Source organism: Lampetra fluviatilis, chromosome 75 (assembly GCF_964198595.1).
Source record: "Lampetra fluviatilis chromosome 75, kcLamFluv1.1, whole genome shotgun sequence".
NCBI lineage: Eukaryota > Metazoa > Chordata > Hyperoartia > Petromyzontiformes > Petromyzontidae > Lampetra > Lampetra fluviatilis.
In genome coordinates this window covers 192323-264411 of record NC_136349.1, presented here as the reverse complement: position 1 = coordinate 264411, position 72089 = coordinate 192323, and the positions used below count along the sequence as shown (strand labels likewise).

Sequence of the window (72089 nt, the reverse complement as noted above, 5' to 3'; positions counted from 1 at the left end):
ACAATAATTGAGGACTTAGTCCAACATGGATTGAATTCTGATGTACCTGCGCTGGTTAGGCATTGCCTCACCAACACCTATTTTACCTGGAATGGCACCTTCTACAAACAGAATGAGGGTACCCCTATGGGCTCCCCCTTGTCACCAGTTATAGCCAACATGTTCATGGAAAAGTTTGAATCAGACGCCATCCAGACATCCACCCTGCGTCCTTCCCTGTGGAAGAGATATGTGGATGACACTTTCGTCATCTGGCCACATGGCCTCCCAGCATTGAACCACTTCTTGGACCACATCAATTCTAGACACCCATCTATCAGATTCACCATGGAAGTGGAGAAAGACGGTAAACTACCATTCTTGGATATTCTGTTTAAGAGGAGGCTTGACGGATCCTTGGGACATTCTGTCTACAGGAAAGCCACCCACACAAATTCCTACTTGAAACCGGATTCCCACCACCACCCATCTCAAAAGAATTCTCTCATCAAAACGCTATACCACAGAGCCCATGGCATTTCTGACCAACACCACCTGACTGATGAATTAAGACATGTACATCGGGCCCTCAGGATGAACGGATACTCTGACCGCACTATCCGCCAAGCTGTCTCTCCCACCACACAGAAACAACCACATGAAACTCTGACCAAAACTATCACGTTACCATACATAGCAGGCGTGACCAAAAAGATCTCCAAAATTCTAAACAAACATAAGATCCAAGTCCGATTCAGTACAGTGCATAAAATCCGTGATCTGATTCCATCTGTGAAGGATGTCGTTCCTGACTTACAGTATCCTGGAGTCTACAAATTGAGTTGCATTTGTGGTGATTGCTACATTGGAGAAACAAAACGTCATGTTGCTGATCGTGTCCGCGAGCACAAGTCAGATCTGAAACACGGCAGAACTGATTCTTCGGCCGTTGCCGATCATTGCTACAACTCGGCGGGCTCTCATGAAATTGTCTTTTCCGAGACCAAGGTTCTCTGCAAACCTCCGGGCTACCATCAAAGGTTTGTACACGAAGCCATACAAATATACAAACACAGACATAATTTCAACCGTGATGATGGGTACAAACTCAGTAATCACTGGAAAGATGTTATTAACCACGCAAAAAAGACTTAATTACACTTTTTGGACCATCTTATCTGACAGGCACTATTTTAATTTACTTCACCGAGTGTTAACATCCACAGTGTTTAACAGTAATCTCTTCATTGTTCTTTGATCACCGCTCGCCACGTTTCCATTCATTGTGTTGAGCACTGCGTGCAGTCTTTGATCGCCGCTCGCCCTCCGTCCCGACACGTCTCCATTCATTGTGTTGAGCACTGCGTGCAGTCTTTGATCACCGCTCCTCCTCCCTCCCGATACGTTTCCATTCATTGGCTACCACAGCCTGATAAGCTCTCCCTTCCCCCCCTCTCCACCTCCCTTCAACTTGCTTATAAGGGATTACATCTTGAATCATTGCTTCACTTGATGCAGCTAATTCGGCTGTGACGGTCCCACCTGATGACGGAGACTTGTGTTGCCTCCGAAACGTCGTGAATTTTATTTTGTTTTGTTTTATTTTACTTTCATTAATTTTAATGTTTTTACCTACGTGACTTTACCGAAAAAACCTGAGAATATAAATCATTGCAGTCACGAAAGCTTCAAATCTAGAATTAATGCCCTCTACGGGGAGGAATTCCACCTATCTGTTAGAGTTTTTAACAGACAACGAGACAAGAAGTCACAGCTTCTCGAGACGCTGGCCTTCCTCAAGAGATGCCGCGATAACAAGGTAATACCCATCGCTTTCACACTCACATCCGCTGCTGTGTCCTCACCGAACTCCAAACAGATCTTATTTAAAGCTAGCCTATCACTAATCTCGGAGAGAATAAGATTACTCCGATCTGAACTCGATAATTTAGACAAGACTCTCTTACAAACACATCTAATGTTAACACAAAAAATGTCACCTTCTGATTGGAACCACGTTGATAACATGACTTCTGCTTCTGCTGACTCAATGTCAGCCAAATGCAAAGCTAACCTGATTTCTAAATTCAACCTCCTATCTAAAAAGAAACCAGAGCCACACATCGCAAAGCTGGATGTTAACAAGACCGTGATTAATCAGAGTAACATTCCAATTTCTGACAATCTAAAAACGGTACTGGCCAAAGGACTAAATTTCGCCGTCACCCCTAAATATATACCAGTAGAGGATATGATTTCTCAGATTGATGTAGCCCTCAGAGGCATAGGACACATCCATGCGGATGTAGCAAGAGCTGAAATAGCTACTATTCTTAAGAATGCTAAGAAACCCACTAGTAACATCAGCAAAAACGAACGCTCTGAACTCGCGAATTTAAAAAAGAGAGATGATATAGTCATCCTCTCGGCAGACAAGGGCAATGCCACGGTCATCATGGATAAAGATTCATACAACAACAAAATCCTGGACCTGCTTAATGATGGGAGTTACTCCAAAATTAAAAACGATCCCACTAAAAGCCTAACGACAAAAACCAACAGTATCATCACGAGTTCGACTTCCCTAATCGAACCAAGCAAACGTCCCTCTCTAAAACCATCGGCGGCAAGACCTCCCAGACTCTATGGTCTTCCCAAAATCCATAAAGAAGGCACCCCGCTACGACCCATTGTGTCGACGATAAACTCTCCGACGTACAAACTAGCCCGTTTTCTATCAGATACTCTGCTCCCCTTCACAGGCAAGACCTCTTCGGCAGTACTCAACTCAACCCAATTAGTCTCTATGGTTAAGGACATGGTACTATCTCCTGATGACATCCTCGTCAGCTTTGATGTAGTATCTTTGTTTACCAAAGTCCCAGTACCGGACACCCTAACAATAATTGAGGACTTAGTCCAACATGGATTGAATTCTGATGTACCTGCGCTGGTTAGGCATTGCCTCACCAACACCTATTTTACCTGGAATGGCACCTTCTACAAACAGAATGAGGGTACCCCTATGGGCTCCCCCTTGTCACCAGTTATAGCCAACATGTTCATGGAAAAGTTTGAATCAGACGCCATCCAGACATCCACCCTGCGTCCTTCCCTGTGGAAGAGATATGTGGATGACACTTTCGTCATCTGGCCACATGGCCTCCCAGCATTGAACCACTTCTTGGACCACATCAATTCTAGACACCCATCTATCAGATTCACCATGGAAGTGGAGAAAGACGGTAAACTACCATTCTTGGATATTCTGTTTAAGAGGAGGCTTGACGGATCCTTGGGACATTCTGTCTACAGGAAAGCCACCCACACAAATTCCTACTTGAAACCGGATTCCCACCACCACCCATCTCAAAAGAATTCTCTCATCAAAACGCTATACCACAGAGCCCATGGCATTTCTGACCAACACCACCTGACTGATGAATTAAGACATGTACATCGGGCCCTCAGGATGAACGGATACTCTGACCGCACTATCCGCCAAGCTGTCTCTCCCACCACACAGAAACAACCACATGAAACTCTGACCAAAACTATCACGTTACCATACATAGCAGGCGTGACCAAAAAGATCTCCAAAATTCTAAACAAACATAAGATCCAAGTCCGATTCAGTACAGTGCATAAAATCCGTGATCTGATTCCATCTGTGAAGGATGTCGTTCCTGACTTACAGTATCCTGGAGTCTACAAATTGAGTTGCATTTGTGGTGATTGCTACATTGGAGAAACAAAACGTCATGTTGCTGATCGTGTCCGCGAGCACAAGTCAGATCTGAAACACGGCAGAACTGATTCTTCGGCCGTTGCCGATCATTGCTACAACTCGGCGGGCTCTCATGAAATTGTCTTTTCCGAGACCAAGGTTCTCTGCAAACCTCCGGGCTACCATCAAAGGTTTGTACACGAAGCCATACAAATATACAAACACAGACATAATTTCAACCGTGATGATGGGTACAAACTCAGTAATCACTGGAAAGATGTTATTAACCACGCAAAAAAGACTTAATTACACTTTTTGGACCATCTTATCTGACAGGCACTATTTTAATTTACTTCACCGAGTGTTAACATCCACAGTGTTTAACAGTAATCTCTTCATTGTTCTTTGATCACCGCTCGCCACGTTTCCATTCATTGTGTTGAGCACTGCGTGCAGTCTTTGATCGCCGCTCGCCCTCCGTCCCGACACGTCTCCATTCATTGTGTTGAGCACTGCGTGCAGTCTTTGATCACCGCTCCTCCTCCCTCCCGATACGTTTCCATTCATTGGCTACCACAGCCTGATAAGCTCTCCCTTCCCCCCCTCTCCACCTCCCTTCAACTTGCTTATAAGGGATTACATCTTGAATCATTGCTTCACTTGATGCAGCTAATTCGGCTGTGACGGTCCCACCTGATGACGGAGACTTGTGTTGCCTCCGAAACGTCGTGAATTTTATTTTGTTTTGTTTTATTTTACTTTCATTAATTTTAATGTTTTTACCTACGTGACTTTACCGAAAAAACCTGAGAATATGAGGTTGTCAGAGTCTACGGGAGTGACCCAGAGAGGAGGCTGCAGCGAGTACAGCCGGAGGGGCTGCGTGAGGGTAACAGCAGCGAGGCTGCTAAGGAGCTACGGGAGCGACGGAGACCAACAGCGGGGCTGTTGGCGGTGACGGGAGCGACAGCGGAGTCGGCATCGTGTGGAAGGAACCAGATAAAGGACAGCCGTGTGGGAAACAGAAACCGAACCAAATAAAGGACACCAAGCCAGATATCGTGGTCAAGTCTTTTATTACATATGTACCCAAAGCAGACATTGCAGCTGCATGAGCCACAGTCCTAAACCTTGCCCATTTCCCCTCGACATCAGGAGGAGTGGGAGACGATACCAACCCCAGCCACAAGCGATGATTAAATTCTTGCTTGCAACTTTCATCAGCTAGCTGAGACCAGGCCACTATGGGCTTGAATGGGGTCCTGGGTGTACACCCACCACCAGAGTGGAAGAATGGCAGGCACATCTTACTGAAGACAAGTCGATGGTCAGTGAGCAGATCAGCTCCACAGTAGGTTCTGATGTCAAGGACATGGGCCCGTATCCGCTATTCTGTCACTATGTAGTCCAGCAGATGTTCTTGCTTGGATCCGGCATGTGTCCATGATGATGCGTGGATGTGCCGATGCCAGAACAGCGTGTTGGTAATTACAATTTAATGGGCTGCACAAAAATCTAGCAGTCTCCTAGCGTTGTTATTGAGCTGATCAGGCCCATGCCTTCCAATCACTCCAGACCAGGTGCCAGCATCATGACCAACTCGGGCATTAAAGTCACCCAACAAGATGACTCTGTCCCGAGGGGCCACTTTAGCCAGCACCTGTGACAGGAGGTTATAGAAGGACATCTGACTGATCGACCTTGCCTGCATCACTCCACGGATGTTCGTCTTCGGTGGGGACATAAGCAACCACAACCACCACTCCTCGCCTCCGGTTGATAGGAAGGCCAGCCCAAAGTAGCCTGGGGCTTACAGCTTCCCACACCTCACCGCCATGCTTGTTCAGAAGAAGAGCCACTCCCTGTTGTTTGGCAGTCTTCTGCCCCGAGTAGAAGACTGTCCACCCCTCATGGTGGCAGGAGCCAGAGCCGGTCCACCGGACCCTCCTGAATACCACAGAGATCCAGGCGGTACCGGTCCAGCTCCCAACAGAGGAGTGGCAGCCTCTCCTCCGCAGTGAGCGTTCAAACGTTCCATTTGGCCACACAGTGGTGTTTTGTTATTTCTGGAAGAGCCCCGAGGGTGAAGATTCAGTCTCCTGGCCAGGAGACGTCATATACAACAGTCCCCCTGAGGCCTCCGGTACAAGCTTAATTCGATTTGTATTCCGTGGTATCGTGGTAAATGATTTAACGGTGGAGGCGTTACCAGCCCCTTGCACCCATCCAGAGCCCCCAGTTGGCCGCTATGGTGGCTACAAACGCCATGAGGTGAATGGCCAATCCAAATTGGCCCTTCCCCCACGGTACTGCTCACCACAGCGTTGCCATCCTCCACCAACGAGGAAGTAGGGGGTTGTTTTGCTGGACTCACACAGCATCATACACAACATCACCACAGAATCACTCACAGCATCATACACAGGATCACATCCAGCATCACCCACAGCATAAACATCACACAGCATCACATACAGCATCAGCATCACACAGAATCACCATCACACACCGCATCACCATCACACAGCATCACACAAAGCATCACACAGCATCCAAAGACAAAGATCCCCCGTATAGCTAGGTTCGTCACGCAGCGTTGCACCAACCGCTACTCTACTGATCCCCACAGCAGCATAACACACAACATCACACACAGCATCGCCATCACACAGCTTCACACACAGAACCAGCATCACACACAGCATCGCACACAGCATCACACACCATCACACAGCGTCACCAGACAAGCGATCACGTGGTGGCATGGTGACGTCATCGTTTACCTGCGGCTACCACGGCGGCCAAATTCCACCAGTGGGTCGACTTTTTCTCCTTCTCTGTGTGGGGGAGTTGCACAGAGAAGTTGGGTCTACATGCTAATATATATACACACACTATACACTATATTACTACACACTACATTATATACTACTATATACTACTAATACTACTACTACACACTATATACTACTACACACTATATACGACACACTACACGCTATATACACACTATATACTACTACACATTATATACTACGACACACTATACTATACTACTATATACTACTACACACTATATACTACTACACACTATATACTACTACACACACACTATACTTTCTAAATAGTGGTGGGAGATGTGAGCCTTCTCGGGGCCCACCCTATTACGTCAACGAAGCCTACAACCAAGTTTATAGCGAATGACATCGCTAAGGAAACTGTACGTCGCCAGTCGACCTCTGGGTTACAGGAGTAAGAACTACGCAAAGCAACAAAGGTCCTCCTCAGGGCCAGACGAGCCGTTACATTGGCCCCATCGGTTCGTCTATGCCAGCTGCATGTTGATGGCCCGCGAAGGCAGACGTCCTCGTGAAAAAACATCGACACGCCTGCTATCCAAGAGACGCACGCGGAGGAAAGCAGCTCCCTACGATTGAACATTCCAGGGTACATCCTCACCGCTTTCAAGGGCCGCGCTAAACGCGGCCTAGCCACTCACATCGCGCATCGCATCAAAGATACAGCGAAAGTTATTTAGGCAGACAACGACTTCACATTTTGGACAATGATCGCCGGTCTCCGTTGTATACAATGTCTACAAACCGCCAACAACAATAACAACCTGGCACCTACCAACATTGCCTGCGGTGCAAGATCCCGCGATCTACATAGATGACTTCAACATCCATCACACGATGTGGGGCTACCCAGTTAACGACCTGGCAGGCGAACAAATTCTCGATTTGGCATCTGCAGAAAGAGCTCTTCCTCGTTTTTGACGCCAGGCAACAAGGCACCTTCCACCCTACATGGTGAAATACGGAATATAACCCATACTCGTGCTTTGTAACCACAGATAAGAATGGCTCAGACCTTTGCCCACCATATCCAAAGTCCTGCCTCGCTTCCCGCCACAGCCAGCACAAGCCCATAGTCATCCAGGTTGGCCACAGAACCCCAGTAATCACCAGCACACAAAGACCCTGCTGGAACTTTGGAAGGGCAGATTGGCCCCGTTTTATGGCTGCAGTGGAAAAGAACATCCATCAGACGCTGTCTCTCCGACAGACCTGTTCTTCACCTGATGACGGCTGCTTGCGTTGTGGCCGAAATGTCGTGAGAATTATTTTATTATGTTTTATTTTTATTATTTTATTATTTACCTTCTACATGACTTTACCGAAAGAACCAAGAAGATCCACCACATCTCCACAAACCCTGAAAAATGTGAGCAGTTCATCGAGCTCGTGAAGAAAGCTGCCAGGAATTCGATCTCGCGGGCCTATCGGAGGTCCTACACCCCTCTCTGGACTGCGGAAAGTGAAAACCTGCTTCGTGAACATCAAAGCATTGGCGACCCAGAAATCGCCACAGCCGTTCTGCAGTCACTAGATTCTGCCAGACGAGCAAAGTGGGCAACATTTATGGAGTCTTTTGACTTCACGCACTCTAAGGGCATGGGGGTTACTGTGGAAGCTCGGTGGAGCGACACCCTCAGAACAACGCACTCTTAAGGCGACTGCTAATGGGATAGCAACGCAGGTTCTCGGCAATGCAAAAACAGTCGAAAAGAAAAACGTGCAGTAAAACAACCCGCAAAAGATACACTCCACCAGTGTCAAAAACTCTCCTCTTTCCACAGCCATACTTCCAGGAAAGAAATAGATGCTGCACAAGCAGTAACAAAGGCAGGTAAAGCCGCAGAAATAGATGAGATTTACCCGGAATTCCTAAAACACCTTGGCAGTGGCAAAGGAAGAACCTGGCTGGCGAAACTTTTTTCAAAAATCATTGCCATCAACAAGCTACCAAGACTTTGAAAAAAAGCAAAAGTCATTGCTCTCCTCAAGCCAGGAAAACCTGCTGATGACCCACACAGCTACAGGCCAATCTCTCTTCTTTGTGCAGCCTACAAGCTACTGGAGCGAGTACTGCTCGCAGGACTCTCTCCTTTCTTGGAAGCTGCCATACCACCTGCGCAGGCAGGTTTTCGTGCACAAGGAGTTGTACACCCCTAGCTACCACTGCAATTTAGTGGCTTAAAATAGAATGTTTCGCTCCGGATGATCGCTGCAAAGTATGATCTGTGTGTTGATTTAGTGTGCTGATCTTAAAAGTGCATTGAAAAATGTTGATACTCCGACTGATGCTCCTACTGTTGTGGAGTGACTCATGCAGCCAGCTATGGCTGCAGAGTTTGGTGGTACATGTTGTTTACGTCGTTTATTGTGAAAATTCGGTCACAGTTTCTATGATCACTGTTTCATTGCTTTTATGGCTTTATTTTGGTGAAATTCGAAAAGTTTTTTGGTTGGCCATGTTTGTTTGTTGTAGTACAGTTATACTGATGGCCTTAATCTAAGTTGTCTTGTGGTTGTTGTTGTTTGACTTGCATCCCACTGGGATTTTTGCACACAGTGTTGGTATACGGTGCTTTTTCTGCAATATTTTGCTGTCTTTTCTTGGATTTTCTGTTTGCACATAGTCACTATAAGATGTATTCTTGTTCATGTTTTTGTTTTTTGTTTGTTGCGGTTGCACCCGATTCAAGAGTCGAATGGCTCACAGGGCTATACCTAATAAATAAACTTGAAATGAACTTGAACTTGAACTTGCTGTGACCAGGTCCTCGCCTTGACATCACCACATCGAAGTCGGCTTTCAGCATGAACAGAAAACAGCGGCTACCTTTATCAACTTGTCCTCTGCATATGACACGGTCTGGCGACGAGGACTCCTCTTTAAACTCGCCAACACCATCAAGTGCGAAAAAACGGCTTGGCTAATCGCCAGTGTGCTCAGCGACCGACAATTTCGCGTCCATCTCGGAAACCAGATCAACCGCCCACGAACTCTAAAAAATAGCCTACCCATTTAATCTTTACAGCAGCGACATGCCGGCCACATTAAACCGCAAGTTAATTTGTGCAGATGACCTAGCACTGGCCAGCCAGGCAACGACACACAGCGCCGCTCAAGACATCTTGAACACTGACCTGGAGAATTTGGAAGATGATTTCTACTCCTGGCAACGTAAACCAAATCTGACCAAGACAGTGTCCTCAGGATTGCATCTCAACGACGCAGAGGCAAAAAGTACGCTGAAGATCGAGTTTTGCGGTAAAACCATCACCCACGACTCACTCCCGAAATACTTGGAGTGGTGGTCGATCGAAGTCTCACTCTCAGGCAACACATTGAGCAGTTCGGCAACAAGATAAAAACCCGCACGAACATTATCCATAAACTGGCAGAAACTATCTGGCAACAAAACTGGCACCTTTTTTACAAGGAGTCATGTTTGCATAGACCACAATACCTGCAGTCATAAGGCAAACAAAAAACATAACTCTGATAATGTATGCACTGTCCTTGAAGTTGATTGGTCCACACCCGAGACAGCTTTTCTTAGAGCCTAGTCTCACATGGTGTTGGACCAGATGACGCCAAAAGGCGCACAACTCAAAGACAATGCACCATCAGAGTATGAGAGCTCGGGGTAAGCATTTACACCATTGGAACCTCATTTGCCAGTAAAAAATATGATAGTTGGTTTTTTACCCTTCTATCTGCATTATGGCTGCAGCTATTGTGGTCTATGCAAACATGACTCCTTGTAAAAAAGGTGTCAGTTTTATTGCCAGATAAAAGGGAAAAAACCAATTATCATATTTTTTACTGGCAAATGAGGTTCCAATGGTGGCAGGAACTAGTTGTGGCTGTGGTGCGCAAACACTATGGACTGCCACACTCGACCTCGTGCATTCGACGGGAGAGTATTGCTCACCAGTGTGGAGACGCAACGCTCACACTCGAGTTATCGATGCACAACTGAACATTGCGATGCGTGGCCATCGCAGGTACACTGAAGTCGACACTGACCCAGTGGCTCCTGGTGCTCACCCCACGTCGCTCCGCCGACAATCCGTCGCGAAGCAGCGGCCATCAAGGAGTTCTAAAACATTCTCATTAACCCACCGCACCTTCCGATACTTCGGGACGTACACCCAGTGCCACCTGTTTACCTAAAATCACGTCACCCCTTCTGGATCATAGCAGCCTCACTCCATGCCGCAAATATAAATGAAGACGCGAGATGGAAGCAAGTCTGGACTGTGGCCAACGTCAAAAATAAACCTATTCTTAGGTTTTTCGTTAAAGTCACATAGGTGTAGTGGTGATACGCGCTGGGTGTATATGTCGGGTGCCAGCGCGTATGTACGGGTGTGTGTGTGGTGACGCGCGCTGACGGGGAGGAGCAGGCGTCAGTGCGCGGGTGGGGGTAGTGCTGCTGATTGGCTGTGTGCCGGTGACGCGCCCAGAGGGAGTGATCGGGTAGCAGCGCGGTGTGATTGGTCGGGGAGTGGAAACACGCGCTGAGCGGAACCGGATCGTAGGGATAGCGCGTGGGGATTGGGTAACTGAGGAGCGGTGCCGACGTTGAGGTCCGCATCCGCTCCGTCTCCCGGGAAGAAGGGGTATATAAGGTGATGCACAGAGGAGCAGGGGCGGAAGTGGAACCATCTAAGAATGAAGACGAAGGTGCAGAGATAGAGCCCGGAGAGGAGAGAAATGGAGAGTAGAGGAGAGTAAGGTATAAGTGTGTAGCCAGCGAGAGAGAACGGTCTACACGAGCTGAGTAATGTATAGTGTGTAGCCAGCGAGAGAGAACGGTCTACACGAGCTGAGTAATGTATAGTGTGTAGCCAGCGAGAGAGAACGGTCTACACGAGCTGAGTAATGTATAGTGTGTAGCCAGCGAGAGAGAACGGTCTACACGAGCTGAGTAATGTATAGTGTGTAGCCAGCGAGAGAGAACGGTCTACACGAGCCGAGTATGCATACGGTGTAGCCAGCGAGAGAGGAAGGTCTACACGAGCCGAGTATGCATATGGTGTAGCCAGAGAGAGAGATGCAAAGTCTACACGAGGCGAGTGGAGAGTGTAGCAGAGGCGCAGAGTCTACACGAGGCGAGAGAGGAGTGTAGCCGAGGCGCGGAGTCTACACGAGGCACAGAGAGCCGGCAGCACAGAATCCAGAGTCAAGAGAAGCGCATTGTGAAGAAGAGAGGCCACGCGTTGTATTGTTACGAGTCAAGATTTAATAAAAGAAGTGTGTTCCCGTCAAGGAGTTTCCTGCCGTCATTTTCCAATACTTCATCTGGCGTCAGAAGTGAAACGGGCTTCCAAGTATGGAGACGAGGAAGACCCGTAGGACCCACGGGATTGACCGCGAGGAAGACCTGGACGACTCGGGGCCGCTGGTGGCGGGGGGTGAGGAAGAGGACTTGCCCACGCTGCAGGGTCCGTCGACGGCGCCGGCCGAGCGACCGGGGACGGACGCCGGGCTTCGTGAGGCGCACTCCCGACTGGCGGAGCTGCTGCTCGCCGCCGCGTCCATCTTGGCGGAGATCAGCTCGTCGGGAGGAGCGGGGACGGTGGGGGACATTTTACAAGGTCGCCCCGCAGATTCCCGCCAAAACGAATGGGGGATTCCCGCCATTGCGCCTGGGCCTACTTTTGGCGGGAACGGCGAGCGCCACGTGGTGGTGGGTTCCCAAGCGCGCGCATCGACGTCATCAGCGCGCGAGGGGGTCCGCCATCTTACGTCTGCTGCTGGAGCCGCCATCTTAGACACCGACGGACAGGCGGAGAGGAACCACGAGGCGGATGACTTCATTTTTCAGCAGCGCCTGCCCACGTTGTCAGCCTTCAAGGCGGAAGGCGGAGACTGGGGCCAATTTCAGCGAAGGTTTTTGGCCCATCAAGAGATGTCAGCGTGGTCCGATGCTACGGCGCTGCGGGCATTGCCCGCCATGCTGGACGACGATGCGCTCGCGGCCTTCAGGGCTGCACGGAAGTCGGACCGCTCCACGCTGAAGGATGCGCTGGGGTTGTTGGCCAGGGTCTACGGGCCTCCCTCTACGTGCCGCCATCAGTTCTACGCAAGACGGAAAGCGGCCACGGAGACCGCGCTGGCCTATCGCACGGCGTTGCTGGCTCTTGCTGATGCTGCGTTCCCTCGGATGGACGAGGAGGGCCAAGACGCGATGGTTTTGGAGCAGCTGCTCAAGTTGGCGCAGGACCTGGGGGTCCCTATCAACACAGCTGACGAGATTGATATTTCTTCTTTGAGAGTCGCCACGAGTATTCAAGCGCACGAGGCCCTACAACGGAAGCAAGGCGTTGGTTGCAACGCTGCTGTCGTCGCAGCCCCGGGTTTGGTGGTCGCCGAACCCCAAGTCGTCAGCCCACGAGAGGAGGCGTTCGCCACGGGACGACCAGGGGACTGGAGGCCGGGGGCCCGGTCGCCTCTGCGATCGGGCCGAAAGTCGGAGCAACCAAGATCTACTCCGACCCTCGTCACGTGCTATAACTGCGGCCTCCGGGGCCACGTGGCGTCCGGGTGCCGCGCTCCGCGGCAGCGCGCCATGGGAGCTCGGCTGGACGACGACCGAGAGCCCAAGTCATCTCTACAATCCCCGGCAAGTCGCGGCACCTCACACGCTCGGCCTGTTTATTCGGCACACATGGGACGCCGCGTTGCGGCGGAGGAGGGCCGGTTAAGGTTCGGGGATTCGGTTCGGCGAGGGGGGTTCGGCCGGGACCAGGGAGACATTGAATGGGCGGAATTGGGGCATAGAATTGTGGCTGCTTCGGCGGGTTCGTCCGTTGTTACGGGATCTATTGATGGGGTTGAGATTAGGGTGTTAGTGGACACGGGGGCATCGGCAACTATTATATCGGACCTCATTTATAATATTCTTCCGGTCCAATGTCGTCCGCTGCTTCCAGTGGATGTGCCATTTTACGCCGCTAATGGGGGATCGTTGGGCATTATCGGTCAGGTTAGGGCGTCCATTTGCATTGGAGATATCAAATTGTCGGGACCCGTTTTCGTTTCGTCTTCTTTGGCAGTTCCGTGTCTTTTGGGCACTGACTTTTTGGCTAAAATGCCCATTAAAATTCTTATCGATCAACGATGCATTGAACTGCCATCGGGTCGCCGGATTTCATTTTTGACGGGCCCTACTGACATTCGGACGGCGTGCGCTACGATACAAGCGGTGGCGACGCAGACAGTGCAAGTGCCCCCGGGTTCACAGATGTTGATTCCCCTCCGGTTGCGGAAACCATGGGTGAGGGAGGCTTCGGGACAGAGTATGCTTTTGGGTCCTTCTAACAAGGCTGTCGGGGGTCTTGATTTATCGGTGGCTCACACTTTGGTGCGGGCTGACAGGGATCCGTTTGTGATGGTTTTGAACGCGGGGTCGCGACCAGCTGTCATTCCGCAGGGCACCGTGCTGGCTCACGCGGCGCAGGTCCCTGGGGATGATGGGTTGGTTGCGCAGGTGGGCTCGAGCCCCGCGCGGAACGTTGAGCCAAGGGAAGACCTTGAGTGGGTCCATTCGTTATGTGCCGCCTCGGACGATTTGTCGGCGGCGCAGTTGGGTGCGCTGCGCGAGTTGCTCATTGAATTCTCTGATGTATTCAGTAAACATAAGTATGACATTGGGTGCACGGATTTGTTGCACCATCACATTGAAACGGGCGATGCGGCGCCGGTCAGGCTAAATCCCTTCCGACTGAGTCCCGTGGAGAAGGAACATGTTCAGTCGGCTGTTAACGATATGCTAGAAGCCGATATTATTTCGCCCTCCTCTAGCCCGTGGGGAGCGCCTATTGTGCTGGTTAAGAAGCAGGACGGGTCCCTGCGATTCTGCGTTGATTTCCGTCGCCTGAATAAGATCTCTGTGGCTGACGCGTATCCGCTCCCCAGGATGGATGAGTCCCTCGATGCATTGTCTGGTGCGCGATATTTTTCGACTCTTGATTTGTTATCGGGGTTTTGGCAGTTGCCGCTCGACGAAGAGTCGAAACCTAAGACAGCATTTCGGACTCCAGGGGGGCTGTTCCAGTTTAACCGGTTACCCATGGGGCTTCACTCCTCTCCAGCGACGTTTCAGCGACTTATGGAGCTGGTTTTGTCGGGCTTGCAGTGGGATACATGCTTGATTTATATGGACGATGTCATTGTTTTCAGTAAAACGTTTGAGGAACACCTCCGGCGATTGAGAGGGGTGTTCTTGCGAATGCGATCGGCTAAGTTGAAATTTAAACCGGCCAAATGTCACCTCCTTCGTAGGTCCGTTAGATACTTGGGTCACATTGTCGATTCTTCGGGGATCTCCACCGATCCCGCGAAGACGGATTGTGTCGGTTCGTGGCCGACACCTACGTCCGTTTCCGACGTGCGTAGTTTCATCGGGTTTGCTTCTTATTATCGGCGGTTCGTTGAGCACTTCGCCACTATTGCAAAACCCTTGCACGCTCTAACGGCGAAGGGAGTGAAGTTCAAATGGGGACCGGAGGAGGAGGCCGCGTTTCGCTCCCTCCGGGACGCCTTGGTGGGTGCCCCACCCTTGTGTTATCCCGATTTTGCCAGTCCCTTTCTGCTGGACACGGATGCTAGCAACACGGGCATTGGGGGGGTGCTATCCCAAGTCGTTGGGGGTGTCGAAAGAGTTGTCGCCTACGGTAGTAGGGTGTTGTCACCGGCGGAGCAGCGCTACTGTGTCACCCGTCGCGAGCTGCTTGCCATTGTTTTTTTTGTGCAGCAGTTTAGGCCATATCTTTATGGTCGTCACTTTACAGTCCGAACGGACCACGCGGCGCTACAGTATTCATTGAGGGTCGCCCAGCCCTCGGGCCAGTTGTCGCGTTGGTTGGAAGTCCTCCAGGACTATCAGTTTACGACTACGTACCGTAAGGGGTTGCGACACACGAATGCCGATTGCTTGTCGCGGTTGTTGCCTTGTGATGAATGCGCGTGTTTGTCGGGATCGGCGCGCTGTAAACCGACGCTTGCGGGGGAGATGGGGGCACTGGCTGCGACAGCGGGCGCACCGATCGGGGATGATTCCACTGCCTCTCAGGGTCGGGACTCGCTGCTCTCGCTGTCGCTCAGCGAATGGGGCCGCCTCCAGATGGCGGACAGCTCGCTGCTAGCATTGCGCCGCAAGGTTGGGGGTCCCGAGGGGGACCAGGAGCGTACCGGCTCCTATGTACTTGAGCGGGGCGTGTTATTGAAATGGGACAGTTTGTCCCGGCGGAACGCACTCGTGGTGCCTTCCGCTGTGAGGGGGAGGGTTGTCTTGGCGGCACACGAACGCCTCTTGCACTTGGGAGTTAACAAGACGCTTGCCCTGCTTCAGCGTGACTATTACTGGCCGGGAATGGGAAGTGATGTGGTGCATATTCTGAAGGGGTGCGTTGAGTGCGCCAGGCGTAAACCACCGGCCGTGGCAGCTAATCCACCGCTGCAATCTATTCAGGTCTCGCGTACCAACGAGCTCGTTGCACTCGATATTTTGGGGCCCTTCCCAGTCACGCCGAGAGGGAATAAATATTTGTTAGTGGGGGTCGAATACTTTACCCGATGGCCTATGGCGTGGCCTCTCGCTAACCAGTCGGCAGCGGCTGTGACGGATGCCTTCGTCCAGGGCTATGTCCTGGACAAGGGGGCTCCCGAACGCCTGCTGACCGACCAAGGTAAAAATTTTTCGAGTAAATTGTTGCAAGAGGTGTGCGATCTGTTGGGTACCAAGAAGGTGCGTACCTCCCCGTACCACCTGCAGACTGACGGGATGGTGGAGAGACTCCACAAAACCTTGACTTCCATGCTGTGCCAGCAGGTGTGCGAGGCACATGTAGATTGGGACCTGCAGGTCCCGGGAGTCCTTGCCGCGTATAGAATGGCCCCCCATGCAGCTACGGGGTTTTCCCCATTCTATTTGATGTACGGTCGGGAAGCTGACCCGCCAATAGAAACGCAACTTGGCCTGTCCGCTCCACGAACTAATTCTAATTTGGCAGAACATATTAAGTTTAATATTCACAAGCTGACAGAGGCGAGGGAGGCTGCGCGGCTTAATTCACGGGCTCGCCAAATTGCTAATGAACGGTTGCGGGCACGGAAGGTGTCCATGCACGAATGGAAACCAGGTGACAGGGCCTGGCTGCATTGCCCTCAGGCACCCTTGGCTACGTCGCCTAAATTGTTGAGACCGTGGAGGGGACCCGTGGAGGTCGTGCGCGTTGCACGGCCCCAGTGCGTTCAGATAAAGTGGGGAAAGCGCCGGTGGTACGTTCACCCCTCCCGACTGAAACCGTTCTCGCCTCCATATGGCCTCCCCTTGTGTCGTGATGGCCGGGCGTGTGACGTGACCGGCGACCCAGAGGGGGAAATGTCTCTGCCTGATCCACACGTATTTTCGCCTGATCTGCTCCCAGGTGTCTCGGAACTGACAGCTGCCGATCACCGGCGGCCGGATCTCCGCGGCGGGGCCGGCCCTTTCAGGCCCGTTCCGCGCCGTCTGGAGCAGCCGGAACCGCCGGACGGTCGTCAGTGTCCCGCCCCATACGATGGACCAGCCAGACGGACTCGCGCCAGGTCGTGCTACTTTGCATGACCTGCCTCGTGAGGAGTCGGGGCAGTTGGAGCGCCTCGTCACTGCGTGTAGTCGCAGGGACGTGGGGCGCGTTCGTTTCGAATTTGCTCGTATCGTGTTATTGTTGACTTTTCGGGTTCATTGTCAATCTGTACATAGTTATTCTTGTTGTTGTTGGTGTTGTGTTATGTTACGGGGCACACTCGGGGGGTTTCGGGGTTTTTTTTTTATGTTGGTTGTCGTTTTATCGTCGCGGTTGGTTGTTGTTAGCAGCCGGGCCGGCTGCGAGCTATGTGGGAGGGGGTGATGTAGTGGTGATACGCGCTGGGTGTATATGTCGGGTGCCAGCGCGTATGTACGGGTGTGTGTGTGGTGACGCGCGCTGACGGGGAGGAGCAGGCGTCAGTGCGCGAGTGGGGGTAGTGCTGCTGATTGGCTGTGTGCCGGTGACGCGCCCAGAGGGAGTGATCGGGTAGCAGCGCGGTGTGATTGGTCGGGGAGTGGAAACACGCGCTGAGCGGAACCGGATCGTAGGGATAGCGCGTGGGGATTGGGTAACTGAGGAGCGGTGCCGACGTTGAGGTCCGCATCCGCTCCGTCTCCCGGGAAGAAGGGGTATATAAGGTGATGCACAGAGGAGCAGGGGCGGAAGTGGAACCATCTAAGAATGAAGACGAAGGTGCAGAGATAGAGCCCGGAGAGGAGAGAAATGGAGAGTAGAGGAGAGTAAGGTATAAGTGTGTAGCCAGCGAGAGAGAACGGTCTACACGAGCTGAGTAATGTATAGTGTGTAGCCAGCGAGAGAGAACGGTCTACACGAGCTGAGTAATGTATAGTGTGTAGCCAGCGAGAGAGAACGGTCTACACGAGCTGAGTAATGTATAGTGTGTAGCCAGCGAGAGAGAACGGTCTACACGAGCTGAGTAATGTATAGTGTGTAGCCAGCGAGAGAGAACGGTCTACACGAGCCGAGTATGCATACGGTGTAGCCAGCGAGAGAGGAAGGTCTACACGAGCCGAGTATGCATATGGTGTAGCCAGAGAGAGAGATGCAAAGTCTACACGAGGCGAGTGGAGAGTGTAGCAGAGGCGCAGAGTCTACACGAGGCGAGAGAGGAGTGTAGCCGAGGCGCGGAGTCTACACGAGGCACAGAGAGCCGGCAGCACAGAATCCAGAGTCAAGAGAAGCGCATTGTGAAGAAGAGAGGCCACGCGTTGTATTGTTACGAGTCAAGATTTAATAAAAGAAGTGTGTTCCCGTCAAGGAGTTTCCTGCCGTCATTTTCCAATACTTCATAGGTAAAAAAATAAAATTAATAAAAGTAAAATTAAAATAAAATAAAAATCACGACGTTTCGGAGGCAACACAAGCTTCCGTCATCAGGTGGAACAGTCACAGCACGATTGCTGTTTATTTTTATTTTACTTTTATTAATTTTATTTTTTTTACCTACGTGACTTTACCGAAAAAACCTAAGAATATGAATCCTTGCAGTCACGAAAGCTTCAAATCTAGAAAGAAAAAACTCTCATACAGGACCCTACCTTCAGACCTCCCCGTTTCACCCTTTCATGCCACCAATGGTCGACCATTAACCGAATCAGGACCGGGCCACGTGGCCGATGCGGCCACCTAATGGACAAATGGCGCCATCAAAGATTTGGTGGCCTGCGAGTGGAGCCACCAATGCCAAACGATCGACCACATTATGGACAGGTGATGAAGATCAACTCTGCATCAGATCAGAAAAGTGAGTCAATAACAAATCTAAAATTACATCTTTAAACTGCTGCTTTGAATCCATACACAGAAATAAAAATACTACTAAATATACTATGCACTATACACTATTATCTATTTCTTTACACTATACTACTATATATACTACTAAATTATACACTACTAAACTGCTATACACTACAACACACTACACTATACACGCCACTATATACTGCACTATGCTATACACTGCACAACTATAAACTACAGTGTACGCTACTGTACACAACTTTATAATACACAGTACACTGGACACTATTATACACTACTGTATACACTACACTGCACACATCTTTACACTACAGCATACATTACACGATATACTACACTACTATACACTACACTATACACGATGGCATTATCATCACACAGCATCACCATCACACGTCTTCACACAGCGTCACAGTGGCGTCACCCAGAGCGGGCCCAGCCACTAAGCGACCCTTGCAATTGCAAAGGGCCCCGTGGCCAGCAGAGGGCCCCCCTAGAGTCACTGCTAGCGAGTGGGTGAAAAAAATCATACATCAAAGGGGCCTCCAACCAAATTTTGCTTAGGGCCCCCAAAGGTCTAGGGCCGGTTCTGGCGTCACCACACGAGCGATCACGTGGAGGTGTGGTGACGTCATCGTTTACCTCTGGCGCTGAAATTCCACCAGTGGCTCGACTTCTCCTCCGTCTCTGTATGGGGGAGTTGCACAGACAGGTTAGTTCTACTTACTCACACATACATACACTATACTACTACACTACTACATACTACAGTATTATATTCTACTACACTACGATAAAATACACTATACGCTACTGCACACTATTCTAAAATATACTACTACACGCTACACTAATACACACTACTGCATACTCTACACCAGAGGTGTGGACTCGAGTCATGTGACTTGGACTCGAGTCAGACTCGAGTCATGAATTTGATGACTTGCGACTCGACTTGGACTTGCATAACAATGACTTTGTCCCACCTATGAGATGTGGACTCGAGTCATGTGACTTGGACTCGAGTCAGACTCGAGTCATGAATTTGATGACTTGCGACTCGACTTGGACTTGCATAACAATGACTTTGTCCCACCTCTGCTCTACACTACTAGAAATTACACCGTACACTACAACACACTACACTACGCTTTACACTACAGTGCCATTATCATACAACATCACACAACATCACCATCACACAGCATCACGATCAAGCAGCGTCATCACAGCGTCACCACACAAGTGATCACGTGGAGGCATGGTGACGTCATTGTTTACCTGTGCCAAAAATCCACCAGCTGGTCGACTTCTCCTCCTCTGTGTGGGGGAGTTGCACAGACAGGTTAGTTCTGTAGTGCTCGAACCGACACGACAGCTTCTTGTCTTTCCTCGTTTCTTTATTAACTTATATAGTTCCACATTTCTCCCGTCAACACCGCTCAATGTTCCTCCGTTCACACCAACTCACAACTCTCCGTCAACACAGCTCAATGTTCCTCCGCTCGCTAGCTGCGCTCCTCTGGCCTCACTCGCTCCCCTCTGCTTCTCCGTCGACTCTGCTCTCCGCTCTTTCTATCTCTCCAGCTCGGCTGCTCTTCATCAACTCCGTCGTCCCACCCCGTCGTAACTAACTCCGTCGTCTCTCTCTTCGGATGCTTCCGCTACTCCGCTGCTACCCTACACTATCCTCACTCTTCACCACTGCTACCCTATGCTGTACTCACTCTATCCACTGCTACCCTACGCTGTACTCACTCTATCCACTGCTACCCTACGCTGTACTCACTCTATCCACTGCTGCCCTACGCTGTACTTACTCTATCCACTGCTACCCTACGCTGTACTCACTCTATCCACTGCTACCCTACGCTGTACTCACTCTATCCACTGCTACCCTATGCTGTACTCACTCTATCCACTGCTACCCTACGCTGTACTCACTCTATCTACTGCTACCCTACGCTGTACTCACTCTATCCACTGCTACCCTACGCTGTACTCACTCTATCCACTGCTACCCTACGCTGTACTCACTCTATCCACTGCTACCCTATGCTGTACTTACTCTATCTACTGCTCCGTCTCTCCATCCGTCTGTCTCTCGTCCCAGGCACCAACTCCCGTTTCACTCTACCATCCCTCACTTTATTCCTGAACCAATTACGCTTAATTAATTAGGTCATCCCCCGCGACGCCACTCGCCCCCAGCCCCCGGTGCCACGTGGCGTTGTTTTTCCAGACACGCCGGCGCCAATCTCAGACAACAGCCACTCTCGTCCAATCAACGCCCTGCGTCCTCAATTACCCCCGGCCACCTGCGGCTCCCTTAACCATCACGCCACCTTAATTTGGACAACAAGAACGGTCATTCACCCTCACTGTCCGTCGCGTGCGCGCATACCGACCCAGCACGTGACGCGTATCTCAAGCACTACAGTTCTATTCTTTGGTTCTTCCGAAAGAACCAAAGAATAATTCCTGCAGTCACGAAAGCTCCAAAATTAAGATTGAATCACTACAGTTCTATACACTCACATACATATATGCACAGGTACATATACACACTATACACTAAACACCACTAGACTAACATATATAGTACTACACTACTATAGACTACTACACACTACACTACTATATTCTAATACTAGACTACTACACACTACAACACACTACACACTACACAACTGTATTCGACTACACACTACACTGCTATACACTGCACACCACTACACACTACACTACAATATACTACACTACTATATGCTACACTACACGACAATATACTACGCTACTATATGCTACACTACACTACCACACACTACACTGCTATACACTACACGCCACTACACACTATACTACTATATAATACACTACTATACACTGCTACACCATATACTTCTAGAAACTAAACTAATATATCCTACACTACGATATTGTACACTACATTACTATCCATAACTAAATACTACACTATACAATACACTACCATACACTACTACACTATATACACTACCAAACTACAACACACTGCACTATGCACTACATTATTCCACACTACACTACTACACACTACACTGCTATATACTACACTACACACTACTACACACTACTGCATCACCATCACACACCATCCCCATTTGACAGCAGCGTCATCGCAGCGTCACCACACGAGCGATCACGTGGAAGGGATTGGAGGAATAAAGTTTTGAACGAGGATCTGTCGGTAAAAAAATAAGAGGATCAGTTAGAGGGTAAGGACAGGGACTGGATCAGGGAAAAACAAGGACAAGAAGGTTCCACAAAGGGGGCTCGAGGAGTATAAAAGGGGAGAGCACGAGGAGTGGGGACGTTAGAAGGAAGTTACAAACTGAAGACAAGAGCACAGAGCCTTGGGTCACTCTTTGTGGCTGTGTCCCAAAAAAGTGTCTCTCATTTCATGATCGTCAGAGTCGTTACATATGTAGTGGATTCAACTGAGTCGCAAAAGTACTTCGTGGAGGCAACACATATTTATTAACACCAACACATTAACACAAAGGGGTTACTGCCCCTTCACCAGATAACCTATGGTGGTGGACCACCAGGCTATCTACGCTAGTTACTGGGAGTAGCTACAACAGACAGGACCCTGGCTTGGGTCCTCGTCCACGTGTTGGTGACTTCTTCTCTTGGACGTAGATCGTAGATCTTTGGATGACGACAGCAACGCAGAGCCCCGGTCCCTGTTGGGACCCCGGCTTATATGCTCCTGGGTCGTGGCTGGCCCCGCCCTTGGCCACGACCACCTTCGAGAAACATCTTGTCATTTCTCGACCCTTCCCGTAGGACAGGGGTGTCAAAACTTTTTGCAAAGAGGGCCACATTTGATAAAGTGAAGATGCCCGGGGGCCAATAGTTCCTTTTGACATTGTTTTAACCACAAAATTTACGTGGAAATACACATCGTTATAAAAAAAATTGTCACAATTACCTTTATTTTTCAAATGACAATGTAACCAAATATAAGCCACTCAGGCAGACGTGAACAACTCTACAAACGCAATTCTGCCTTTCATTCAGTCTGATAACATTGAACAAACTGTATAGAATACCTTAAATTTCCATGATTTTTATGATGTATTTATTCTGACAGAGCTAGCGAGCCATAAATAACACATTATAAGACCGAAGCTGCGGGCTGTATGAAATCTGCCCGCGGGCCGTGATTGGCCCGCGGGCCGGACTTTGGATATGCCTGCACGCGTAGGATCTCACCCTGACACGTGACCACCCCCTAGCCCCCGCCTGGGGCCCCTGCGTAGATCTTACTGGTCACGTGTCAACCAGAGTGCCATGGCCCAGGGTAACCTCATCAAATGGCTGACACTCTCACACTCCCTCCAGTAGGAGTTAGCACTGCACGCCACGCGTGGTGCCACTCAGCGCTATCCCAGCACTCACCGAGCCACCTCTAGGGCTGGTACTACACCCACCTACGGGGTGTCCGCGATGACGATGCATCGCACGCCGTGCCTCGCCAGAGCCAGCATTATTCAGTGACATTCACGATGTCACTACATACGTGATTTCGATTTAAAGCTTTCGTGACTGCAGGGATTCATCTTCTTGGTTCTTTCGGTAAAGTCACGTAGAAGGGAAATAATAAAATAATAAAAATAAAACATAATAAAATAATTCTCACGACGTTTCAGCCACAACGCAAGCAGCCGTCCTCAGGTGAAGAACAGGTCTGTCGGAAAGACAGCGTCTGAAGAGGAAAAACAGCGTCTTCAGACAGACCTGTTCTTCACCTGAGGACGGCTGCTTGCGTTGTGGCCGAAACGTCGCGAGAATTATTTTATAATGTTTTATTTTTATTATTTCCCTTCGACGTGATGACTTTACCGAAAGAACCAAGAAGATACATACGTGATGTCCGCGATGCGAGTACATCACACGCCGTAGCTCTCTCGGGCCGGCACCACACAGTGACATCTGAGATGTCACTACACATATACACTATACTATACACTATTATAACACACTACACTACTAAATACTACTACACTACTATTTACTATACTACTACACTACTATACACTACTACACTACAACACAACTATACTCGTTGGGTCTTTCGGTAAAGTCATGTAGAGAGAAAAATTACGACGTTTCGATCGCAACACAAGCAATCGTCTTCAGGTGAAAAAAAACAGAAGGTGGACTGCTGAGGCAGGAAGAAATATAGTGGGAGAGCTACTTCAACCAAAGGTTATACATGTTTTGAGATGGGTACAACCCAAGGGTAAGTGGGCGCGGCTTTAAAATTTTACAACACAACTATATACTGCACTGTACACTACAATACACTACACTATACACTACACCATCACACACCATCACACAGTGTAATCGCAGCATCACCACACAAGCGATCACGTGGAGGTGTGTTGACGTCATCATTTACCTGCGCCGAAATTCCACCAGTTGGTCGATTTCTCCTCCGCCTCTGTGTGGGGGAGTTGCACAGACAGGTTAGTTCTACATACTCACACATATATACACTATACGTTATACTAATATATACTACTACACGCAACACTAATACACACTACTGTATATTCTACACTAATAGAAATTACACCATACACTACTACACATTACACTACGCTATACACTACAGTACCATTATCATACACCATCACACAACATCACCATCACACAGCATGACGATCAAGCAGCGTCATCACAGCGTCACCACACAAGTGATCACGTGGAAGCGTGGTGACGTCTTTGTTTACCTGCGCCGAAATTCCACCAGTTGGTCGACTTCTCTGTTTGGGGGAGATGCACAGGGAGGGTAGTTCAACATACTCACACACATGTATATACAGAGTATACACTATATACTACTACACACTTCTGCACTACTTTATATAGCGCTACACTACTATATACTACTACATACTAGACTACTATATTCGACTACTAGACTACTACACACTACAACACACTACACACTACACAACTGTATTCGACTACACATTACACTACAATATATTACACTACTATATACTACACTATAAACTACCACACACTACACTGCTATACACGACACGTCACTATACTACTATATACTACACTACCATACACTGCTACACAATATACTTCTACAAACTAAACTAATAAATCCTACACTACTATATTGTACACTACACTACTATCCAATACTAGATACTACACTATACAATACACTACTATACACTACTACACTAAATTTCGATTTAAAACTTTCGTGACTGCAGGGATTCATCTTCTTGGTTCTTTCGGTAAAGTCACGTAGAATGGAAATAATAAAATAATAAAAATAAAACATAATAAAATAATTCTCACGACGGCCACAACGCAAGCAGCTGTCCTCAGGTGAAGAACAGGTCTGTCGAGAAGACAGCGTCTGAATGACAACCCCAGGCTTGGAGCGTCTTTTTTAAGCTGGTTTGGAGGGGGGGAGAGCGCCTTGACAAAAGAATTTGCATATCAAGAGGAATTTAGCATATTTATGGGAAATGCAGATATGCGATTAGTACTACTTGTGAAATGCGTAGGTTTGGCGGGGGGTTTAAAGTCATTATGCCCGTATTAATGCTACCCCTATCCTCTCCCTTTGATGCTGCTAATCCTGCATAATGCACGGGGGAGGGAGGGCAATGGGGGGAGGGAGGGCGCAGAGATAGGGGGAGAGAGAGGGGGGTAGAGATAGGGAGAAAGGGGGATAGAGATGGGGGGGGGGCATTGCACCTCGCTACACCCATCCACACTGCTGACGGTAGAGGTTGACAAGAAAACACAAATCAAGTCTTGACCCAAAGTGGTTGATACCATCTTTCCAATGATTGCCGAGTTTAAAAGCGTCGTCTCGGTTCAAATTGTGTCTGTGTAGTGACTGAAATACGTGCCACGCGCGGGAGTGGGTGTACGGGTGCGCAGAGTACAGTGGGAGCAAACGAGGTCGAGGTTGTTATTGTTGTTAGGCGTGAGCAGAAGGCCAGAGACGGGTAGGGGGCGATTAAGGACACCGGGCGCTGATTGGCTGGGAGTTGTTATTGTCCAAATGTGATGCCACGCTGTCTGAAGACTGTAAGAGGTGGAAGGGAGCGATTAAGGACGCAGGGCGCTGATTGGCCGGGAAGTTGTTGTTGTCGCTAAGTGGCACTGTGTTGTCTGGAAAACGTGACAGGTGCCAGAGGGGGCTAGGGGGTGATGGGCGTCGTGGGGGATGCCACCGATTAATTGGAGATTAATTGGCTTGGGGATAAAGAGAGGGGGTTTTGAAGGAGACGGGAGTTTGCGCCTGGGAGCAGAAGAAGGATGTTGGAGCTGAAGCAGCGGAGCGAGAAGCAGCGGAGAAGTATAGGGTAGCAGTGGAGAGGTATAGGGTAGCAGTGGAGAAGTATAAGGTAGCAGCGGAGAAGTGTAGGGTAGCGGTGGAGAAGTGTAGGGTAGCGGTGGAGAAGTATAAGGTAGCAATGGAAAAGCCAGCAGAAGTGGCTGGAGTGTGACAGCGAAGCCAGCAGACTAGCCGTAGCTTCAGCCGCACGAACTTTATCATAATAATAAAAAAAACTCCTATCCAGGGGCCTACCCTGGCTCCTCCCCCCTCAACCAATATTTATATACACAAGGTCGGATCTCTTGGAATTTCTCATTTACTTCATACAGCAAGCGTGCTGTGACGGTTCCACCTGAAGACGGAAGCTTGTGTTGCCTCAGAAACGTCGTGATTTTAATTTTATTTTACTTTTTTTAATTTAAATGTTTTACCTACGTGACTTTACCGGAAAAAAAACTAAGAATACAGCTGGAGTGTGACGGCGAAGCCAGCAGAAAGCGGCTGGAGTGTGGCGGAGAAGCCGATAGTGATATGGCTGAGTGTGACGGGAAAGCCGATAAAGAGCGGCTGAACTGACGGAGAGAGTGGAGAGGAGAGTCGACGGAGGACAGACGCGGAGCGAGCGAGGGGAGAGCGCGGGAGGATTGTTGATTGGTGTTAGCTGGAGGAATGTTGATCGGTATTAGCGAAATAAAGTGAGAGAAAAGCAAGAAGCTGTCGTGTCAAGTCGAGCACTACATCTGTATATATGGATGGCTTCGTGAACGAATCGTTTTTGATAACCAGTAGGCTAGCAAAGTACCATCGTCTTGGAGAAATCAATTTCACGTGAGCCAGCCGCATTACAGTAATGATCAGCCACGGCAGAAGTGTTGGTCCTGCCGTGTTTCAGATCTGCCTTATGTTCACCAACACGGTCCGACACATGTCGCTTAGATTCCCCAATGTAACTGCTGCCGCAGATACAGCTTAGTTTGTAGACGCCGGGATATTGCATGTCAGAAATCTTGTCCTTCACAGATGGGATCAGATCACGAATTTTATGCAATGTTTTAAATCTGACCTGGATCTTGTGTTTGTTCAACATTTTGGAAATCTTTTGGGTTATCCCTGCTATGTAAGGGAAGGGTGATGGTTTTGATTTGATCTTCAAATGGCTCCTTTAACCACAGTTGGGGTGATGGCTTTGCGGATTGTGTAGTCAGAATATCCATTCACCTTGAGAGCTTGGTGTATGTGTTTGAGTTCACTGGTTAGGTGTTCATGATCGGAGATACATTGAGCTCTATGGTGTAGCGTTTTTGATGAGGGAATTCTTCTGGGATGGATGGTGATGGCCATCAGGTTTTAGGAAGTTGTCGTTATGGGTTACTTTTCCGTAGACAGAATGGCTCATTCAGCCATCCGGTCTCTTTTGATTAAGACATCCGACTGTACACTAAACTAAACACTACACCATCACACACCATCACCATCACACAGCGTCATCGCAGCGTCACCACACAAGAGATCACGTGGAGGCGTAGTGACGTCATCGTTTACCTGCGCCGAAATTCCACCAATGGGTTGACTTCTCCTTCTCTGTGTGGGGGAGTTGCACAGACAGGTTAGTTTTACATACTCACATATATACATTATACACTATACTACTATATACTACTACATACTACTACATACTACACTATTATATTCTAATACACTACACTCCTATACAGTACACTATACACTACTGCACACTATACTAAAATATACCACTACACGCTACACTAATACACACTATTGTATACTCTACACTACTATACATTACACCCTACACTACTACACACTAAACTACGTTATACACTACAGTACCATTATCATACAACATCACACAACATCACCATCACACCGCATCACGATCAAGCAGCGTCATCACAGCGTCACCACACAAGAGATCACGTGGAGGCGTGGTGACGTCATCGTTTACCTGCGCCGAAATTCCACCAATGGGTTGACTTCTCCTTCTCTGTGTGGGGGAGTTGCACAGACAGGTTAGTTTTACATACTCACATATATACATTATACACTATACTACTATATACTACTACATACTACTACATACTACACTATTATATTCTACTACACTACACTCCTATACAGTACACTATACACTACTGCACACTATACTAAAATATACCACTACACGCTACACTAATACACACTATTTTATACTCTACACTACTATACATTACACCCTGCACTACTACACACTAAACTACGCTATACACTACAGTACCATTATCATACAACATCACACAACATCACCATCACACCGCATCACGATCAAGCAGCGTCATCACAGCGTCACCACACAAGTGATCACGTGGAGGCGTGGTGACGTCATCGTTTACCTGCGCCGAAATTCCACCAGTTGGTCGACTTCCCTGTGTGGGGGAATTTTCACAAAGGTTAGTTCTATATACTCACACACAGATATACACAGTATACACTATATACTACTACACACTACTACACTACTATATATAGTGCTACACTACTATTTTCTACTACATACTACACTACTATATTCTACTACTAGACTAATAAACACGACAGCACACTGTACAACTGGATTCGACTACACACTACACCAGAATATACCACACTACTATATACTACACTATACACTACCACACACTACACGGCTATACACTACACGTCACTTCATACTATACTACTATATACTACACTATCATACACTGTTACACCATATACTTCTACAAACTATACTAACATATCCTACACTAATATATTGTACACTACACTACTATCCACTACTATATACTACACTATGCAATACACTACCATACACTACTACACTATATACACTACTAAACTACAACACACTGAACTATGCACTACATTATTCCACACGACACTAATTATACTACACTGCTATAAAATACACTGCTATATACTACACTATATACTACACTACACACTACAACATCACCATCACACACCATCACCATTATAAAGCATCACCATCAAACAGAGTCATAGCAGCGTCACACACAAGCGATCACGTGGAAGTGATTTGAGGAAGAAGGTTTTGAACGAGGATCGATCGGGGAAAAAAGAGAGGATCAGTTAGAGGGTAAGAACAGGGACTGGCTCAGGGAAAACAAGGACAAGAATCTTCCGCAAAGGGGGCTTGAGGAGTATAAAAGGGGACAGCACGAGGAATGGGGACGTGCGGATAAAGTTACAAACTGAAGATAAAAGCACGGGGCCTAGAGTCCCTTATTGTGGCTGTGACCCAATGAATTGTCTCTCATTATATCGTCGTCAGAGTCGTTACATATGTAATAATCCTTCTTGAGACGGCTTCGGAATCAGTCCTTTTTATTTCCACTTCCACAAATACACTTTACTCACTCACTCTCCGTTGCTGGCAGACAACGGAGAGAGGGCAGACTTCACACCAATTCCCCACCGCGCACGTGGCACCACGTGCCCCCGTCCGCGTGTGACCCTGCTCTTGTCAGTCTCCAGTCTGCTCTCGATCGTTCTCTCTCACTCTCTCTTAATCCCTTCGTCACGTGGTCCCCCCAGCCAATCGTTCATGGACAGCTTCGACCATTCTCGATGGTTCCCTGTCAATCCCGGGACCACGCCCCTCATCCGGCTCCCCATTAGCTGGGGCCCCGAATGGCTAGGCCAATCACTCCTGATGACATGCCGTGATCACGCCTGGGCCATGGTCCCTATCTCAACCCTTATTGGCTACAAGCAGGACCGGCAAGCCAATCCCCACGTGAATCCTCTATGGCTGTTATTACATCACCCCCCCCCCACCCCGGTGAAAAAAATTTAGCCGTCTCGGTTGGGAAAAGGGTGAAAAACCAATTCCGCAACATCTTATTAGGGCACCAAGGTGCGTTTAACAATTCAAGGGTGAACCGGCGTTCCCGCGCCTAACAACATTTAAAACAGTCACCCATAATAACAAAAAAATCACGACATACATTAGGGCGCCCCTGCAGCGCAGTAACGACAGGGAAATTAGCGAAACGATCAAACGTTAATGAAACGGAAGAGATTTCGACCGCGTACGTGACGCGGGACCCTCTCCGCTCCCAGCGCAAGGTCGCTTTGCTTCCGGATGGACAGGAGGTGGCAGGCTCGAAGAAGAAGTAGGTTGTTGGTGCTTGGTCACGTCCAGGGCGGGCCCCGTTGGAAGGGGGGCAGCGGGGGCTTCCTCAGCCCTCAGAACCTGTTCATCTGCAGGAGGCACAACACAGTCCCCCTGGGATCAACGGGCGTGTCAAGCGGCGCAGTCGGCCCGGCAGAACCCGGCAGGTCAGCTAGTGGGGATGAAGGACCGACACGCGCGTCAACATAGGGTTTAAGTCGCGAGGAATGAACATACCACCGACGTTTTCCATACTGAATGCGGATACTTTGCGAGTTCCGAACATCTACCAGCGTCACAGGCCCCCGCCACAGCCTGTGCAGTTTAGGGGATGTGCCCGCCGGTACCTGGGGGCAGTGGAGCCACGCCAGGTCTCCCACTGACCAAGGCATGCGAGTATGCGATCGACGCGCATACCGTTCGTTCCTTGCCTGAGCACGGGCCGTCGCGCATCGGGCAGCCTCTCGCGCCTCCGTTACTCGTTCAAGCGAGTCACGCACGTGGTCAGGCAGGGAGCGGGACGGTTGTTTACTCGGCGTACCCAGTTGCACATCGATGGGTGGAACATTTTCACGGCCATACATCAAAAAAAATGGTGAGTATCCCGTGGACGTGTGCGGAACCATGCGGTATGCCGCTAAGACGCCTGGTATGTGCAGGTCCCAATCGGTTTGCTTTTCACTGACCGTGTGACAAAGCATAGCCGAGAGGGTACGGTTGAATCGTTCCACCATACCATCTGTTTGGGGATGGTATGGGGAGGTGCGAACTTTCTTTGTACCTAGCGCATCACAAACTTCCCTAAGCAATTTAGAGGAGAAATTCCGCCCTTGATCTGTGAGCAGCCTCTCAGGTGCCCCCTTGTCCATGACATACCCGTTCAAGAAAGCGTCGGTGATGGACGCTGCCGTTTGGTCGGGCACAGGCCAGGCCATCGGCCATCGAGAAAAATATTCCACCCCGACCAGAAGGTATTTATTGCCCCTAGCCGACGGGGGGAACGGCCCCAGAATGTCGAGAGCAACTAATTCGTTGATACGGGACACTTCAATGGAACGCAACGGTGGTACATAGTGGTTCCGAGGCGGCTTCCTCTTCGCACAATCATGGCATGAGCGGACAAAGTCATTGATGTCTGCGGTCATACCGGCCCAGAAAAAATCCTTTTGCATCACGGCCACAGTCTTCTGGACGCCGAGGTGCATCAACTTATCAGCGTGCAGAGTACGGAGCAAGTCGTAGAAAAGCGAAGTAGGCACTACCAAGCGTGGTCGGTCAGACAACCCGTCGGTACACATTAACAATCCCGACTTACCCCGGAACATCTGCCACTTCCAGCCCGCCAATTGCGATTTCTGTTTCCCTACCAATTTACGTAGCGGAGACAGCGAGGCATCGGCCTCCTACTCGCGCAACCAGACCGCGTGTGGCAGCCGCAAGGTATCATCGGTGTCCACCGATACCTGCTGCTCCTCCTCCTTCGCTTTCGCCCCTGCGTCGTCCTCATTCGCTATCGCCCCCATAACCGGGCAGGGCGACATGGGCGGTGCCGCACAGCGGTGCGTGCCCGTCAGGCAAGTGCACGGAGGAACGGGCGGCAGCCTTGAGAGCGCATCCGCGTTCGCGTGACGGGCCCCCTTTCGGTATGTTATATCGAAGGAAAATTCCTGTAACGATTCCAACCACCGGGCCAATTGGCCTGACGGCTGATCCAATTTGAGGGAATATTGCAAAGCCGCATGATCAGTGCAGACCAGGAATTTCCGTCCATACAGGTACGGCCGGTACAATCGAACAAAATGGACAATTGCCAAAAGTTCCCGCCTTGTCACGCAATATCGCGTTTCCGCAGGGGATAGAACCCTGCTGCCGTACGCCACCACCCTCTCAACCCCGTCCTTGCGTTGCGACAAAACGGCCCCAATGCCGATATCACTAGCATCCGTATCAAGGATGATCGGCTGCGAAAAATCTGGGTAATCTAACGTAGGCGCCGTGGCGAGGTGGTCCCGAAGTGCCATAAAGGAACTTTCTTCCTCCGCACCCCATTTAAACCTTTGATTTTTGCCAGTTAGAACGTGTAATGGTTTTGCCAACGTCGCAAAGTTCTTAACGAAGCGGCGATAATAGGAAGCGAATCCAATAAACCGCCGAACATCACCCACCGAGGTGGGTGTGGGCCACTCACGTACACACTTCGTTTTCAGAGGGTCAGTCGATACACCGTCCGAACTGACAATATGACCCAGGTAATGGACGGAGTTTTGCAGAAGGTGGCATTTCCTCGGTTTAAATTTAAGGTCAGCCGCACGCATTCTTTGAAAAACTGTCTCAAGGCGTTGGAGATGTTCCTCGAACGTGCGGCTAAAGACAATTATATCGTCTAGATATATGAGGCACGTTTCCCACTGCAGTCCCGCCAACACCAATTCCATGAGCCGCTGAAACGTGGCCGGAGCCGCGTTCAGGCCCATAGGCAACCGATTAAATTCAAAGAGACCTTGCGGCGTGCGGAATGCAGTTTTGTCTTTAGACTCGTCATCGAGGGGAAGCTGCCAGAAGCCCGAGGACAGGTCAAGGGTGGAAAAGAATTTAGCACCCGATAAAGCATCCAAAGAGTCATCCATCCTCGGTAAGGGGTATGCGTCCGCTACCGAAATTTTGTTCAACCCGCGGAAATCAACGCAAAACCTCGTACCACCATCTTTCTTCTTAACCAGCACGACGGGCGCGCCCCAAGGGCTGTTGGACGGCGAAATAATATCCGCCGCCAGCAATTCATCTACTGCCCCGCGCACGTGTTCCCTTTCCGCCGGGCTCATGCGGTGAGGGTGCATACAGACGAGAGGTGCCGCACCGGTGTCAATATGGTGCGACAAAAGCGACGTGCGGCCGAGGTCCAAATCATTTCTGCTGAAAACATCAGCGTACCGTAGCAATAGTGAACGCAGGGCGTTCCTATGTTCATTTGACAAGGAAGAATTCTCTCCGCATAAATCTGCGATCCAGCGTTCTTGTGAACGATCGTGCGGAGGCCCACCCGCGGGCATCCGAGCGCGCAGCGTTTTGTCACAAGAGGCGAAATTGGTAGTGGCGTGAACCAGCACCGATCCCTCTGGAACAACAACGCGGTCAGGTCCCCCATTCAACACCTGTATGAAAGGTGCCTGACCTGGTCGCACGATCGTTTGTGCCACCGCCAAAGAAAAATATTTAGATACCGAATTCGATGGGGATAATAGCACGCCCTTCGCATCCCTTCCCATTTGAAGGGGTTTTCGGTAACGCAGCGGGATGAGCATTTGCGCTCCCGACGGAACCTCCACCGTAGCAGCAACTATGGCAGTAACTGTGTTACCTGTAGGCGCATTGGCCAGCAGGGAAGGTAGGAACGCCATCCTACGACCCCCTGGCATTTCCAAACAGTCCTGATCGACCCGTATTCTCAGCGGCATCCGGCGCAGGAAATCAGTACCAAGCAAGCATGGAACAGCTAGCGAGCGAGAGATTAACACAGGTCCTGCGGCGGTAATATTTCCGATAGCAATGCTCACATCTACCTGACCACAGATACCCATGCTTCCCCCATTTGCGGCAACACACGCATCATTAACCCTGCGTATCCGCGACGTAGGAATGGACAACAAATGAAAAATAACATCTGAAATGATGGTGGCAGATGCGCCAGTGTCCACCAAGATACGGACGTCAACGCCGTCGATGGTACCCCGTACCGTCGACGAGCCCGACGCCGCAGCCACAACCCTGCGAGCCAATTTCTTCCATTGTGTAGCAGAGCGTATCAATGAAGCAGGAGAAGTAAAATTATCCTTAGGAGTGTAAGAATGAGTGCGAGTGGATGAGTGATGTGACATGACCTGCCGGGTGTGCGATTTGTGCCGACTCACCCGAGGTTGTTGCAGTTCCGCAGCAGGTGGAGGAGATGGAGGTCCCCTCGGCGGAAGAGGCGAAAGCAGAGGTCGGCAGCGGCCGTCGCGGGCGAAATGGCCTTGTCTGCCGCACTTGAAACACGCAGCCGACGTCGGCCGGCGGTCGGACGACCCGGCCCTTGCGTGCGGACGGCCCATGTAGTCGCCACGCTGGTCGCGCAGCCGCCGTCCCGGAATCCCGTGCGGAACAGCAGCAGCCAGCACGTCGTCGTCGCCCGAGTCGTCGGAGCAGTGGACAACCAGTCGCGGAGACCACCCCAAAGGCGGCCCGTCGATATTGGGTTTCCCCGTCCACGCCGCCATCTGGTCCCAACGCTTGATATTAAACTCAGGGTCCAGGCAGCGCGCCACCCATCGTGATGAAAGCGGTTCGTGGCCGCACACTGGTAGAGAGATGTTGAGCTCCTGAGACAACTCCAGCATACGGGAAAGGATGAGTGGATCCAAATGATCGGCCGTCGCGTCGGGGTAGGCAGCCATGGCCAGCGCCATCAACGCCCCCCGATAAGCCAACGGCGATTCCTCCGGTGCTCGGCGACGCGACATAAATTTTCTGGTGGCTGACGTCGGTGGGTCATAAAATTCCGCCATCTCTGCGAACGCATCCCGCAGTGTCTTCTTCTTGGACGCCGGGATGGAGCGGAAGACTCCCAGAGACACATCATCGAGCAGTGTTGGTAGTGCTCCCAGCGCTTCTTCCTCCGTCCAGTTCACAGATCTAAAAGCTGACTCGAAGCGCCACGTTAAAGCACTCCAATCGCCCCCGGCGATAAATTCTTTAATTTGTGGAAGGCGATGTCCGCGGTGGCAGGCGCGCGCCGCAGGCGCCTCCGACTGCCGTTCCCGCTCTCCACCCGCTGCAGGCAAAATGGCGTCAGGCGGCCGCGTGGTGGTAGGCGCGCCCAAAATGGCGGCCGACGACTCCGGCGCAGCCGCCCCACCCAAGACGACGGCGTCCTCCCGCGTGGCAGGAGCAATGGCGGACCCAGATTCCTTTGCAGGACCCCTTCCCGCGGCGTCCAGCTGATCGGCGATCTGGCGACCCACGGCTGGCGAGGACGCCACCGCGGTCACCAGGCTTAGCAGAATGGCGCGTAACGACTCAATCGGCTCCGCAATCAGCCGCCATTCGTCTTTTGTTCCTGCGGTGGTCGCATCTTCCCCCGGTCGACGCTGAGAGGCGTCGAGGAGAGTATCATCAGCAGGAGGCAGAAGGGCTGTACCTCCCAACAGCTCATCTTCATCCGTCTCGACCTCTTCCTCCGATAGAGGCACGGGCAGGTTCTTTTTTCTGGGGTGTTTAGACATCTTGACGATCGTCCAAACAGTCGCAGAAGCACTTCTGACACCAGTGTAATAATCCTTCTTGAGACGGCTTCGGAATCAGTCCTTTTTATTTCCACTTCCACAAATACACTTTACTCACTCACTCTCCGTTGCTGGCAGACAACGGAGAGAGGGCAGACTTCACACCAAGTCCCCACCGCGCACGTGGCACCACGAGCCCCCGTCCGCGCGTGAATCTGCTCTTGTCAGTCTCCAGTCTGCTCTCGATCGTTCTCTCTCACTCTCTCTTAATCCCTTCGTCACGTGGTCCCCCAGCCAATCGTTCATGGACAGCTTCGACCATTCTCGATGGTTCCCTGTCAATCCCGGGAACACGCCCCTCATCCGGCTCCCCATTAGCTGGGGCCCCGAATGGCTAGGCCAATCACTCCTGATGACATGCCGTGATCACGCCTGGGCCATGGTCCCTATCTCAACCCTTATTGGCTACAAGCAGGACCGGCAAGCCAATCCCCACGTGAACCCTCTATGGCTGTTATTACACATATACACTACACTATACACTACTATACACTACTACATTACTATATACTACAACACACTACACTACTATATACTGCTCCACTACTATTTACTATATTACTACACAACTATATACTACTGCACTACAACTCTACTATATACTACACTGTACACTACTATACACTGCTGGATACACTACACTACTATATATTACACTGTACACTACAACAAACTACACTACTACACAATACGCTATACACTACAGTATCATTATCATACAACATCACACAACATCACCATCACACCGCATCACGATCAAGCAGCGTCATCACAGCGTCACCACATAAACGATCACGTGGAGGCTTGGTGACGTCATTGTTTACCTTCGCCGAAAGTCCACCAGTTGGTCGACTTCTCCTCCGTCTCTGTTTGGGGGAGTTGCACAGACAAGTTAGTTCTACATACTCACACATATATATACACAGTATACACAGTATACACTATATACTAATACACACCACTACACTACTATATATAGTACTAAACTACTATATACTACTACACACTGCAACACACTGCAAACTACACAACTGTATGCTACTACACACTACACGACAATATACTGCACTACTATTTGCTACATTATACACTACCACACACTACATTGCTATACACTACACGCCACTACACACTATAATACTATAAAATACACTACTATACACTGCTACACTATATACTTATACAAACTAAACTAATATATCCTACACTACTATGATGTATACTACACTACTATCCACTACTAGATACTACATTATGCAATACACTACTATACACTACTACACTATATATTACACTACAATACACTACTAAACTACAACACACTATTATACACTGCACTATGCACTACATGATTCCACACTACACTGCCATACACTACACTGCTATATACTGCACTATACACTACTACACACTACTGCTTCACCATCAGCATTAGACAGCATCATCATCAAGCAGCGTCATCACAGCATCACCACACAAGCGATCACGTGGAAGTGTGGTGACGTCATCATTTACCTGCGTCGAAATTCCACCAGTGGGTCGACTCTGTATGGGGGAGTTGTACAGACAGGTTAGTTCTACATACTCACACATATATACACTATACGCTATACTACTATATACTACTATATTCTACTACACGCTACACTACTGTGGTGCCGCAGCAACGGAGCAACTCTGCCAGCGCTGCTATTCCCTCGCAACCCCCTCCAAACCAACACACACCCCCACGTAGGGCTTTGTGGGAGGCAACACAAGTCTCCGTCATCAGACTCCGTCATCAGACTTGTGTTGCCTCCGAAACGTCGTGATTTATTATTTTATTTCCATTATTAACTTTTAATTTTATTTTTTACCTACGTGACTTTACCGAAAAAACCTAAGAGTATGAATCCTTGCAGTCACGAAAGCTTCAAACCTCGTGGGGGGGTCATCTGGCACCAGAGGTCGCAACCGGGTACCCGATACCCGTACCCTACCCGATACCCGGCTACCCGTACCCGGCTGGGTACGGGTACGGGTAGCCGTTTGCGACCCTGGTGCGGCCGGGTACGGGTACGGGTAGGCTGTGAGTCACTGGTGAGTAACCGTTTGTCACTCATTTCGGGTAGGGTACGGGTACGAGTTTGGAACCCGTACCCGGCCGGGTACGGGAACGAGTACCCATTTGCGACCCTGGTGTGGCCGGGTACGAGTAAGGAATCAAAACCCGTTTGCGACCTCTGCCTGGCACCCTGGGTGTTTACCCGAGGGCCCCCTTGTGGGGATGTCTCACGGTTTCCAAGTGCCAGGAGATTGGCCGACCATCCCCCCCCCCCAGGCCAAATTGCACCGCGGCCCCGTGGATTAACTTAAACTTGTATGGCCACGGCGAGCTCACTGAGCAACCGCGATGAGCACACACTGACTGAACACAGGGGAATAGGGCCGTGGGGAGAGCAAAACCCCTAGCGAGCTGGGTAAAGCTAAACCGTGACCAGAGTACGGGAGGGAGGACGGGCGCGTAGGCAATAGAGTAGGGCGCGAGGGAGAGTCACCTGCCAGGAAGGGGGACGCGGCAGCTGTGCATCCCCCCCCCCCGTATTGTTAAAAACCACCATAAAAAATGTGCAGAGCCGGGTGGGGGCGGGGCGTCGGTTGAAAAAATCGATAGGTAGGTACCGATTGGCCGCGCAGGAAAGACGACCCGAGATGGGTTTTTTGAATAGGGACAGTTCTTCTCCAGTCAGGGAGCTACCCAGTCGGACTCCCAGCCGCTCGAGCGTCCGAGAGACGCTAGCAAGTGCCGCTACGACTCGACCCAGGCAGAGACCTCCCAGACCCTGGTCCCTCCGACTCCCAGCACGTCCGTGAGAAACCGTGAGTACGTAAGAGGGGTGAGGAATAGTGCGAGGGTAACCCTGAGGGTTTGGGTAGAGATAGGCGGGACGCTGCTCGCTAGATGGTTTTGCATCCGGCCCAAGCAGGGCTTTTCTTCGGGTACCCCATTAGTAATCTTTAGCGCAGAGCAAACGACGCCGCGTGATTTCTGTGTGTGTGGAGAGAGCGTAGGGGTGGTGTGGGTACGTGCATACGTGGGAAGTGCGCGGGTATTCAGTCCTAAAAACGATCGCTGACGTTCGCGTGCGATCGCGTGCGTATTTACCTAGCGCGTTTTACGCCGCACCACCTCTACGTAATAATAGGCTCAGTCAACCATTCTACACAACAAAGACTCATTTCCTGGCAGAGATTTCAGCCGCCATCACCTCTACATAACAAAAAGGCTCAGTCCCTTTTACACGCACCTTTACATCAGCCGCACCTAGTTTACACAACAAAGGCTCATTCCTAACAGCGTGCTTCAGCCGCACCGAACCTCAGAATAATAATATTCAGGGCCTACCTTGGCTCCCCCCACCCTCAACCAGTATATATACAAGGACTGTTTTCTTGGAATCTCTCTCACTTGATACAGCAATCTCGTGCTGTGACGGTTCCACCTGAGGACGGAGGCTTGTGTTGCCTCCGAAACGTCGTGATTTTTATTTTATTTTTATTTTACTTTTATTAATTAAAATGTTTTACCTACGTGACTTTACCGAAAAAACCTAAGAATATTTGCGCAGTGGGTTTACGTAGCGACGATCGCCTTGAGGGCGTCGGTGTGGTGCGTAATTTGAGCGTGGGTGCGAGTGAGGCTGCGCTCTATAGTAACTCATTACCTGCGCCCGCGTTCGGGCAGCCGCCGTGATATTTTTAGCGTGAGCCGTGGGAAGCCACCTGCACGGGTGCGCGCGAGCACGCAGCCATCTCCGCATCAGTGGTGGGTTACGTGGGGAGTGTGTGGGTTAACCCGAGGTGGTGAGGAGCCAGCCGCTAGCCATGCTTCACAGACAGGACGCTGCAGCGGGGAGGACGATCACCCGATCGGTGGCAGCCCAGCGGGAAGAAGAGGAGGAGGGGGGAGAGGAGGAGCGGAGGAGCGGAACATCAGCCCTCACACTACCATACTGTACACTATACACTACTGTACACTATACCACTATATACTACTACACACTACTGTATATGTGGTGGTCATGTTGACACACACGCGCGCCAGAACCAGGGTGCTTACCGGTGTAATTAAAGACTTTGTCACACACTGCTGATCACCGTTGCTCTTTTATTTAGCTTCTTGCTCGCACCCCGCTGGTCCTGACAGCGGACCAGCGTCTCCTCACGCGCGCTTCCTAGTCAGTCCTTCCGCTCCTCCACTCCGCACACCGCTGGCCGACGGTGTGCCGAAGCTCCTCCAGCCACGTGGCTGATGGCGCGGATCCCCTCCGGCAACACCCAACGTCGTTCAGACTCTTCACTCCAACAACTGACCCGGAGCCCTTCCGGGCTCCCACCTATATCCCCTTCACCACGTGATCCTGTCTCCTCCCCTTCCGGACCGTCACATCCGGCCTTCCCATAGCGCCCTGCTGGCTCCACCCCCATTCACCTCGCTTCCCATTGGACCCGAGGTGAACGGCGGCCCCTCCCATATGCCCCCATACTGGGCTCCGCCCCCCAATACCCCGGGCCGTATGATTGGGCCAGAACCCAGCAGCGAACCCCGTTTACGCTCGCGTTACACCGATATGGGGTGGTTGTGTACTCCTGGCCAAGACCCGCCGGGGGGGAGGGGGCTGTGGGCAGTGTTTGCGATCCCACAGAACCCCGCCCCTCGGTGGGGAGCGGTAGAAACCGGTCCGGACCGGTTGGGCCAACGGTGGTCAGGACCCCTCTGAGGGGAGGGGGCTGGGGGATGCTACGATCCCACAGAGCCCCGCCCCTCAGGGGGAAACGGTATATAAAGCGGGTTCTTGAGAGCGCTGGGCAGTTGGCCTCAAGCCCAAGTCAGAAGCCGCCTGGAGACAAGACCTTGGACCCCAAGCCACCGACGTCCTTTTAAGGGCCGGGGCTCAGTGCGGTGCCAGTGGTCGGAGGTTAGGACCCTGAGGTTCCCTCGGCCTGATGTCCTTCTGAGGGCCAGGTCTGGACAGGCCAGTGGTCAGGGACCCACCGGACCAGCGGTGGGTCAGCCTCCCCTAGGTTTAGCCAGCCGGAGGGCTAGAGAAGTCAGTGTAGCTAAAGTTATCTAGGTACGATAGCCCGGAGGCTGTACCTCCCCAGGTTGTGGGTGAAAGGGGCCACTACCCCTTTGTGTTAGGGATTAAGTGTACCTTGTTATATTATAAATAAACCGTGTTGCCTCTACGACGACTCCGTCTCCATACAAGAACATTACATATACACTACACTACTATATATTACACTGTACACTACGCTATATACTTTTCTATTGATGCCCCCAGGGTCTGGAATGCTATCGCCAATAAACTGCAACTTGGATCACTATCTGTGAGATCTTCACTCAAAACTGCTCTAGAGGAGTTGTACACCCCTAGTTGCCACTGCTATTCAGAATGGCCTGAAATCAAATGTATCTTTCCGGATGACCGCTGCAAAGTATGATCTTGAGTTTTGATTCTAGTGTGCTGATCTTTAAAGGTGCATTGAAAAATGTTGATACTGCTCCTGATACTCCTGCTGTTATGGAGTGACTCATGCAGCCAGCTATGGCTGCAAAGTTTGGTCGTACATGTTATGTATATTGTTAAATTTGAATCACAGTTCCTATGATCACTGTCACATTGTTTTGATAGCTTTATATTGGTGAATTTTAAAACGTTTTGGTTTAGCTATGTTTGTTTGTTGTAGTACAGAGTTAGCCTGATAACTTCAATCTATATTGTCTTATGGTTGTTATTGTTTGACTTGCATCCAACTGGGATTTTTCACACAGCGTTGAAATACGGTGTTTTTTCTGGAAGACGTTTTCTGTTTTTTCCTGTATTTTTCTGTTGCGTGTAGTCACTTGTAGATGTTTCTTGTTCATGTTTGTGTTTGTTGCGGTTGCACCCGAGTCAAGAGCCGCATGGCTCACAGGGTTAGTTCGAAAGTTATCATTGATTTCGATTTAAAGCTTTTGTGACTGCAGGGATTCATCTTCTTGGTTCTTTCGGTAAAGTCACGTAGAAGGGAAGTAATAAAATAATAAAAATAAAACATAATAAAATAATTCTTCACCTGAGGACGGTTGTTTGCGTTGTGGCCGTAACGTCGTGAGAAATATTTTATTATATTTATTTTTATTATTTTATTATTTCCCTTCTACGTGACTTTTCCGAAAGAACCAAGAAGAAGTTATCATTGATTGATTTAGTCTGTAATCAGTCCAGCAAACGTCTGCATTGATCATGGCACGAGTGATGTTGACATTTTTGCTATTAAGCTTGCTGACAATCACTTAGTCCAGTAAATTATATTGGTGTGATCAAGGGTGACCCCGGGAGGTCTTAGGCCTATTTATCTCCCTGAAAATGGTGTTGGTGATTGTCAGGTCGTGCTCAGAGCAGGTTGCTACTAGAAGGTGACCATTGGAGTTGGACTTTCCAAGTCCGTTTTTCACAATTACGCCCTTCCACATTTGGTAGTCTCTCCCAAATCTAGCATTGAATTTGCCAAGGAGAATCAGCTCGTCAATTTTCGGTGTACTCTGAAGGATTTAGTTGAGTTGGCTGTGGTAGATCTCCTTGGTGTCTCCCTCCGAGTCCAGTCCTGGTGTATAGGTGCCAATAATGGTTAAGTGTTGGTCAGGCGTAGGGTCATAAAACGCTCATTGATGCCAATTGGGAGCTCACTGAGGTTGTTGACGAGCTTGTTGTCGATTACAAAACCCATGCCATGCAGGTGTGGTTCATCTGCAGGTTTACCCTTCCAAAAGAAGGTGTAGTCTCCACTTGCCTTTCATCAACCAGACGGGTTTTGCTGAGGGCTGGAATATAGATGTTAAACTGTCTCCGCTCACATGCCACAATGGCCGTTCTGCGCTCTGGACAGTGCGAGTTTGGGTTGTCGGTGAGGGTCCTGATATTCCAGGATCCAATGTTTAGGTTATACTTCTTCTTGTTTCGACCGTAAGTATTGATGCTCCCTCTGGTCACGGTCAGCCAGACAGGATGTTGCTCGGCAGACTACGTTTAGGGCACCTTAGCTAGCCCTCTCCCCCATTTGGGGTGACCAGAATGTTTCCTTGTGGGATGCTCAGTCACAGCTACAGCTGCCGGGATGCACTCCTGCCGAATCCGAGTGCATGACGACTTTCTAATAGCTGACGCCTTGTGACTTGGTGCTGGCTTGTGACTTGGAGCGTCTCGCTCCAAAGTCCTGCTCCGTTCGCCCTTGCCAATCACCCAAGGACTTTGTGTATGTAGTGTGTGGGTTAGATGGCACTGTTCCTGGAGAGTGCCAGTGCTTGAAGGAATTAACGTGCAGTGTCTGTTGTACACCAGGCTCCCGCACAAAGCTCGGCCAGGAAGCAAGCCTGGGCCCAATGGCAAGGCAGGAAACGGAGGCGATTGGAAGGCTTTGTCCTGAAACACCAGACATCACGTGGCTCCTCCGTGATGTGCCCTTGGCCATCTGGACCGCAGCTCGTCTGCCCCACCAGGATGGGCCGTTGGCCACTTTGTATGCACCCCGGGATTTTGTCCAGCAAACACTTTAGCACGAACTAGTCATGTGCGTGTTGGAGAGTTAACCCAACACGACGACAACATTTACAATTCGAGTAAGACGGGTTCATAGCGCATCGCGCTCACCGTGGCGACACTGCTCACGACACCACACACGTGTACACACAAACACACGTGTAAACACAAACACACACACGTGTACACACAAACACACACGTCTACACACAAACACGTGTACACACAAACACACACGTGTACACACAAACACACAAAAACGTGTACACACAAACACGTGTACACACAAACACGTGCTGTACTCACTTTTAGCCTCTGCGGGCGCTAGCGAGAAGCCTAAGATGATGGTCACGCCGAGGACGGTTATCCATTGTGACGTCATAGTTCAAGCAGTAGTTGTGGGGAGCCAATGAGAATGACAGCAACTGCAACCTGCATATCATCACACGAAGACAAAGATTCCCACGTACAGCCTCTTAACAGACTGTCGGGGCAAGTGTTCACCGACTCATTCACCACTCGCACACACAGACACACACTCACCACTCACCTACACCCACTCACTACTGACACACTCACAGGCACAAAGACAAAGATCCCCTGTATTGGACCAAGTTCTGTTCACGAGCACCTATGAAAGGCCCGGAACAACACACGAGGCGGTGGGTGGTCAGCACCACACCACTCACGAGAGGGTGAGTGGTGATGTTTACACTCCACACCCGGTACTCATTTGAGGCCGAGTGGCGCTAAGACCAGTAATCGCCACTGATGTTGGCCGTGAGTGGGAATCAAACTCAGGCCGCCCGCTAACCGCTACACTACCACTCGCCACACAGGCACACACATTCAGACACACAGACACATACACACAAAGACACAGACACACACTCACCACAACCTTCTCATTCACCACTCACCTCACCACACACTGAGGTCGCAAACGGGTTTTAATTCCTTACCCGTACCCGTACCCGGCCGCACCAGGGTCGCAAATGGGTACCCGTACCCGTACCCGGCCGGGTACGGGTACCCGTTCCCTACCCGTACCCGTACCTTACCCGAAATTAGTGACAAACGGTTACTCACCAGTGACTCACGGCCTACCCGTACCCGTACCCGGCCGCACCAGGGTCGCAAATGGGTACCCGTACTCGTACCCGGCCGGGTACGGGTAGCCGGGTATCGGGTAGGGTACGGGTATCGGGTACCCGGTTGCGACCTCTGCCACACACACAAAGACCCCCCCCCCCCCCATTCCCATATAGCCTGTAACAGACTGTAGGGGCAAGTGATGTTAGTAGCGAAAGCAGCAGCAGCACCTATGAAGGCTACCAGCGCTGTGGCATAGAGGGGGTGGGTTGTCAGCACCACTCCCGGCCGCCTTTGTCTCCCCCAGTAGCGATGTTTACTACACAGCACGGCACCAGATACTCATTGAGGCCGAGCCGACCTAGGGGAAGCCCAGCACTGGTTCAGATCATCGCTATCGCCGCTGTTTGTGGCCATGAGTGGGAATCTAACTCGGGTTTACACCATTGGAACCTCCTTTTCCAGTAGCAAAATATGATAATTGGTTTTTAACCCTTTTATCTGGCAACAAAACTGACACCTTGTAAAAAAGGTGTCAGTTCTGTTGCCAGATAAAAGGGTAAAACCCCAATTATCATATTTTGCTACTGGCAAAGGAGGTTCCAATGGTGTAAATGCTTCACCCCGAGCTCTCATACTCTGATGGTGCGTTGTCTTTGAGTTGTGCGCCTTTTGGCGTCATCTGGTCCAACACCATGTGAGACTAGGCTCTAAGGAAAGCTATCTCGAGTGTGGACCAATCAATTTCAAGGACAGTGCATGCATTATCAGAGTTGTGTTTTTTGTTTGCATTCCGACTGCAGGTATTGTAGTCAATGCAAACATGACTCCTTGTAAAAAAGGTGTCAATTTTGTTGCCAGATAGAAGAGTAAAAAACCAAGTATCAACTAACTCGGGTTTTTTAACATCATAGACTTTCTATGGGAACTGGTTCCCAATCTCTTAACATTGCCCCATGAAGATGCATAGAGACACAGACATACACTGAGACCCATACATATGTAATGTGTTTGATAGAGGCGCACACACTCATGTGGAGGCAACACTATTTATTTAAGTCACGTAGGTAAAAAATAAAATTAAAATTAATAAAAGTAAAATAAAAATCACGACGTTTCGGAGGCAACACAAGCTTCTGTCTTCAGGTGGAACCATCAGAGCACGATTACTTGATACAGCAATCGTGCTGTGACGGTTCCTCCGAAACGTCGTGATTTTTATTTCACTTTTATTCATTTTAATTTTATTTTTTACCTACGTGACTTTACCGAAAAAACCTAAGAGTATGAATCCTTGCAGTCACAAAAGCTTCAAATCTAGAACTATTTATTTAACGAAGATGCATAAAGACACAGACATACACTGAGACCCATACATATGTAATGGGTTTGATAGAGGCGCACACACTCATGTTGAGGCAACACTATTTATTTAACACAACTGAAACACAACTCTACATAAGGTGATGACCACCGTCCTAATCTCACTAAGACTCGGGTACTACTTGGCGTGGCCAAGCCAGGAGGGTATCTGCTTGTCCACGACGAATTGGGGCTTAAATTTCGATTTAAAGCTTTCGTGACTGCAGGGATTCATCTTCTTGGTTCTTTCGGTAAAGTCACGTAGAAGGGAAATAATAAAATGATAAAAATAAAAAATAATAAAATACAATTCTCACGACGTTTCGGCCACAACGCAAGCAGCCGTCCTCAGGTGAAGACCAGGTCTGTCGAGGACGGCTGCTTGCGTTGTGGCCGAAACGTCGTGAGAATTATTTTATTATGTTTTATTTATTTTATTTTATTATTTCCCTTCTACGTGACTTTACCGAAAGAACCAAGAAAATGTAAAGCTTGTTCTTGGTTCTTTCGGTAAAGTCACGTAGAAGAAAAATAATAAAATAATCAAAATCAAACATTATATTTTTATTATTTTGTTATTTCCCCTTCTACGTGATGACTTTACCGAAATAACCAAGAAAATGAATCCCTGCAGTCACGAAAGCTTTATATCGAAAAATGGAAAGCTTGTTCAAACTCTATACCACTCGCCGTACCCCAGCCCACGTTAACAGTTTTGCCGATCATCGTTTTGCGCACAATGTGTGAACACTTGATTTGCAAGTGGTTACAGAAGGCAGGTGTGACCACAAAAAAAGCGGTCCAGCGTTGGGTTTGCGAGGATTGGAGTTGGAGACATCCCCGGCGTGATCAGGCAAAGGGAAACCCCTGTAAGAAGTAGAACTCAGGGGTCTAGCGGGAACAGGAAATACAGTCAAGATTTCCAAAGAAAACCTCCAACGATCCGTGGAGGCAGTCAAAACGACCTTTTAAACAGTACTCCAGTAACATGCTAAGCGATTTAAGCCGCACCACCTCTACATAATAATAGGCTCAGTCAACCATTCTACACAACAAAGACTCATTTCCTGGCAGCGATTTCAGCCGCATCATCTCTACATAACAAAAAAGCTCAGTCCCCTTTACACGCACCTTTACATCATCCGCACCTAGTTTACACAACAAAGGCTCATTCCTAGCAGCGTGCTTCAGCCGCACCGAACCTCACAAAAATAATATTCAGGGCCTACCTTGGCTCCTCCCACCCTCAACCAGTATATATACAAATACAGTTTTTTTTGGAATTTCTCTCACTTGATACAGCTATCGTGCTGTGACAGTTCCACCTGAAGACGGAAGCTTGTGTTGCCTCCGAAACGTCGTGATTTTTATTTTATTTTTATTTTGCTTGTATTAATTTTAATTTTTTACCTACGTGACTTTACCGAAAAAAACTAAGAATATGCTAAGCCCCATAGCACCAACCCATCCCTCCCTCTCTCCCCATTCTCCCTCTGATTCTCACCTCTCTCTATCACCCTGGATCTCTCCCTATCGATCTCTCTCTCGATCTTTTTTTTTACGATCAGTGGAAACAAGAAGATGCTCGGTGTAGTCGGCACTTTGCTTCGTTCATCATTTCGTAATTTTTTTTTTTACTTTGCTTTATGTAAACCCCACCTCTCGCTCACTCTCTCACTCACTCTCTCGCTCACTCTCCCGCTCACCCTCTCGCTCACCCTCTCGGTCACTCTCTCGCTCACTCTCTCGGTCACTCTCTCGGTCACTCTCTCGGTCACTCTCTCGCTCACTCTCTCGCTCACTCTCTCGGTCACCCTCTCGCTCACTCTCTCGGTCACTCTCTCGCTCACTCTCTCGCTCACTCTCTCGGTCACTCTCTCGCTCACTCTCTCGGTCACGCTCTCGCTCACCCTCTCGCTCACCCTTTCGCTCACTCTCTCGCTCACTCTCTCGCTCACCCTCTCGCTCACTCACTCGCTCACTCTCCCGCTCACCCTCTCGCTCACCCTCTCGCTCACTTTTTTGGTCACTCTCTCGCTCACTCTCTCGCTCTCTCGCTCGCTCACTCTCTCGGTCACTCTCTCGCTCACCCTCTCGCTCACCCTCTCGCTCACTCACTCGCTCACTCTCTAGGTCACTCTCTTGCTCTCTCTCTCTCGCTCTCTCTCGTTCTGCACGCAGCCCTTCTCGCAGTCCGACGGCCTCCGACGGGTAGCTCATATCAGCATGCAGAGCTCCCCGTCATCTGCCACCGAGCACACGGCCTCCTCCATCGCCCTCCCTCTCTCACACTCACTTTCAGACTCTCCCCTCTCTCAGACTTACCTATCTCACCTCTTCCACTCTCTCTCTCTGGCACGCGCGGTGGTGTGCCGCACGTGACACGGGATGGGGCGCGCGGCGGTGTGCCGCACGTGGCGGTGTATCACATGTACGGCGGTGTGGCACACGTGACGCGGAGGAATGTGCACGTGCCGTGGTGTGATGCACGTAGCGGTGTGTCACACGTGAGGCGGTGTGGCGCACGGACCACGTTTGTTAGCGGTGATGAATGTTACTGATGGTGATGACCTCGAACCAAAAAGAGGCTGCGGAGCAACTGCCGCCGCAGCAATAAAATGGTTTAAAAGTCAAAGTCTCTCTGAGACTCACTTCTCTCGCCTCTCACGGCCAACTTCCTCGCTCTCACCCCTCTCTCTCTTCACTCGCTTGACGATCTCTGCCTCTGCTCTCTCTCCCTCTCTCTCAGACCCTCACCTGTCTCCTCTCTCTTTTTTTTAAAACGATCAAACGAGAAAGACGCTCAGACTTTCGGCACTTTACTTCGTTCATCATGTCGTTGGTTTGTATTTTTTTATCTATTTTTTTTTACTTACGTGCTCCCTTTTTTTTATCAAAGATATAACGCGAGTTTCCCGTGTAACATTAGTCCCATTGTGTATTACTGTGTTCATAGACACCAACAAGAAACACAAATCACCCCCTTAAACCTCTCCTCTCTCTCCCACTCACAGACTCACCTCCCTCGATCTCTCTCTTTTTTACATTTTTACGATCAGAGGAAACAAGAAGATGCTCGGTGTAGTTGGCACTTTGCTTCGTTCATCATTTAGTTTTTTTTAATTATTTGCTTTATGTACCCCCCCCTCTCTCTCTGCCCCTCTCTCTACCCCCCCTCTCTCTCTACCCCCCACCCCCCTCTCTCTACCCCCCCCCCCTCTCTCTCTACCCCCCACCCCTCTCTCTCTACCCCCCTCTCTCTCTACCCCCCCTCTCTCTCTACCCCCTCCCCTCTCTCTACCCCCCCTCTCTCTCTACCCCCCCTCTCTCTCTACCCCCCCCCCTCTCTCTCTACCCCCCCCCACTCTCTACCCCCCCCCACTCTCCTACCCCCCCCCCCTCTCTCTACCCCCCCACTCTCTACCCCCCCCTCTCTCTCTACCCCCCACCCCTCTCTCTCTACCCCCCCCCCCCCACTCTCTACCCCCCCCCACTCTCTACCCCCCCCCACTCTCTACCCCCCCCTCTCTCTACCCCCCCCCCACTCTCTACCCCCCCCCACTCTCTACCCCCCCCTCTCTCTCTACCCCCCCCCCCACTCTCTACCCCCCCCACTCTCTACCCCCCCCCCACTCTCTACCCCCCCCTCTCTCTCTACCCCCCCCCCCCCACTCTCTACCCCCCCCCACTCTCTACCCCCCCCCCCCACTCTCTACCCCCCCTCTCTCTACCCCCCCCACTCTCTACCTCCCCCCTCTCTCTCTACCCCCCCCCTCTCTCTACCCCCCCCCTCTCTCTACCCCCCCTCTCTCTCTACCCCCTCCCCTCTCTCTACCCCCCTCTCTCTCTACCCCCCCCTCTCTCTCCACCCCCCCCCCCAATTTCTCTACCCCCCCCCCCACTCTCTACCCCCCCCCCCCCACTCTCTACCCCCCCCCTCTCTCTACCCCGCCCCTCTCTCTACCCCCCACCCCTCTCTCTACCCCCCACCCCCCTCTCTCTACCCCCCCCCCCTCTCTCTCTACCCCCCACCCCTCTCTCTCTACCCCCCTCTCTCTCTACCCCCCCTCTCTCTCTACCCCCTCCCCTCTCTCTACCCCCCCTCTCTCTCTACCCCCCCTCTCTCTCTACCCCCCCCCCCTCTCTCTCTACCCCCCCCCCCCCACTCTCTACCCCCCCCCCACTCTCTACCCCCCCCCCCTCTCTCTACCCCCCCACTCTCTACCCCCCCCTTCTCTCTCTACCCCCCACCCCTCTCTCTCTACCCCCCCCCTCTCTATCTATCCCCCCCCCCCACTCTCTACCCCCCCCACTCTCTACCCCCCCCCCCCACTCTCTACCCCCCCCTCTCTCTACCCCCCCCCACTCTCTACCCACCCCCCCACTCTCTACCCCCCCCTCTCTCTCTACCCCCCCCCCACTCTCTACCCCCCCCCACTCTCTACCCCCCCCCACTCTCTACCCCCCCCTCTCTCTCTACCCCCCCCCCCCCACTCTCTACCCCCCCCACTCTCTACCCCCCCCCCCCCACTCTCTACCCCCCCCTCTCTCTACCCCCCCCTCTCTCTACCCCCCTTCTCTCTCTCTACCCCCCCCCCCTCTCTCTACCCCCCCCCTCTCTCTACCCCCCCCCCCGCTCTCTCTACCCCCCCCCCTCTCTCTCTACCCCCCTCTCTCTCTACCCCCTCCCCTCTCTCTACCCCCCTCTCTCTCTACCCCCCCCCTCTCTCTCTACCCCCCCCCCCAATTTCTCTACCCCCCCCCCCACTCTCTACCCCCCCCCACTCTCTACCCCCCCCCCTCTCTCTACCCCGCCCCTCTCTCTACCCCCCACCCCTCTCTCTCTACCCCCCCCTCTCTCTCTACCCCCCCTCTCTCTCTACCCCCCACCACTCTCTACCCCCCCCCCCACTCTCTACCCCCCCCACTCTCTATCCCCCCTCTCTCTCTACCCCCCCCCACTCTCTACCCCCCCCCCCCACTCTCTACCCCCCCCCCCCCCACTCTCTACCCCCCCCCTCTCTCTACCCCCCCCTCTCTCTACCCCCCCCCCTCTCTCTCTACCCCCCCCCTCTCTCTACCCCCCCCCCTCTCTCTACCCCCCCCCCCGCTCTCTCTACCCCCCCCCTCTCTCTCTACCCCCCCTCTCTCTCTACCCCCTCCCCTCTCTCTACCCCCCTCTCTCTCTACCCCCCCCTCTCTCTCTACCCCCCCCCCCAATTTCTCTACCCCCCCCCACTCTCTACCCCCCCCCCACTCTCTACCCCCCCCCCTCTCTCTACCCCGCCCCTCTCTCTACCCCCCACCCCTCTCTCTCTACCCCCCCCCTCTCTCTCTACCCCCCCCCCACTCTCTACCCCCCCCCCACTCTCTACCCCCCCCCACTCTCTACCCCCCCCTCTCTCTCTACCCCCCCCCACTCTCTACCCCCCTCCACTCTCTACCCCCCCCCACTCTCTACCCCCCCCCTCTCTCTACCCCCCCCCCTCTCTCTACCCCCCCTCTCTCTCTACCCCCCCCTCTCTCTACCCCCCCCCCCTCTCTCTACCCCCCCCGCTCTCTCTACCCCCCCCCTCTCTCTCTACCCCCCCCTCTCTCTCTACCCCCTCCCCTCTCTCTACCCCCCTCTCTCTCTACCCCCCCCTCTCTCTCTACCCCCCCCCAATTTCTCTACCCCCCCCCCCCCACTCTCTACCCCCCCCCACTCTCTACCCCCCCCCCTCTCTCTACCCCGCCCCTCTCTCTGCCCCCCACCCCTCTCTCTCTACCCGCCCCCCCTCTCTCTCTACCCCCCCTCTCTCTCTACCCCCACCACTCTCTACCCCCCCCACTCTCTACCCCCCCCACTCTCTACCCCCCCCCCCTCTCTCTACCCCCCCCCCCCCCTCTCTCTACCCCCTCTCGCTCTCTCTCTCTCAGACTCTCACCTCTCTCTTGACGATCTCCACTGTCTCTCTCCCCCCTGTCCAAGCGCTGCTTCACGACCCAGGAAACCACCTCTGACGCCACGTCACAGATATCATCCCTCCCCTACCCTCCCCCTCGTGTCAGCGTTTATCGTAAATCCGCCTAAGGACCAATCCCTTGCTGGGAAGCGACGCAGAAGCAGCAACGGCTGACACGACTGTTGCTACAGCAGCTGATACTGGTCCACCCCTAGGCCGACTTGGCCTCAAATGAGACTAACCTTGATAATTGTTTTTTTTACCCTTCTATCTGGAAACAAAACTGACAACTTTTTTACAAGGAGTCATGTTTGCATAGACCACAATACCTGCAGTCATAATGCAAACAAAAAACACAGCTCTGATAATGTATGTGCACTGTCCTTGAAGTTGATTGGTTCCAACCCGAGACAGCTTTCCTTAGAGCCTAGTCTCACTTGGGTTGGACCAGATGACGCCAAAAGGCGCACAACTCAAAGACAATGCACCATCAGAGTATGAGAGCTCGGGGTAAACATTTACACCATTGGAACCTCATTTGCCAGTAAAAAATATGATAATTGGTTTTTTACCCTTCTATCTGGCAACAAAACTGACACCTTTTTTACAAGGAGTCATGTTTGCATAGACCACAATACCTGCAGTCATAATGCAAACAAAAAACATAACTCTGATAATGTATGTGCACTGTCCTTGAAGTTGATTGGTCCACACCCGAGACAGCTTTCCTTAGAGCCTAGTCTCACATGGTGTTGGACCAGATGACGCCAAAAGGCGCACAACTCAAAGACAACGCACCATCAGAGTATGAGAGCTCGGTGGTAAGCATTTACACCATTGGAACCTCCATTGCCAGAAGAAAAAATATGATAATTGTTTTTTTACCCTTCTATCTGGCAACAAAACTAACACCTTTTTACAAGGAGTCATGTTTGCATAGACCACAATACCTGCAGTCAAGGACAGTGTACATTATCCGAGTTATCATAGTTATGTTTTTTCTAGATTTGAAGCTTTCGTGACTGCAAGGAATCATCTTCTTAGGTTTTTTCGGTGAAGTCACGTAGAAAGTAAAATAAAATAAAAACAAAAATCAGGACGTTTCGGAGGCAACACAAGTCTCCGTCATCATTGATACAGCTAATCTGGCTGTGACGGTCCCACCTGATGACGGAGACTTGTGTTGCCTCCGAAACGTCGTGATTTTTGTTTTTATTTTATTTTACTTTCTACGTGACTTTACCGAAAAAACCTAAGAAGAAGGTTATGTTTTTTGTTTGCATTATGACTGCAGGTATTGTGGTCTATGCAAACATGACTCCTTGTAAAAAAAGGTGTCAGTTCTGTTGCCAGATAGAAGGGTAAAAACCCAATTATCACTATTTAACTCCATCAAAAAAGTAACCTGCAGTGCCACACCTATTACCATCATTGGGGGAAAAAACGGTGATCCAATCTCCGACCCCCAGGAACAGGTTTGCAGATTTGCTGAGCATTTCTGTGAGGTCCTGGGGGAGGGGAAATCCCTCAGCCAGGAACACATCATGGCACAAAGTGGGGGTAACCTTGCTGAGGCTGCGGTGCCTCAAATATTGGAAGAGGTCACCCCCTGTGAGTGGCTGGCTGAGGTGCCATCTGTTGAGGAAGTACTGAAGGCGATCCAGAGTCTGAGACCAGGAAAGGCACCGGGCAGAGATGATCTCCCAAGCGAAATGCTGAGGGAGGGTGGCGTTTGTGCACAGACTGCCCTATATGACATCATAACAACAGTCTGGACCACTGGACGGGTTCCGCAGGATTGGAAGGATGCCCTGGTGGTCCCCCTCTTTAAGAAGGGGGACCGCACAGAATGTAACAACTACAGGGGCATCTCACTCCTCAGTGTGCCGGGAAAGGTCCTGGCAAGGATTATTCAACATCGCCTTGCTAGGCACGCTGAGGAGGGGCTTGCAGAGCCCCAATGCGGTTTCAGGAAAGGGCGGTCCTGCACAGATGCCATATTTTCTGTCCGTCTGCTACAGCAGAGGTGTAAGGAATTCCAACAAGACCTACATCTCTGCTTTATTGACCTGGTCAAGGCCTATGATACCATCAGTCGGCCTGGGTTCTGGGTTGTTCTTCGTGCTTTCAGAGTCCCTGACCCTCTGCTCACGATCATTAAGGACCTTCATGATGGTGAGCAGGCCCGGGTAAAACTACGTGGCCGGGAGTCAGAGCCTTTCCCTGTACACCTTGGGGTGCGGCAGGGATGTCCTCTGGCTCCCACATTATGTAACATCTATTTTGACCACGTAGTTCGTGAAGCCTTCGATAGCTGTACCGGGGGAATTTCCATTTGGTACAGATGTAATGGGAGGCTGATCGATGCCCGGGTGTGATCAAGGGATGGCTCCCTATTGGTCAACCACGTTATGTATGCCGATGATTTGGTAATTGCTGCTCATTCAGAAGAGGAGTTGGAGACGCTGCTGCTGAGACTGGAGCGTGCCACTAAGAGGTGGGGCCTTACCATCACCTCCACCAAAACTAAGCACCTGCCTGGGTATTTTGTACCATCGGACACTCCACCCCCACAACTCCCAATCGGTGATGGGGCAGTTGTGGAGAGAGTGGAGAGTTTCCCATACCTGGGCAGTGTGCTTATGACCGGCTCCAGTTTAACAGCAGAGGTCTCACTCCGAATCAGTCGAGCGGCAATATATTTTCATCGGTTGCGTAACGCTGTGTGGAAGCTACCTGGTCTGTCGCTCCGCACGAAGCTTCAGGTCTTCTCGGCCACAGTCATTCCCTCCCTTCTCTACGCTTGCGAATCCCTCAAGCACACTCACACACACACACACAGGTAGATACACACAAGCTCACACACACTTACACACTCTCACACACACTTACACACTCTCACACACACTGTCATTTGCTCACACACACACACACAGGCGTCGTTGTTGTGGATACATTTTTATTATTAGAGAGTAACTGAGTAAAGTGTACACAGATTTCCTTGCTCAGCCAAGCCACAAGACCACGATGGTAAAGAATCAAACCCCCAAACTACAGTGCAGCACTCACCACCAACACCGTCTAGACTGACCCGACTAACTAGATCGACTTAACCAAATAGAACGTCTAGACCACTTCGACAGTCTTCACCGACTAGACCAGGGGTGGGGAACGTCTGGCCCGCAAAATCATTTTGTCTGGCCCTGCCATCACATTAGGAGCGAGTTAATTAAATGTTTGACCAAATATAACCGGGCTAATTTTGAAGTTGATAATTTTGTATGGCCTGCACGAATGGTGTTATAAATATCCAAATAGCCCTTGGCACAAAAAAGGTTCCACACCTCTGGACTAGACCCCCTTCACCAACGAGACCGTCTAGACCAGGGGTCTCCAAATACTTAGTTCAGGTGCTTAGTTTTAGTGGGGCTGATGGTAAGGCCCCACCTCTTTGTGGCACGCTCCAGGTTCAGCAGCAGCACCTCAAACGCCTCCTCTGACTGATCAGCTCAGGCAGGTGCTTAGTTTTAGTGGGGCTGATGGTAAGGCCCTGTTAGGAACCGGGCCGCACAGCAGCATGAGGGGAGAGCGGTGAGACTGCACCGTGGCCCGCGCCCATTATTTTATTCACCACTTCCGTGCGCGCCTCTTTCCCGCACTGCGCACTCGTCTCAGTCACAGTGTTGGTAAGCCCACAAGCTCTAACCCCTAGTAGCCAACATGAGTAAAAAATAGTAAACGTCGCTGGAGAGCTTCTTTGAAAAGGGGGAAAGACCCAATGATGAACCACCCCCCCCCCCCCACCCCCCCGGTCCGTGAAAAAATTGTCTTTCACGAAACCTGTCCCTGAGACCATCTACACCATCTAGACCAACGAGACCACCTAGACCATCTAGACCAATGAGATGGTCTACACCATCTAGATTGTCTAGACCAATCTAGGCAGTCTCGACCACGAAGACCGTCTAGACTAACTAGACCACAAAGACAGTCTAGACCAACAAGTAGACCGTCTAGACCAGGGGTCCTCAAACTACGGCCCGCGGGCCACATGCGGCCCGCCGAGGACATTTATCCGGCCCATGGTCACTAATTGGGCTGCGCTTGTGAGCACTAATTGGGCTGCGCTGGTGAGCACTAATTGGGCTGCGCTGGTGAGCACTCATTGGGCTGCGGTGGTGAGCACTCATTGGGCTGTGCTGGCGAGCACTAATTGGGCTGCGCTGGTGAGCACTCATTGGGCTGCGGTGGTGGGCACTAATTGGGCTGCGCTGGTGAGCACTCATTGGGCTGCGCTGGTGAGCACTCATTGGGCTGCGGTGGTGAGCACTAATTGGGCTGTGCTGGTGAGCACTAATTGGGCTGCGCTGGTGAGCACTCATTGGGCTGCGGTGGTGGGCACTGATTGGGCTGCGGTGGCGAGCACTCATTGGGCTGCGCTGGTGAGCACTGATTGAGCTGCGGCGGTGGGCACTGATTGAGCTGCGGCGGTGGGCACTCATTGGGCTGCGCTGGTGAATGGTTCAATGGGCCAATTGACTGGACTAGCCCCCCCAGGCCTAAGGCTGCCAGCCCTCCCCTGGCTGCGCTTGACTGGCTCTCCCTCCCTCAGCTCCCTCACTTGCCCCTCGGCTCCACTCCCAGTGATATTCCTGTGTGCTGGGGATGTACTGCGATCTGTGAACAAAACTGCAGGTGTAATTAACTTTTTAATGGCACCCGCACCAGTGTGAGCCTGGGGTAAAAGTGGAGTTCCCCCAATCAGACTGCATTGATGGGCAGTGCAGTCTGTATATCTGTGTGGGCAAAGTTATTGCTGGTATATTGTTTTTGTAGCGCTGTATATATATTGGTATTTTACTAATAGCAATTTTGACTCCCTAGGAAACAATGATGTCAAGAAAGAGAATAAGTATAACCCGTAAAAACAAAGTTTTTCACTATAAATCCTTTATATGCGTGGCAGCGAACTTAATATAAAGGATTTAAAAATATATTCGCCTGTGGAGGACGCGGGGATCGATCTCGCGACCTTTGGCATGGGAAGCGAGGGCACTACCAACTGCGCTACTCCGCCACGGCCTGTGGAGGGGTTACGCTCTGGGCTCTTATACTGTGACGTTCAGCCAAAGCCAAGAATGAGTTCTATTTGAATATATGTAAAATAAAAAACATTTTGCCTAAAAAGTGTAACATGTTGGGAATTTTTTTTCACGAACATTAATTGTCTGTCACAACGAGTCTGTGTGGAAAATGTCAGCTCGATTGGATCACGGTAAGTGGGTTAAAAAACGACAGAAAGATTTGCACGGTCGTAAGCAAGCAAGCACGCAAGCAAGCACGCAAGCAAGCAAGCATGCGAACTTAATATAAAGGATTTTAAAAAAATGACTCAGAGTGTAGGATATTCAAAGAACAGTGGACTTATGATTACTTTTTCATGCAGTACAAGGAAAGAGCTGTGTGTCTGATATGCCAGAATATAGTGTCTGTGTTCAAAGAATACAATTTACGTCGACACTATGAAACTCAACATAAAGATAAATATGATTGGTTGGTCGGAGAAGTGAGAAAAGATAAAATATTAAAACTGAAAAATACATTAACAACTCAGCAAAATACTTTTGTGAAGCAGAAGCAGCTAAATATTTCATCACTGCGAGCAAGTTTTCAAGTTGCCAAGCTAATAGCGTGCACTGGCAGACCATTCGTGGAGGGAGAATTTGTTAAAGAATGCCTTCTTTCTGTTGCCAAAGAGATGTGTCCAGAGAAGGCCGATTTATTTAGTACAGTGAGTCTTTCAGGACCTACAATTACACGGAGGATTGAAGAAATGGGAGACAATTTGCATCAGCATTTGCAAAACTCCACAAAAAACACTTTCCTATTTTTCCTTGGCACTCGACGAAAGCAATGATGTTCGTGATTCTGCACAACTTCTAATTTTTATTCGTGGGACGAATGACTATTTCGAAGTCACAGAAGAGCTTGCTGCACTGCAAAGCATCAAAGGAACAACTACAGGAGAGGATATCTATGAAAAAGTTTGCCAAACTGTGAATGGTTTGGAGCTGAACTGGGCTAAACTAGCCAGTGTGACAACTGATGGTGCTCCTAGCATGGTGGGGTCTAAGACAGGAGTAATTGCTCGCATTAACCAAGAGATGGACAAACATAACCATTCTCATCCAATAGCCATACACTGCCTCATCCACCAACAAGCGCTGTGTAGTAAATCACTGAAGTGGGACTCTGTTATGAAAATTGTGGTATCTTGTGTTAACTTCATTAGAGCTCATGCACTTAACCACAGACAATTTCAGGAATTTCTGTCTGAACTAAATGTTGACTATGAAGATGTTCTGTACCACACAGAAGTCCGTTGGCTGAGTCGAGGGAGAGTTTTGAAACGTTTCTATGACTTACTTCCACAGATTACAGCTTTTCTGCTTTCAAAAAACAAAGAAGTACCAGAGCTCAATGATGCAGAATGGAAATGGCACCTTGCCTTTCTGACAGATGTAACAGAGCTACTCAACAGTTTCAATGTGCAACTTCAAGGAAAGTGGAAGCTCATCTGTGATATGCAATCACATGTCAAAGCATTTGAAGTAGAATTAGGCCTCCTCATCAAACAAGTTAAGGAGGAAAACTTCTGCCATCTCCCCACAACTCAAAATCTGTTAGCGGAAAAACCATTGGTTGCAATTCCCAAACAAAACATGTGTGGATTCACTGGAAAAATTGCAAAAGGAGTTCCAATTTAGATTTAAAGAGCTTCATCTCCATGAACAGGACATACAGCTTTTCCGTAACCCATTTTCTATTGACATTGAAAATGTGGATACAATTTACCAAATGGAACTGGCTGAACTGCAGAATTGTGACTCTCTGAAAGACGCATTCAAGTCAAGCAGCCTTCATAATTTCTATGCATCTCTCCCCTCTGAGACATATCCTCATCTCAGGAACCATGCACTCAAAATGGCAACCATCTTTGGCAGCACTTATGTCTGTGAACAGACTTTTTCCAGAATGAAACATTTGAAATCTCCAACCAGATCTAGACTAACGGATGCACACTTGCATCACTTGTTACGACTAGCAGTGACAAATATGGAACCGGATATTGACCATCTCATTATCCAAAAGCAGGCCCATAGTTCCCATTGAAATACTGGCAAGTTTGTTGATTTAACTTTACTTGTTCTTCATTTTAAATATTGTATTTTTCCCGTTTTGTTTCTTCACTTCAAAATAAGATATATGCAGTGTGCATAGGAATTTGTTCATAGTTTTTTTTTAACTATAGTCCGGCCCTCCAACGGTCTGAGGGACAGTGAACTGGGCCCCCTGTTTAAAAAGTTTGAGGACCCCTGGTCTAGACTAACTAGACCATGAAGAACCTCTAGACCAACAAGTAGACCGTCTAGACTAACTAGACCACGAAGACAGTCTAGACCAACAAGTAGACCGTCTAGACTAACTAGACCACGAAGACAGTCTAGACCAACAAGTAGACCGTCTAGACTAACTAGACCACGAAGACAGTCTAGACCAACAAGTAGACCGTCTAGACTAACTAGACCACGAAGACAGTCTAGACCAACAAGTAGACCGTCTAGACTAACTAGACCACGAAGACAGTCTAGACCAACAAGTAGACCGTCTAGACTAACTATACCACGAAGACAGTCTAGACCAACAAGTAGACCGTCTAGACTAACTAGACCACGAAGAACCTCTAGACCAACAAGTAGACCGTCTAGACTAACTAGACCACGAAGACAGTTTAGACCAACAAGTAGACCGTCTAGACCAGGCATGTCCAAAGTCCGGCCCGCGGGCCAATCACGGCCCGCGGTCAGAGTTCATACGGCCCACAGCTTCGGTCTTATAATGTGTTATTTATGGCTCGCTAGCTCTGTCAGAATAAATAAATCATTAAACTTTAAAGATGTTATTCCTCTTTCTGCCACACGGTGGCAGCACCATTCTAATGCTCTCTGGCTGAATGCGATGAATGTTAATCTTCAAGGGAAAGATGCAGTGGTGAGCCAGCTATATGCTCACACCAAGGCCTTTGGAACCAAACTGCAACTTTTCCAAAGACACTTGTCCCAAACAGAGCCCTGCACCGCGCACTTCCCAGCTTTGAAAGAGGTCATTGACAGTTCCCCACGGGACAACATTGGTGCGCAAATGAAGAGTTATGCAACAGCTATCACATCTCTTTCTGTGGAATTTAACAAACGCTTTCAGGACTTTGCAGTTATTGAAAAGGACATGTTGCTTTTCTCTTCTCCCTTCTCCGTGGACCCTGATGATGCTCCTCCACAGCTGCAGCTGGAGCTCATTGAGCTGCAGTGTGACGATGAGTGCCGCGGAAAACACCAGCAGTGTTCTCTTGTTGACTTTTACCGGCAGCTGGACAAAAGCCGGTTTCCAGAAATGCGGTCATTCGCTAAGAAAATGCTGAGCTTATTCAGCTCCACATATTTGTGTGAGCAAACATTCTCAGTCATGCACTTATCTCAACCACTGCCCTCAAGCCAGACCTGGTCTCTTTACTGAAATCTAGATCTCAGTATCACCCTTCTCATTAGTGTCAGCAAGTTATCTGTTCCTTGATCAATCTGAAATTTAGTGTTTGCCACTATTAACAGTGAAAAGCCTAAAGCACACTAATGCACTTGGACTTATGGCACTTGTTTTTATTAAACTCTTGAATAAGATTTTGTTATAACTGTTGATGTTATGTACCTGTAGATGTGACACAAACTATTGCTTTCTGAAAGATCTTGTAAAAGACAAGGGCAAAATTCACTTGGTTTAAAGTTTAATGATAACAGACCACTTTGCATTACTTATAACTCCTGTTTAAAATGTTCATGAGGCAAAGATATTTAACTCATGGAAATTTAAGGTATTCTATACAGTTTGTTCAATGTTATCTGACTGAATGAAAGGCAGAATTGTGTTTTTAGAGTTGTTCACGTCTGCCTGAGCGGCTTATATTTGGTTACATTGTCATTTGAAAAATAAAGGTAATTGTGACAATGATAATTGTTTTATAACGGTGTGTGTTTTCACGTAACTTTTGTGGTAAAAATGTCGGAAGGAACTATTGGCCCCCGGGCATCTTCACTTTATCAAATTTGGTCCCTCTTTGCAAAAAGTTTGGACACCCCTGGTCTAGACCGACTAAAGGAGGGAGAGGAAGGAGTTGAAATAAGAGTATTGGGAGGAAACAGAGGAAGCACAGGAATGAGAGGCAGCAGAGGAATAAGAGGCAGGAGGCAGAGGAGCTGCTACCTCAGCGTGGCCGATCGCGCCAACGGGAGGTGGTTTGTGAACCCCCTCGCACTGCTGCGGCCAGCCACGGTGAGCGCACTCGCTGCCCTCTCAGCACTCCCCAGCCTCACCGACGCTGCACACTTGCTGGCCTCCTCCTCCTCCCGTCTGCTTCTCCTCCTCCTGCTCCTCTCCTCCCGTCGGCTCCCTGTCGAAGGCGTCCACCGCCACCTTGGTAAATAACGACCCACCTAGCCACAAGACGCTCTTTGCTGCCATACCCAGCCCAGCCACTCCTACGGTGGAGGGGTGGGGCAGGGAAGAAGGGGAGGGGAAGAGAGGGGGACGGAGGGGGGGGGGCAGTGGGGAAGAGGAAGGGGGGGGTAGAGAGGATGGGGGGAGAGGGGAGAGGAGGGGAGCGGTGGTTAACATCTCGCTACCCTGGCACTCCTGAGGCTACCTGGGGGGCCTTTGTCTCTGTGTACAATATCCAGCACTTGCCCCTACAGCCGTGCTAGAGGCTACCTGGGGGTACCTTTGTCTCTGTGTATACGCTATTCGCTACTACTAACAGCACTTGCCCCTACAGCCCTGCTAGAGGCTACCTGGGGGTACCTTTATCTTCGTATCTACTCGCGACTACTTACAGCACTAGCCCCCTTATGCCTTGCTAAAGGCTACCTGGGGGACCTTTGTCTGTGTCTCTGAGTGCTTTATGTTTGTGTGTACCTGTGTTTGTGTATATGTGTGTGTGTGTATCTGTGTGTGTGAGTGTCTGTACGGCAAAACAACCCTCTACCTCCTCGCAGTGCCGGACGGGCAACGCTGTCGTGCACAGTGCTGCGGGGGGAGGTCCAATTCCGATTGGCCTCTCCCCTCATGCCGTCTGTGACCACCACAGCGGCTAAATGGGGGCTCTGGACGGGTGCGTGGGGCTGGTAACCCCTCCACCTTCAATAATTGACCACTAAACCACGACTAAAATATCTAACTAATAAGCTTGTGCCGGAGGCCCCCGGGGGCCAGGCGTCTATGACGTCTCCTGGCCAAATCCCAATTGGCGGAGCCAGGAGATTGAATCTATATCCTCGGGGCTCATCCAGAAACAACGACAAGCCACTACGTGTGGCCACGTGGAATGTTAGAGTGCTCACTGCGGAGGAGAGGCTGCCACTCCTCTGTCGGGAGCTGGGCTGGTACCGCCTGGATCTCTGTGGCATTCAGGCGGTCTGGTGGACTGGCTCTGGCTCCTGTCACCATGAGGAGTGGACAGTCCTCTAATCGGGGCAGGAGACTGCCAAACAACAGGGTGTGGCTCTTCTTCTGAACAAAAGAATGAAGGGGGTGTGGGAGCGTGGCGGTGAGGTGTGGGAAGCTGTAAGCCCCAGGCAACTTTGCGCTCGCCTTCCATTAACCGGAGGCGAGGAGTGGTGGTCGTGGTTACTTATGCCCCCACCGAAGACGAACATCCATGGTGGGATGCAGGCAAGGCCGATGAGTCAGATGCCTTCTATGACCTCCTGTCACAGGTGATGACTAAGGTGGCCCCTCGGGATAGAGTCATCTTGTTGGGTGACTTCAATGCCCGAGTTGGTTATGATGCTGGCACCTGGTCTGGAGTGATTGGAAGGCATGGGCCAAATCAGCTCAATAACAACGGCAGGAGGCTGCTAGATTTTTGTGCAACCCATGGGCTCGTAATTACCAACACGCTGTTCCGGCCTCAGCGCATCCACACAACATAATGGATGCATGCCGGGTCCAAGCAAGAACATCTGTTGGACTACATAGTGATGGATCAACAGATGCGAGCCCATGTCTTTGACACCAGGACCTACCGTGGAGATGATCTGCCCTCTGACCATCGACTTGTGATCTGTAAGATGCGCCTGCCATTCTTTCACTCCGGTGGTGGGTGTACACCCAGGACCCCATTCCAACCTAAGGTGGCCTGGTCTCAGCTAGCTGATGAAAGTTTCCCCTACAGCCCTGCTAGAGGCCACCTGAGGGATCTTCATCTCTGCGTCTACTCTACTCGCCACTACTCACAGCGCTGGCCAGAGGCCGTCCAGACCGAGGCCCTGCCTCCTTACCGACGGACTGCAGTGTGGCCACCAACCCTCCGGCCGCCACCGCTCCTCCGTTGGCTACCGCGGCCGAGGACATGAGGGAAGAGGCGATGGAGCCGGCGACGATGCCTCCAGCGGAGAAACCCATGCCTGCTACCACCACTGGGGCCAGAGCAACTGTGGCCGCTGGCTCACAACAAACAAACAAACAACGGTGATGAGGATGAGAAGGAGGAGGCTACTAGCTCACAACAACAATAATAAAGGACAATCGTGATGATGACAATGACGATCACAACAACAACAATAATCGTGATGATGACGGTGGTGGCAATAACAATGACGATAGCAACAAACAATGACGATTACAAACAAGGACAACAATAACAGTGATGAGGAGGCAACTATCTCACAACAGAGGTCGCAAACGGGTTTTGATTCCTTACCCGTACCCGTACCTGGCCGCACCAGGGTCGCAAACGGGTACCCGTACCCGGCCGTGTACGGGTAGCCGGGTATCGGGTAGGGTACGGGTACCCGGTTGCGACCTCTGTCTCACAACAATAACATCACCAACAACATCACCATCACACATTGTCACATCATCACACATCATCACACAGCGTCACACAGCGTCACCATCACACATCATCACCATCACACAGCGTCACACAGCGTCACCATCACACAGCGTCACACAGCGTCATCGCAGCGTCACCATCACACAGCATCACCATCATACAGCGTCACACACCATCACACAGCGTCACAGCAGCGTCACCATCACACACCATCACACAGCGTCACCATCACACACCATCACACACCATCATACAGCGTCACCATCACCACAGCGTCACCATCACACAGCGTCACACAGCGTCACCATCACACACCATCACACAGCGTCACCATCACACACCATCACACACCATCACACAGCGTCACCATCACACACCATCACACACCATCACACAGCATCACCATCACACACCCTCACACACCATCACACAGGGTCACACAGCGTCACCATCACACACCATCACACATCGTCACAGCAGCGTCACAGCAGCGTCACACAGCGTCACCATCACACAGCATCACCATCACACAGCGTCACACAGCGTCACACAGCGTCACCATCACACAGCATCACCATCACACAGCGTCACCATCACACAGCATCACCATCACACAGCGTCACCATCACACAGCATCACCATCACACAGCGTCACCCAGCGTCACACAACGTCACCATCACACAGCGTCACCCAGCGTCACACAGCGTCACACAACGTCACCATCACACAGCGTCACACAGCGTCACCATCACACAGCATCACCATCACACACCATCACACAGCGTCACCACAGCATCACCATCATACAGCGTCACCATCACACAGCGTCACCCAGCGTCACACAGCGTCACACAACGTCACCATCACACAGCGTCACACAGCGTCACCATCACACAGCATCACCATCACACACCATCACACAGCGTCACCACAGCATCACCATCATACAGCGTCACCATCACACAGCGTCACCCAGCGTCACACAACGTCACCATCACACAGCGTCACCATCACACAGCATCACCATCACACACCATCACACAGCGTCACCACAGCATCACCATCATACAGCGTCACACAGTGTCACCACCACACAGCGTCGCACAGCGTCATCGCAGCGTCACCACCAAACAAGCGATCACGTGGAGGTGTGGTGACGTCATCGCTTACCTCCTCCGCCTACAATGACGCCAACCTTCAACCAGTTGGTCGACTTCTCCTCCTCTGTGTGGGGGTTACAGAGAGCGATCAGTTCTACGTACTCACACATACACACTACACTACTTTATACTACTACACTATATACTACTATATACTACTATACACTACTATATACTACTACACACTACGACACTATACACTACTATATACTACACTTCTATATGTAATGTAGTAACTCGGCGGGAGACGACTTCACGGGTAGCACACTCTTTATTTCACCAACTTCGGTTCACAGGCGACTAACACCCACTGTAGTATCTCGGGTGACTAACACCCACTTGGTTACTCGGGTGACTAACACCCACTTGGTTACCCGGGTGACTAACACCCACTTAGCTACTCGGGTGACTAACACCCACTTGGTTACTCGGGTGACTAACACCCACTTAGCTGCTCGGGTGACTAACACCCACTTGGTTACTCGGGTGACTAACACCCACTTAGCTACTCGGGTGACTAACACCCACTGAGCTACTCGGGTGACCAACACCCACTTAGCTACTCTGGCGACTAACGCCCACTGAGCTACTCTGGCGACTAACGCCCACTGAGCTACTCTGGCGACTAACGCCCACTGAGCTACTCTGGCGACTAACGCCCACTGAGCTACTCGGGTGACAAACACCCACTGAGCTACTCGGGACACACCCTGCCGGGGTGTCCGTCTCGACTGTGGGTCCCCCAGTCCCGACCCACGTGGGCGTCGAACCACGGGTCCCACAGTCTCGCCTCTGAGCCACACAGGGCCCCGGTCCCTACAAGGACAGCGGGACTAGGGGTCTCGGGGCACTATGTCTTCAACTCCGTCTTCGATCTTCAACTGGTTAACAACCACGAGTGCTCTCGCGCGTCCCCCTTTATACCCCACCTGCGGACGTCGCTGAGAGCACCCATCCTATTTGACCAATCACTGGGCGCTGGCTACGATCCTGTTTTCCCACATCTCAGCGTGCCTCACCACCCACGCCGCGCCGCCCCGTCATCCGTCACTCCCGGCGCGCGCGTCCATACCACGCCCACAACGCGTGCCCAACCCCGCACCCCGTGCCGCCCCGTGATCCATCACTGTCACAGTCGGCGCGCGTCAACACCACCACTACATCTACACTACACTAATATACAATACACCACTATACACTACACTATACACGACTAAACACGACTCACCTATACACTACAACTACTATACACTACACTACAATACATTACGCTACTATACAATACACTACTATACACTACACTCCAGAGGTGGGACAAAGTCATTGTTATGCAAGTCCAAGTCGAGTCGCAAGTCATCAAATTCATGACTCGAGTCTGACTCGAGTCCAAGTCACATGACTCGAGTCCACATCTCATAGGTGGGACAAAGTCATTGTTATGCAAGTCCAAGTCGAGTCGCAAGTCATCAAATTCATGACTCGAGTCTGACTCGAGTCCAAGTCACATGACTCGAGTCCACACCTCTGCTACACTCTACACTACTATGTACTATACACTGGTCAACACACTTTTTCTGGCATATGGTATTCCAACGGTTATAATGTAATTTTGGGGTGCTGATTCCAAATCTGGCATCAGTTTGTGTCTATCACGTCAGGTTTTTGAGATATCAAATATTGCATTTTCAATAAAAACTGCGGAAGAAAAATATAAAATAAATGTGGATATCTACATAAAATGATATTATAAACACACCATCCTAAAAATACAGCACCATATTTTAACACTAAAGCAGTCACTGACTCGCAACAACTTGCAATCATAGGTGACAGAGTTAATTTCGGGTAAAATCAATGAAAATGGGGTATGCCGATAGCATAAAAATGAGATGTGATAGAGCAAATCTGAGATCAGATCTGGAATCAGCACCCTGAAATTAGTCTAAAACAGCTGCAAAAGTCCAGGCCAGAAAGAAATGTTTTTTTTGTTGACCAGTGTTATAGTGTTATATACTACTACACACTACTACACTATACATTACTATACACTACTACATAATACTACACTATACACTACTATATATTATACTACTATATACTTCTACAATGCAACTGCTGCCGCAGCCACAACTTAGTTTGTAGACACCTGGAAATTGAATGTCAGGAATCACATCCTTGACAAATGGGATCAAATCAAGGATTTTGTGCAGAAGAGCAACATAAGCGTCTGTCATCGCTTCGTGAAGATGGTGATCATGCGCAAGAATTGCACGATGATTGCAAGCTTCCCTGTATGTTTGACAGACAACGCCTTCTATTGCTTAGAGGTCTTGGAAAGATGAGTGCCCTTTGGCAACATGGAGAAGCATTGGGATAAAGTAGCACTGCTGATTGTTGGGGTGAACTGTGTAGACTCATCCTAAGACATCAGATTCACCGTCAGCAGCACGTCGCTTCCATTTATTTTTTAGAAGTCCATGTATCGTAGGAGGGAACTTAATGGTAGAGCAGGTTGGCAGCAAATGGGTCAAAGTTCAAAGTTTATTTATTAGGTATAGCCCTGTGAGCCATTCGGCTCTTGAATCGGGTACAACCACAACAAACAAAAAACAAAAACATGAACAAGAAAACATCTTAAAGTGACTAAGTGCAAACAGAAAATCCAAGAAAAGACAGCAAAATATTGCAGAAAAAATCACCGTCCACCAACCCTGGTGTACGGTGATTGGGCACAAAACAAAGAAGGCCATAAGGGTGGTATGTTGTGGAGCCAGGGCCTGATGTTGGGAATTTCCTTTGGTGACGTAGATGCGTCGACCATTTTGGAGGTGAAGTACCAAATGGACGACTGGGGTCAATGGTCATAGATGGGGAAGCCAAGAATTAAGCAAATGGCCTCATTGTTGCCGATGCATCTTCCTTGGATAAAAAAGTTTGAGATCATGCACACTTTGCCCCTTTGTTTTGTAAGGCAAAGACAGCCATCCCAGAGCCTTTGTTGATGTATTAGCAAACATATTTGATGGCTTGTTTTAGAATAGCAGAATTTCACGTAACAGTGGGCATGGATGATCTTGCACAGAAGAGGACAGTAGGGAACGATCCACTGGTTGTCAACTTTAATTTCCGATACTATTAGTTTTTTCGGTAAAGTCACGTAGGTAAAAAATTAAATTAAAGCTTTCGTGACTGGAATGTTCCTGAAGGTTCCAGGAGGGGCGTGACCAGAGGCGGAGCTTAGCCTCCGAGAAGGGAACAAAAGCAGGGGACGCAGCAACGTCAGGGTTCGGTGTTTGAAGATCGAGAGGAGCTCCCCGTCGCTGCTGCCCCGTCGTCTCCACCTGCCACGTGGCAGCTCGACCTCCAGCCGCTCAGCCGCTGCCTAGCGTGCCGCTGACAGAGTGTTAGTGAGCGGGTGAGCGCCACGTGGCGCGGATCATTGTAGCCACCCATGCGGGTGGACATCCGCAGTGAGAGAGAGAGAACAAGTCTGCACCGAAGATTTATTAATAAACAAGTTCAAGTCTTTTACCGTGTCGGAGCCACTCGTTACAGCTAAATAAAGTGTAAGCAGGTGACCTGTTACAACGTGACGGTGTGAGTCCTTTTTGAAGACACTAAACTACTATATATGGCTACACGCTATGCTATGTACTACACTTCTATGGACTACACTACTATATACTACCTATACACTACTTTATACTATACTAAAACACTACTCTACTATACACTACACTATACACTACACTACTATACACTATTATGCATTGCACTACTATACACTACTATACACTAATGTATACTACTGTACACTACACTACTCCACACTACACTATTATATACTACACTACTATATACTACTACACTATATACACTAATCCGTTAAACATTGTACTACTATGCACTCCTACACACTACTATACACAAATACACACAACTATACAAACCTATACACTACACTGATATACACAACACATCGATACACTAGACTACTACACTATACACTACTATACACTACACTACTATACACTACACACCTATACACTACACTGTATACACTACACTACTACACTTTATACTACTATACACTACACTACTAAACACTACACTATACACTAGTATACACTACACTACTATACATTACACTACTGTACACTACACTACTATACACTACACACCTATACACTACACTGTATACACTATACACTACTGTACACTACACTACTATACACTACACACCTACACACTACACTATGCATTACTATACACTACACTACTATACATTACACTACTATACACTACACTGCTACACACTACACTACTATTCACTACACTACTATTCACTACACTACTACACTTTATACTACTATACACTACACTACTATACATTACACTACTATACACTACACTGCTACACACTACACTACTATTCACTACACTACTATTCACTACACTACTACACTTTATACTACTATACACTACACTACTATACATTACACTACTATACACTACACTGCTACACACTACACTACTATTCACTACACTACTATTCACTACACTACTACACTTTATACTACTATACACTACACTACTATACATTACACTACTATACACTACACTGCTACACACTACACTACTATTCACTACACTACTATTCACTACACTACTACACTTTATACTACTATACACTACACTACTATACATTACACTACTATACACTACACTGCTACACACTACACTACTATACACTACACTGCTACACACTACACTACTATACACTACACTGCTACACACTACACTACTATACACTACACTACTATTCACTACACTACTATACACTACCCCAAGCCACAGTATTATACACTACAAAATACAATATCCACTACTATACACTACACTACTATACATTACACTACTGTACACTACACTATACACTACACTACTATACACTACACTATACACTACACTACTATACACTACACTACTATACATGACACTACTGTACACTACACTATACACTACACTATACACTACACTATACACTACACTACTATACACTACACTATACACTACACTATACACTACACTATACACTACACTACTATACACTACACTATACACTACACTATACACTACACTATACTATACACTATACACTACACTATACACTACACTATACTATACACTATACACTACACTACTATACACTACACTATACACTACACTACTATACACTACACTACTATACATGACACTACTGTACACTACACTATACACTACTAGACACTTTACTGTATACATTGCCCAGGTATGGGGGAATTCTCTACTCTCTCCACAACTGCCCCATCACCAATTCTGAGTTGTGAGGGTGGATTGTTCGATGGTACAAAATACCCAGGCAGGTGCTTCGTTTTGGTGGCGCTGATGGTTTCAGTTTCAGTTTTATTTATTAGGTATAGCCCTGTGAGCCATTCAGCTCTTGAATCGGGTGCAACAGCAACAAACAAAAAACAAAACCATGGAACTTAAGCATGAACAAGAAAACATGTTCAAGTGACTATGTGCAAACAGAAAATCCAGGAAAAGACAGCAAAATATTGCACAAAAAGCACCGTACACCAACACTGTGTGCAAAAATCCCGGTGGGATGCAAGTCAAACAACACCTTAGATTAAAGCCATCAGTCTAACTCCGTACTACAACAAACAAACATGGCCAAACCAAAAAAACTTTTCGAAATCACCAAAGTAAAGCCATAAAAGCAATGTAACAGTGATCATAGGAACCGTGACCCAATTTTCACAATAAACGACATAAACAACATGTACCACCAAAACCCTGCAGCCAACCAACGACACGCGCAGAGACGGCCAAGGGAGAGGGCACAGCAGCGACTACACACCTGCCTTATCCATCTTCTCGGCCATGCCTGGCCACCGTGTGCTCCCGACTGCGTCTGTACGCGCCTCGCAACGCAGCAAGCACAGCCCCGGCAGCCCCTCCCCGCACCCCGTGGGGGGAGGGGCTAAGTCAGTCCAGGACCGTTCACCTGGGCTCAGGTGTGGGCGCGAGGCAGCCCCCCCCACCCCCATCCACCCGAGCAAACCTGTTCCTGCGGGTCGGAGATTGGATCACCGTTCTTTCCCAGAATGATTGTAACGGGTGTGGCGCTGCAGGTTACTTTTTTGATGGAGTTAAAGAGCGATTTGTGAACGCGGGCCACTGAGGCAGACTCCATCTCCTCAGCAACCCGCGACCACCACCCTTCCTTGCAGCGCCTCACGGCTCTGCGAACCTCCGAGCGAAGGCTGCGGTAAGCCTCCTCATTCTCCGACGTGGGATGCTGTAGCCGATAAGATTGGGCCTGTCGCTTTTTCTCAGCCAGCCTGAACACCTCTGTCAGCCAGGGTTTCTGGGGAGGTCTGGACTATGTACCCAAAGCAAGCATTGCAGCTGCATGAGCCACAGTCCTAAACCTCGCCCATTTCCCCTCAACATCAGGTGGAGTGGGGGACGATGCGAACCCCCATCCGCACGCGATGATGAAATTCTCACTTGCAACTTTCATCGACTAGATGAGACCATGTCACTAAGGGTTTGAATGGGGTTCTGGGTATACACCCACCACCAGAGTGGAAGAATGGCAGGCACATCTTACAGATGACAAGTCGATGGTCAGTGGGCAGATCAGCTCCACGGTAGGTCCTGGTGTCAAGGACATGGGCCCGCATCCGCTGTGCCGTCACTATGTAGTCCAGCAGATGTTCTCCCTTGGACCCGGCATGCATCCATGATGTTGTATGGATGCGCCGATGCCGGAACAGCGTGTTGGTAATTACAAGCCCATGGGCTGCACAAAAATCTGCTAGCCTCCTGCCGTTGTTATTGAGCTGATCTGGCCCATGCCTTCCAATTACTCCAGACCAGGTGCCAGCATCATGAAGTCACCCAACAAGTTGACTCTATCCCGAGCGGCCACTTTAGCTCACACCTGTGACAGGAGGTCATAGAAGGCATCTAACTCATCGGCCTTGCCTGCATCCCTCCACGGATGTTTGTCTGCAGTGGGGGCATAAGTAACCACGACCACCACTCCTCGCCTCTGGTTGATGGAAAGGCGAGCCCAAAGTTGCCTGGGGCTTACAGCTTCCCATACCTCAGCGCCACGCTCCCACGCCCCCTTCATTCTTTTGTTCAGAAGAAGAGCCACACCATATTGTTTG

General features: G+C 49.9%; 1 protein-coding gene across 1 annotated transcript; it reads right to left on the bottom strand.

The window, feature by feature from the left end:
* Nucleotides 1-22540: 22540 nt before the first annotated feature.
* Nucleotides 22541-51803, bottom strand: LOC144953365 (uncharacterized). The gene is made up of 9 exons (XM_078883929.1): nt 51741-51803; nt 43666-43791; nt 37310-37339; nt 36619-36660; nt 28693-28725; nt 28269-28307; nt 24714-24746; nt 24380-24421; nt 22541-22718 (listed from the first exon to the last, which is right to left on the bottom strand). Exons 2-9 carry the CDS (start codon nt 43739-43741, stop codon nt 22672-22674), a joined length of 342 nt encoding a protein of 113 aa, XP_078740055.1. The 5' UTR covers nt 43742-43791; nt 51741-51803; the 3' UTR covers nt 22541-22671.
* Between the last annotated feature and the right edge of the window lie 20286 nt (nt 51804-72089).

Bases quoted from the DNA above. Each gene is read 5' to 3' on its own strand.
- LOC144953365 (XM_078883929.1), bottom strand. From the start codon at position 43,741: ATGACGTCACAATGGATAACCGTCCTCGGCGTGACCATCATCTTAGGC. The intron at 37,340-43,665 runs GTGAGTACAGCA...TCCCCCATACAG, and splicing joins AGCGCCCGCAGAGGCTAAAA to AGTCGACCCACTGGTGGAAT. The intron at 36,661-37,309 runs GTAAATGATGAC...TCCCCCAAACAG, and splicing joins CTGGTGGAATTTCGACGCAG to AGACGGAGGAGAAGTCGACC.